Below are 72,089 nucleotides of genomic sequence, written 5' to 3' on the forward strand. Positions count from 1 at the left end.
TATCATTATATCCCATAATTCTGTGTAACATCTGTTACATAATATACATTAATATGCATGATCATCAACATATTTTCACCAGCATATACAACAGCCTCTAACACTACCAAACCATAATATTTATAAACATCCCAAAGTAACACTAGACCGTGGCAGCCTGCCCACCCCTCTGGATGCCCCAGGTTAACATGGGGTTGTCATCAGTGGACATTATGACCTCATTCCTGAACTGGTTCACATTCCTCACCTACCCCCGGCTTCCCTTTGGCTCACAAAAACATGCACCAACCATCTACTTCAGTGCCCTTTGAATGTATCTTCTGTGCTATTAGTCATCCATTAACTTGAAGGTTTAAAAAGATGCAAGGAAAACTGAACAGAGAATTCACCTGAGCACCACGAATGGCTCTCGAGATAGAACCCAGCATAGGAGAGAGACAATCAATTAGCAGATGAGGACTGGGGCACAGACCACGAGGTGTGCCCGCTCAGGATGGGCCTAGAAAGTGACCATGAGGGACGAGCCAGAGGTCTGGAGTGAGATGAGTGATTCTGTACACAGGGCCAAACGTGAGTGAATGGTCACTGAAATAGGAATCGTTACTCCGCAGGCACCGTTTTGTTAGGTGTACTCTGTCTTCACACACCAAGTGCATATTAGTCAGAGTAGGATAATGGCTGTAACAAACAGCTCTCCCAGTTTAACAGAATAAACATTATTGCTTTTGCTCCGACACACAAGTTCCTGCTCTGGCAGTGCTCCTGTACGCCTCTCCTCCTTCCAACTTATGGATATGCCAAATTCTAGGATAAAAAAGAACTTGCCTTCCAGGCACAACAAGGGGAGGAGAGAGTGTGGAACACAGCACACGAGGCTGTTTGGGGCTAGAGGACTGGAGGTGGTGGTGTGTGTCATTTCAGCTTCATTCCACCAGACAGAACTCAGGCATAGGGCTGCCCTATGTACCAGGGAAACTAGGAAATGGGGTCTAGCTGTGCCAAAGCCCACAGGAGGAGAAGGAAACAAGCGCAGTGAGCCTCTGCCCCAGGGCACCAGGTAGGGACCACAGAGATGACTAGAGAATAGTCATGGAAGAAGGAGTTTTTAAGATATGGTTTTACCCAATTAAGGAATGTCTTTAGAACTACCACTGTTCTCTTAACCCTGGGCTTAACTATAAACAACAACAATAATGCGGTTGGTGGGGGGATAAACTAAAAACAGCTAAACCCACACCAGGGAACATACTATGGATTAGAATTCATTCATTCAACTATAGATGTAACGTGAGCCGCCAATCTTACGGATAACAAAGATATAAGAGAAAACTGTACTTCATAGTAGCCTAGGCAAGCATTTCTGTCTTGGTCTCTGACTCAGACCCACTTTACCTTTCAACGTCTCAGTTCTTCCAGCATTGTCATTATTCTAAACCAAGGGTCAGTAAGCCAGGGGATGGCAAACCACAGCCCAAGGGTACATCCAGCCCACCACCTCTTTTTGCATAGTCCTCAAGGTAAGAATTGCTTTTACATTTTCAAATGGTTGAACCAAATCAAAGAATCGTAGCACATCATGACCCATGAAAACTCCGTGAAAGTCAAATTCCAGTGTCCATGCATCAAGCTTTACAGCAACACAACCACGTTCATCTGTTTAGATGTTGTCTGTGGCTGCTTTCCACACCACAGCAACAGAGTTGAAACCTGACAACGGGCTGTGAGGCTCACAAAGCTGAAAATATTTACTATCCAGCCCTTTATAGTAAACGTTTACCAACCCTTGGTCTAAGCCAAACTGGTTCCTCTCTGTTGTCAAATAGGCCACATTTCCCTTCTCAGGGTGCAGTATGTTCAGTGTTCAAGCTTTTCCGTGTTTCTGGCTAAACCAAGTAACACGTTGGCAATTCTTCATCTACTTCCCTTGCTTTTGCAGTTCCTGTTCGTCAGTTCACACGACACCGGAATCTCAGTAAATACAGCAGCTACAGTGACCTGAGATGATGGGAAGGCCCCTGTTTTTCTATGCATGAACTGGGAAGATTTCGCTCAACCTCAAAAGTGTTAAGCAGAAAAAGGAATCCTCAGGCCTCTGTATGATCTGGAAGGTTTCCACCATTTCTTCCAAGTGCTTTCCTCCATGACTATTTTCTACGTCTCATGTATAAACATCACGGCTCCCAGCTGTGGCAGCTGGGATGCAAAACCACTTCCTTTGCTGGTGATTTATCACTTCACTGTTTTATACACCAGCTTCCTAGGGCTGCCATAACAAAGTCAAAGCCAGGATTTACTAAGTCTCTCTGAATTCAAAGCCGAAAATGATTCCCACTAGTCCATCTTTCCGGTACTTTCTCCACCCTAGGATAAAAAGCCATGAATCGGGCTTCCCTGGTGGCGCAGTGGTTGGGAGTCTGCCTGCCAACGCGGGGGACACGGGTTCGGGCCCTGGTCTGGGAGGATCCCACATGCCGCGGAGCAACTAGGCCCGTGAGCCACAACTACTGAGCCTGCACGTCTGGAGCCTGTGCTCCGCAACAAGAGAGGCCGCGATAATGAGAGGCCCACGCACCGCGATGAAGAGTGGCCCCCGCATGCCGCCACTAGAGAAAGCCCTCACACAGAAACGAAGACCCAACACAGCCTAAAATAAATAAATAAATAATAAAAATAAAGGAATTCCTTTAAAAAAAAAAAAAAGCCATGAATCTATTTCCTATCTACCCTCCACCATATATAGATCCACTGGTTTCATCCTACATTTTCTGATCTATGGATCCTTTTTCTCTGCCTGAAACAAAACGTGTACTTTTCAATTTTCACCAAATCCAGACTTTAATTCCTAAACTCAACTTTGTTTCTCATTTACTCTTATCTATACTTAACATAATTAGATAGAGCAATAATGCAACTAATAAAAACAATTAAGACCTTTTTTACACCTGCATAAAGGTTTGTAACTTATCCTGAGACTTTTTTTCTTACTGGTTGTCACCTACAGCCTGCCCAGCAGACCGTTCCAGGTTGGCCAGATTCCAGGGCTTACTCCCACGGGCCCGCTGTAGCCCCCTGCAGGCCAGCTACAGTGTCCCAGGACTCCTTGGCAACTCAGCTTCCCACATCAAACTAATTACATAACTACGTTTTGGGCAACTTTTGTTGTCATCTGTAAGTGACTACTACTGGATAAGGCCACATATTTTTCATTAATTTTAGGTCATTTTTGCTCTTCCAGCCATAATTTACTTGTGGCCTACCAACTAATCTTTCACTTTTGCAAGTTTCCATAATGCCATATATCCGTGGGCAATTACTTGATATAATCAGTAAATAAAATCCTGGAAGCTTCGAGGTATTTTAAAAACAAATATTTTATTATCATTAAGTAGTAGACACACCACCAGCACCACCACCCGCCCTCCACAAAGTTGTAAGCCAATTCCTCTTACGTAAAGTTACAAATTCTATTATGAAGGGATTACTCCTTTTCATGGGAGGGGAGAAAAAGGCAGCATTAGCTGCCCGAATCCAGAAACTGGAAGTAATGCAAATCACCACCAAATGGTCTTCAGCTAAAACAAAGGCCAAACATTTCATAATTTAGCCGAGATCCTAATCCAAATTAACTCATAACAATGAATTAATGGCACAGATGGTTGTCACGGTGACCTCATTTTGGCTTTACATAATCTAGATGTCAGATGACACATGAGAAACATGGTATTAGAATATTGCTAAAATAATGAACAATGTGCATGCCTTAGATTCCCAGCATCTTTGACCTTCATAAATTTACACTACTTTTTAAATCCATCTAAAAATATTCAAGACAGCACTTAGGCCTCTTAATTTATGCTAATGATTTGATCGCCTTTCCCTTCCCTTAGCAAAGCTAACCACACTAGAATATACTGAATGGTTTAGCCACCTCAACAGATTTCTGATCAAAGCAAGCGTGAAATAATTTTCCCCACTTTGCACAGCAAAATCCTTTATACAAGTAAGTCAACAATATGGGGAGGAGACAATGCAATTCAAAAGGCATGAAGACAGGGCTTATAGAAGACATATTTGCCAATATTATCATACGAAATTGTTTCTTTTGTTTTCTTACGTCTCAGCTGGGAGACAGCGGCAACTGAACCAATGTTCTCCCAGCGTAGCCTGGGTCTTCGGTATGCTTTAGGGAATGAAATTACTTCCTAATCATGAAATCCACTAGACTGTGGAACAGCCTAATAAAAGAATGACCCAGCAGCTTTGGGTCATTGTGCAGTTACCTCACAGGGCCCTGGGCTAACCTGCCTGAGGCACTGCTGAAATTAAAGCAAGCGAGAGGCCCTGGAGTGAGAGAGAACCCAGGAGCCCTGCCTCTTGGCCTCCTGGTTTAGCATCTAATTCTCATTACATCAGCCTCCCAGGGGTGAGGAGCTCGCCAAGTCAGGGGAGGTGATGCATACTGGTGAGGGTAGGAAGAATCTGGAGTTTGTAGTAGAATTTAAAAACCAGCTTCTTCACTGTAGAATCTTCTAAGCTGTGACTCTCTCAGAAGAAAGGTGCCGCTCAGGAATAATTATAACCCAACTGCAAGCCTTTACCCTGATGGCAGAGAGCTGAAGCACTGATGACCACATGGGTGGCAACCTAAATACCCTTGTCACATGCCCTCCCCTTTCCCATTCATACTTGCGTTCTCCCTCCTGCTCAACTCCCTTGGTCACAGCTTGGGTTCATATTGTGGGAGGAGAGAAAGTGGCCTCAGAATCTGCAATGGCTGTAGAGCTCACCCTGGAGCCATGGGTCCCAAACTTGAGCACCAATGACAATCAGCAAGCCCCAAAGGAGGGCTCGTTCAGACACCAAGGGTGGCCCCACCTGTTTCAGCAGGTCCCGTGCGGGCCCCAAGAGTGCATATTACTAACCAGCTTCCCCTCACCCACCCTCGCAAAACCACCTAGAGTTTAATTAAATAAGCCGTGGGGAAGATCTGAGATCCAGACTGCAAGCTCATCCTTCACTGCTGCCTCTGGATTGGCGCTCACTCACGTTTTGTTGCTGCACATGTCCTTTAACACCTGTTGGTTGCTGCACATGTTAGATTTGGATGGGAGGCCGATGGCCCGGGTTAGAATCACAGCTTCCTGGTACTGTGCCCTCTGGAGGAAAGCTCATACCTTCCTTCAGTGAACGGAGAGAACCTGAGTAAGGACATCACTGAGGGCTAAGGGTGATGTGTGACAGGGCAAGCAGAGCACTTAGACTGCCTGGCATGCAAAGCACCCAAGAAGCATGGTGGCTTTTATCCTCACCGTGACTGCCTGTAATATGACTCATGGGGCGTGGCCGGCTCCAATAAATCAACATCATGAGACGTCATTCTTTAAAGCTCCCCAGTGCTGCCTCTGCTTGTGTTTCCATGGCTCTATCCCAACCGGATACATAGTTTAGAGCCTCCTCGGCCCAGATGATATTAAGCGGAAGTAGAGGATATATTTTGCTTTTACATTTAAGAAGACGACTTAGTAGGACATTGGGAAAAAATATGGGAATAAATGTAAGAAAAGCTTAAGGAGTAAATGTTACGTCTACAGGAAAAACACGGTTATGTATTGGGATAAATACTGTGCCAGACTTTCCATCTGATTATGAGGGTTGCCTAGGCAGAAAAGTGATTTTATAACCATTTGATTTTTTTTTTTAAAGGAGGGAGGGAGAGTGACAGGTGGAAAGGGGAGAAGAGAGGAGAGTGAAAGGAAAAAGGAGATGAAACGAAAGGAAGAGAAACAATGGAAAAGAAATGTCTCCAAGCATCAGCTGGTCTTCATTTAACTGAATAGGCAGGTTGTGGTGGTCTAGCGCAGTGGTGTTTTTGTCTGATGTACCAACATGATGCTACTCCCACAGTCTACATAGCAGCCTGGGAGCCAAGCACGGCACGGAGCCACGCCAGGCTCAGCAGCCGCCTCAGCCCTGGAAGCTACTGCCCTTCACAGGAGCCCCAGAACATCTTTTGTTACCTGAGCCCTTCACCCTGGTCTCTAGGCAACGGGCACCCTCCCATCTAGAGCAGGGAGGCAGGAACCTGCTCCCAGGGCCGCTGCTCCTGTTCCTTTCTGTGGTCCCTGATTGCTGGGAGTTATGTTCAAATAACCTCGCTCTGCCATAATCAGTCTGCTCCTCCTGACGCATTAATTCCTTGAAGCTGCAGTCTAGTATTCGGGGGCCTCAAAATCATTTCTGATTACATACAAACATTAAAGCAAGCAGCAGTGGTGGGAAAAAAAGACTGAAGTACAGGAGAGGTTACCACAGGTTGTGTACAGTGAGCAAATATAAACATGCAAACAAATGCACACGCACTTGCACAAACATGTGTGCACATACACATCTGCACACATGCATACACGTGCACACACATGAAGGCACACACACCTGTGAACACTCATGCATGCACACACGTGCCCCTGTACACACATGCACTGTTAAACTAATGAAACAAGGAGGCCATTAGACTGAAGGGGCTCTTATGCGGTGGAAGCCTAGTCAGGAAACCAGAATCAATCCCAAACAGCCAACTAGGCGTGAAGTTATAGCCAACCAATCATTTCCTTACTTTGCTTCCGCTTTTTCTCTATCCAAGTCTACCCCAGCTCCTGTCGGTGGAGCATTCCTAACCACTTCCGGTTAGGCACTGCCTGATTCAAATCAATTTTTGCTCAAACTCTTAAAATTGTTAACATGCCTTAGTTTATCTTTTAAGTACACACAACCATACAGAAACACATATATACCCATACACACTCATGATGTGCATATACACCCACACAGGTTAAAGTAGTAAACTATCTTTTCAACAACTAACAAATTACACGAGCGGCAGACGTTAAGGGCCTCTTTCAAGGCAGAGGTCGTTATTTTTCAACTGTGAGCTGAGGCAACAACATTCTCAAGACTGAGACTTTGAACCTGGGCCACCAGTACTCTCTGCCACCAATTCGTGATGGCTGTTATGTGTTCTCTCATCCCAGTGACCAAGACCTGGTCTCATGTTCCTATAAGGCACAGGAAGCTTTCCATACCTGGTGCCCGAGTCTGAGGGAAGCAGTGGCCACTGCATCTCCCGTATTAACCTTCCACTAACATGCTGACTATAATTTAGCATAATAAACCTAAACCTCCTGTATTCCCAGGTTTGCTCCTGGAAAAAAGGTCCCTTGAGCCAAAGCGAGAAAATCGTGAAGCAAGCACAACACAGAAAAACAGTAAAACAAAATTAGATCAGCTTACAGGACTTGCCTGGTGGTGCAGTGGTTAAGAATCCGCTTGCCAGTGCTCGGGACACAGGTTCGAGGCCTGGTCCGGGAAGATCCCACATGCCGCGGAGCAACTAAGCCCAGGCGCCACAACTACTGAGCCTGAGCTCTAGAGCCCGCGAGCCACAACTACTGAAGCCCGCGCGCCTAGAGTCCGTCCTCCGCGACAAGAGAAGCCACTGCAACGAGAAGCCCGCGCACCGCAACGAAGGGGAACCCCAGCTCGCCACAACTAGAGAAAGCCCGCGCGCAGCAACGAAGACCCAATGCAGCCAAAAATAAAAAAAATAAATAAATTTAGATTTTAAAAAATTAGATCAGCTTAGAGAGCAGTACACAGGGACCTCCTCTCCCCCTCTACCTGCCTGCTCTTTGCACCAGGAACTAGGTCCTCCTGGTAGGTAGGCAGGTGCCCAGGTAGGGCCCAGGTGTGGGTGACAGTGGGAAGGGCGAGAAGAGCTATATACCCTATTCCCTGTCTGCAGACCAGACTCAGCCCCACTGGGTGTGAGCAAAGAACAACTCATCATTAAAGGTTTTCAGGATGCCTGACGGGATCAAAGCCCTCACAAGCAAATTGCCTTTCTCTCTCCCTTTAAGCCTTCCCTTCTTATGTAAATGTATTCCAAAAAAACATGCCACTTTGTTTTCAATAAAATGACACCGTGAACCTGCCAGCGGTCTTCCGGCTGACTGGGTGCTTGGCAAACATCTTTAACATCCCTATTAAAATGTGGCCTGGATCTGCAGAGTACAAACAGAAGGCGATTAGCAGGGAGGCAGGGTCCCCCGGGGGGGTGGGGGTGGGGGACAGCTAAGCAGGGGCTTCAGAAGGGCTTCTGCTCCTGATCTCTATCGGATAATTCTAAGTAATCAGGACAAATCAGCTTGTAAATGAAACCTAATGTTCAGAGTCCAAAGTTGAAAATGGAAATTTTCCTTCTGTTTATTGGTATGAATGTCACCCAATGGGACAGCCATGAGGGTTACAGCCATCAAGTCCTGATGTCTAACACCCATCATTCTATCAAGAGTTTCCAGTCAATTTTAACTCTTTGTCCTACATCTTCAAAAGTTAATAAGCTGAACGTCAGAGATGTTCATTAAGGGCTAATATTAAATTGTTACGCTGTCATCAACAGAAAGAAAAAGAAAGCCGATGTATGAAGACACTGCATTTTCAAAATTGTGTGTGTAAGTTCCTTCTGAGTGACACACTGTTTCTTTACTTTTTCATCTCAGGGCTGAGAGGGAAGATTATATTTCACTTTAGCTTTGCCTGCCGCAGGAACAATTCACTATGTTTTTAACAACAATGGATAATCACTATGAAAAAATATTTTGTGCTAATTGTACAAGGTAAAAATTTAGAGTAATACTTGTGTATTAAATGACCCCATTTTTGTTTTAATCATACTAAATGAATGTGCCGGCCACCTCATTGAGATTGGATTAGGTTAAATATCAGCTGTGGTTCATCGAGTTCAGGTTCTATTTGCATTGTAACGTGCGCTATTTGACCTGTCCCTTATAACCATGTTCGCGTTTAATAATGCAGTTACTTAATGCAATTTAATTGTATATCATAATCACAACAGAAACAGAACAGAATGGAAGCGGCTCCAGTGAACTATCTCATCGAACCCTCACAAGAACCTTCTTCCATCTCCCCGCTTACAAAGGAGCACACAGATGCAGAAAATTAATGACTTGTCCAGGATCCCGGAAGCCAGGCTGGATGCTGACTCACTCAACATGCCTCTTCCACATATATTACCCGCAAATCCTTCATTGTTTACACACGAAACATACAGTTTCTCATTTAATGCATGTATGTTTCCATTTTGGCTCCTGGGCAGGGCTCTCATATTGTATCTTTGCAAGAGTAAAGAAAAAAAACTCACCTTCAAAAAGTAAAGAGTAGGATGAAGGAGACGTAATACTCAATTCCAGCAGCCTATTGCAGCCATCCAGGGTCTCAGATAAACTCAGTGGGGAAATGTTTGGCTCCCGGAGCTGACATTCTCGATTTTTTTAAATTCAATTACATTTCTTATCTCAATTACATTTTTAAATATCATTTTACCTTTTTTTCTTTGCATTCTCACACCACTTCTGATTTTTCCAAATTAATAAATACTGAAAAGTACTGAAGTACTAAGTGCTAAGGTACTTTTAAAGTATTGATTAAGTACTTTAAAAGTACTTACTCATTTCCCAAATGGAAAATCCTATATGGGCACTTTTGTGCCACACACTCTATAATAGTCTAGCAAAAAAGCAGGGGACTTTGCAAGAACTTCTGGTGGCCATGGCTGGCCGCTGAACTATTATATATGCTACCTGTTTCTGTGTAACAAATTGCACCGAAACTTGGCAGTCTAAAACAATAAGGACCATTACCTCCTAGTTTCAATGGGTCAGGAATTTGGGAGCAGCCTACCTGGGTGGTGCTGGCTCAGGGTCTCCCGCGAGGTTGCAGTCAAGGTGTCAGCCAGGGCCGCAGTCATCTGAAGGCTTAACTGGGACTGGAGGAGGATCCAGTTCCAAGACGGGGTGTCGACAGAGCTGGCAATTTGGTGCTGGCTAGTGGTCAGGAAGCCTCAGTTCTTCATCCCAAAGACCTCTCCATGGGGGTGCTTGACTGTCTTCATGATACGACAACTGACTTCCCCCAGAGCAGGTGATCCAAGAGAGAGCAAGGCAACAAGTGGCAATGCCTTTTATGACCCATCTGCCAAAGTCACAACCAAAGAGGTCCATAGTATTCTATCCGTTATCATATAGTACTGGTCAGCCCTCACTGATGTGGAGGGAACTGCACAAGGATGTGACTATCAGGAGGGAAGACTCACTGGGTGCCATCTTGGATGCTGGCTAATCTATACTGTTTCCCAGAAAACAATGAGAGAATTTTCAAAACCCACAGACCTGCTGGAACGTTGGTGGGAAAAGAAAGGTCAGGACCAAGCCTACCTAGGGCTGGAGACTGGTTCACCTTGTACCAGGACGGCCACCAGGGCACATTTCAGCATCCAAAGATGCATGGCAATTACAAGGTGCTCCTGAGATAACGAAAATACCAAACATCAGAGGCGATCCAATCCTGTGAATGGCTGAGGCAGTAGAGAATTGACTGGAGTCAAACAGAAGGCAGTACTGTCCTTCCAAATGGTCCACTCAGCTCGGGGCAAGAGTGAAGGCAGCAGCTGGGGAAAGCGAGTCCACCCCAGCCCCTGAGAAAGGAGTCGGCTGCGGATCAGGGTAGGTCTCCAGGCTGTCAAGTGAACGACAGAGCTAACCAGGAACCGAGACCCAGGTCGGAGGCTGACGTTGAGTGCTGAACCCTCCACAAGGGCCCACGACCCTTCCGTGAAACACTGGCTGTCAGCAAGGAACGCCGGCACCCATTCCAGAGCGCAGTCCCGGGTGCACCTAAGCTTCTCATCTGTTGTGGAAAGCTCTGGATCCAGAGTTTAAAAAAAAAAAAAAGAAGGAAGATGGCACCTGCCAGCCTCCATCGCCGGAGAAAACCCCAGCTGGCTCCCAGACGCATGTCAAACCAGGTGCCGGCCCCTCAGGACCACGCTGCATGGCAGGCAAACGAGCCCCGCTCCCACCGCGTCCCGGCGGCCCTCACGCCTCCTGAGGCCTCTTCTGCGCTGGGCCCCGCCGTGCGAGTCTGAGAGGCGAGCCCTGTAAGAGCCGAGGCTGTGGGCCTCATGGAGGCGCGACCCCTCGGTTTTCAGCGCTACCTGTTTGGGGGCTCCTCTCTCAGGTGACACCTTCATAGGTGGCGTTCCAACCCTTCCCTCCTGGGGTGGGGGTTGGGCAGCTCCGGATTTCAAGTTCCCTCCCGGCTGGGTGGGCGGCCGGGCCGGGCCGAGGGGTCCTCTGAGGGGAGAGGGTGTGTCCCAGCGCTTCCCACCTGCCCTCCCCGCCGCGGTGCGTCTTCCGTAGTAGGAGTCGCTCCGCGGGCTTCAGGGTTTGCTGGGAGCAAGGATTTCCTGTCTGGCCGCCGCCGCCATCTTGAGCCGGAACGACAACCGGAAGCTGCGGTCGGGTGCGCGGAGCCGGCGGCGGCGAAGGACGCCGGGGGCCTGAGGCTGCGGGAGTGAGGCGTCGCGGGCGGACAGGTGAGTGACACGCTGCCACGACGAGGCGGCTTTCCTCGTACGGTAAGAGAGCCTTATTGTTTGCTCGCGTAACAAGAATCTGGAGGCAGGCAGCGGCTGGCGTCGAGTGACTGGCGGGTGTTTCTGTAACTCTGGGGGACTTGCGCTCATTTTCACCACCTGGCCGCTGTCACTGCAGGCTGTGTCCGAGGCAGAGGGAGCGGGACGGGGTCGCTGTGTGCATGTCCGCCCCTTCCGTGGGGAAAGCAGAAACTTGCATTGGAGGAGCGAGTTGCACGTATGCCTCGTGGCCCGAAGATAGGTCGTGGGACCAGCTGAGGCTCCGAGAGAGGCTGTAGGAACGTAGGAGCTGACACAGGACGCCCGGGGCAGGAGAGACGTTAGGATTCACGTTAGGAGAGACGGGGTCTTCCTCAGACCCTCTGTGCGTCTCCCTTTTAGGACGCGTGGCTGTCCCAGAATGACGCGTGGCTGCAGCTTCGCCCAAAGCATACTTAACCGGACAGCAGTTCTGCAAGTTCCTCCATGAAAAAATGAGAATTTTATGCGGGGGGGGGGGGGTAGAGATTAATGGTCCCCCATTTGACACGCAGAAAGCAAAATTTTTAGTAAATGGCTCTAAGAAAGCTTTGACTCCGTGTGGCAGATCCGGAGCAGCCCAGATTCCGTTTCCGCCGTCATTCTCAGGTAGACGAGGGTGACTGAGTTCACCACCGTAGTGTGCTTTGTTAAACTATGCACCTTCCCAGCTTCCCTTGAAGCTGCAGCGAGCCGTGGGATCTCGTTCTAGCCGATGAGCCTGAGTAGGACCCTCCTGGAGATTTGGGGGAACGTTTTAGCTTTCAGCTGGAAGCATCTTTCTTCCCTTCCTCCCTCCTTCCGTCCCTCCCTCCCTCTTTTCTTATTCGAGTCTAGAACACACATACGTGGGGAAACCATCTTGCAGATACGAGGCAGTGAGCATGAAGACTAAGAGTACAAGCTGAAGACGAGAGGGGAGGGAAACAGCCCGGGATGCTGGGGAGAATATGGAGTCACTTCAGCTTGGTCACAGGCAGCCAAACCCCAGCATAATTAATATGATTAGCCCAGTGTTGCCCAAACTTACATGGACACAGAAACTCTTTTTTGTCTTCTAGAATCTATTAACCACATCCCATAAAAGTGTTGGTCTGCCGAGCACATTTTAGGAAAGACTGACCAGTAGCATTAGAAAGGATTTAAATAAGGGGCGGGGGGGGGGGGGAATGGTGTTCCAGCTCCTCTACTGTGTTGGTGTGAGAGGCCATGTGCTGCTCCTTGGGACGGGACGGGGTGGAGGAGCCTGGGAGTCAGGGGTGAGTTTTTGTTTTTTTTTTTTTAATAACATTTTTTTAAATGAGTTTTTTTTTCTTTTTTAACTATTTAATTATTTATTAATTTTTGGCTGTGTTGGGTCTTCGTTTCTGTGCGAGAGCTTTCTCCAGTTGCGGCGAACGGGGGCCACTCTTAATCGCGGTGCGCGGGCCTCTCGCTATCGCGGCCTCTCTTGTTGCGGAGCACAGGCTCCAGGTGCGCAGGCTCAGTAGTTGTGGCTCACGGGCCTAGTTGCTCCGCGGCATGTGGGATCTTCCCAGACCAGGGCTCGAACCCGTGTCCCCTGCATTGGCAGGCGGATTCTCAACCACTGCGCCACCAGGGAAGCCCCAGGGGTGAGTTTTAATGGAATGTTACCATAATTGAAAATAACTCAAAAGAACGAAACTCAGCAATACTGGAAGCGTTACGTCACACGTGTATTAGTCACCTTTATCTTCAGAACACAAATATTTTAAATGTTAGGTCCCACTCTGAAATTTATAATCTAGTTTTTATTACTGATTTGCATTTCTTGGACAGGAGTTAAAATTTAAAACATCTTCCGTGAACGAAATATACCTCCCAGCTGCTTGCTACCCCTCGTATCTTCCACGCACGGTAATTCAAAATAAGCACCAGCTGTTTACGATTAATATTTTACAAGTTCTGGTGGTGTGTAAGCCTGGGAGCCAGGGGTGCAGTTGCGGAGAAGAAAATTAGACTGGGGCTGAAGGGCTGCCCTGGAGCTGTGCTGTCCAAGAGGGCAGCCCCGGGCTACATGCAGCTACTGAACCCTTGAAATGTGGCTAGCCTGAATTGAGATGCGCTGTAAGAATATTTCAAAGACTTGGTGTGAGAAGAAGAGTGTAAAATATCCATTAATAATTTATATATTAATTACAAGCTGAAATGATAACATTTTTGATGTATTGGATCGGTTACATGTATTATTAAAATTAATTTCATCTGTTTCTTATTACTTTTTCTAATGGCACTGTGAGAAGATTTTCAGTTACAAATATGGCTGGCGTCTGAGGCTAGCATTATATTTCTATTAGATGTTGTGTTCTAGACACTCTTTTTCCATTACTATATTGTGACCCTTTGGGGGAATGTTGGGGCCTCAGTTTCCCCACCTATAGAATGAGGTGACTGGCACGTGTCGCTCCCAGTTTTAGATCTACGAATTATAAAAGCTGTGTGTTCCTCTTTCCCTTTTTTGTCTCTTAAGTAAGAGAGTCATTTGGACGTTTTCCTGGGAAGAACACTGAGCTTAGCGTCAGAAAGCTTGCTTTGAGTTCTGTTTCTTCCACTCCCTGGCCAAGTGGCTGGCCACTGATTTTTTAGTATCAGTTTCACGTGGGAGGAACCCATATTTGAAATGGTTTAAAGAAAGTCTTACCCAAATGTCAAGCTGACTCTCAGTAGATACGTGGTTGTCTTGAAAGTGAGGGTGTTTATTGACAGAGAAAACAACATATAGGAAAAAGTATTTTAAATAATGGAAGAACACCTTCCCAGCAGCTTGCAGGCCGCAGCCTAAAGTACAGAAGTACATAAAATGCCTTCCACAGGGGCCCCATGTTAGTTAGTTTCAGTCATTCTGCTGAAGGCCAAGCAATTAGCACTTAGGTTCCCAGCAGGAAGGGAATCTCAGTAAGAAAACAAATATATGCCAGGTGCTGTTCACAAACTGGAAATACAGTTGCAAATGAAAAAAATCAGATCTGGCTTCTTCCCCTCATGGTGCTTATTTTTCTGCAACCCCAGAAGGTCCAGCACAGATCTATGCAATAGCAGTTAGGAACAAAAGCAGCTCGCACAGTAGACATGCAGGTGTTGACGTTTCCATATGTGACAGAAAGTTCCTCTCTGTTAAAGTTGTAACCTTTGAGAGATTACGTGTAAAATGTCTAAGAATTTCTGCAATGAGTTTGTCTCCTGTGATACAAGTAAGTGACCAGTCAGGGTTGGTCAAGTATAGGATGAATAAGAAGACAAAACAGGTCAGAAGACAACAGATACCTAGGGTGATGCTAGAAGCCAAATGAGAGGAAAGTCTGCGTATCTGAAGCTGAGGAGCACATGTGGGACAGGGGACTGTTTCCCAAACTTCCACTTTAGAGTAGTGGGTTTTCAGACCTTGGGCTGCGGTGTGCCCAGGGTCCAAACTTAAAGGTTCAGCTCAGGCCAACAGGTCACACCAGAAGCCATTCTGTAGGTTTAACTGGATATCCTTCCTAAAATTCTTTATACACTTCTACTTTAACTGTTATTAAACTATATGCAATTCATACAGTGTCACAATCCATGTCACTCAAGGAATCACTATCCTGTGTTTATAAAGAATCAAGATAAAATACTATTGTCAGATATTTTACAGAATTCTAGCTCGTGGAGTAGATGTCATCAGACATGTGCAGTGACCTGGTCACTAGGGAGTAGAATGGTGCCCAGGCAGGCTCTTTCCCTGTTTCATTATGCATTTATTCACTATGTATGTAATGTGTGCTTACGTTATGGGTTGAATTGTGTCTCCCTAAAGGTCATATGTTGAAATCCGAACCCCCAGGACCTCAGAATGTGACCTTATTTGGAAATAGTCTATTTCAGAAGTAATTAGTTAAGTTAGGATGAGGCCATACTGTAGTGTGGGGCAGGGGAGGGGACTAATTCAGTATGACTGATGTCCTTTTAAAAAGGGAAGTTTGGAGACACACGTAGAGAGAACTCCTTGCGAAGATTGGAGTTCTGCTGCCACAAGGCAGAGAACTACCAGGTGCTAGGAGAGAGGCCTGGAACGGACCCTTCCCAAGTACCTGCAGAAGGAGCTTGGCCCTGCCAGCACCTTGATCTCAGACTTCCAGTCTCCAGAACTGCAACACCATACACTTCTGTTGTTTAAGCCCCCCGGTCAGTGATATTCTGTGCAGTGGCCCTAGCAAACTAAAACAGCCTGCTAACTGCCAGCTCCTACTCTAATTGCTCAACAAGACCCATTAGGTCTTGCCCTCACAGAGTTTAGGTACTGGAGGGCTGAGATAGAAGTGAATAAGATGATTTCAGAAAGTGATCAGGGACAGCCCTTGTACACAGTGCATTGTGGATTCTTCTTTATATTTCTGATCACAAAACAGTGAACATGTAAAGACTTAAATCAAACTTGAATAAGTACGGTGCTACTATGCATTCCATTCTGGAAATGAGTGGCCAGTTGGCATTCAGAATCTCCCATTCTAGAACCTCATACTTACAATTCAATCTTACTTCCATTTTTCTTCCTCAGTGCACATTGTCACTATTCAGTATGATGCCTTTTAATCAGCATTTTTTCTCCTGTATTTCTTCTGTGTAATATAAATTTATATCTTTACAGTACAAGTCTGTAAAACCTCACCTAACATATGGTCAGGTTACCTAGGCAGGTTTAGAAAAATAATTATTTTCATTGTATATCACTGGGCATTTTTTTAAACATTAATAGAGGATTAGAAAATCATATGAATGAGAGAGAAAAGTAGAAAGTTGTGATGATTTAAGGGCCACTGTGCTGGCAACTTCCATGGGAATGTACTCAAGAGTGTGGTGTATGGGTTTATGAATGGATAAAGGAATATTGTCGTGAAGGTAGAGAAGCAAGCTGCCTGGGTGGAGGTGCTCATGAAGCTTTTCATGGGTTAATCTGAATACATAAATTTAAATGTGTAATAAAATGTCCTACTGAATAAAAATCAATAAGGCCATTGACAGTACACATTTTACCATTGCCTCAATAATTCTTGACCAGAAAAAAAAAGTTTTATGTGTGTATATTGATAAATAGATAGCAGATGAATGGACGGATGGATAGATAGATAGATAGCTGTCTGTAGATAATTGTATCCCGGAAATAAGATGGAGAAGCTTTCTGGATTACCTAGTTTCTCATGCTGTCCTCCTCAAGTCCTGAAGTGCCCCGCCTCTCTAGTGGGACCTTTGCCATTGTATCAGGACAAGTCTTCGTTGTGCAGAGCTATGCCAGCACTGCAGGTGTTTGGCGTCCGTAGACTCCATCCAGTGAACCTACCAAACCTCAGTCACAGGGATGAGGAAACCCCTCCCTGCACACTTCTTTTTTTTTTTTTTTTTTTTAATTTATATTTATTTTTGGCTGTGTTGGGTCTTCGTTTCTGTGCAAGGGCTTTCTCCAGTTGCGGGGAACGGGGGCCACTCTTCATCGTGGTGCGCGGGCCTCTCACCGTCGTGGCCTCTCCCGTTGCGGAGGACAGGCTCCAGATGCGCAGGCTCAGTAGTTGTGGCTCACGGGCCTAGTCGCTCCGCGGCATGTGGGATCTTCCCAGACCAGGGCTCGAACCCGTGTCCCCTGCATTGGCAGGCAGATTCTTAACCACTGCGCCACCAGGGAAGCCCCTCTCTGCACACTTCCGAGTGCCAGTCTTGATCAGAGGTTGCCACCAGGCCAAACTAAATCCCACCAACAGGTTTTCCAACCTGCCCAGTGCTTCCCCACTCTTGTGTTTCAGGGAAATCTGGATTAGGTGGCAACATGTAAAACTTCATTGTTTTCCCATCAATCATCCGAGTGCCTGGCCCTCTTGACAAACTGAGTATCTGGTAGCAGCGGGGCCCATATTTACATGTGGCCACTGTGTGCGGGCTGCCAGCTCTCCTCCACTGCGGCTGGCTTGCCTCCCTCTTTAAGGCATCTGTATGGCCCCAAAGGCACCTAGTCTACAACCTGATTCCCAGATTCTGCCTTCATCTGCTCCCCCGCCTTCCCGGAAAGCATCATTTTATTTTTACCAAAGTATAGTTGATTTACAATATTGTGTTAGTCTCAGGTGTACAGCATAGTGATTCAGTATTTTGCAGATTATACTCCATTATAGATTATTACAAGATAATGGGTATAATTCCCTGTGCTATACAGTATATTCTTGTTGCTTATCTGTTTAATATGTAGTAGTTTGTATCTGTTAATCCCATACACCTAATTTGTTCCTCTCCCCTTCCCTCTCCCCACTGGTAACCACAAATTTGTTTTCTGTATTTGTGAGTCTGTTTCTGTTTTGCATATACATTCATTTGTGTTATTTTTTAGATTCCACATACATGTGATATCATACGGTATTTGTCGTTCTCTGTCTGACTTATTTCACTAAGCACAATATTCTCTAGGTCCATCCACGTTGTTGCAAATGGCAGCATTTCATTCTTTTTATGGCTGAGTAATATTCCATTGTATGCATATGCCACATCTTCTTAATCCAGTCATCTGTTGATGAGCACTTGGGTTGTTCCATGTCTTGGCTGTTGTAAATAATGCTGCAGTGAACATTGGGGTGCATGCATCTTTCCAACTTAGAGTTTTCATCTTTTCCAGATATACAGCCAGAAGTGGGATTGCTGGATCATATGATAACTCTATTTTTAGCTTTTTGAGCAACCTCCATACTGTTTTCCATAATGGCTGCACCAATTGACATTCCTACCAACAGTGTACAAGGGTTCCCCTTTCTCCACACTCTCTCCAGCATTTATTATTTGTAGACTTTTAGACGATAACCACTTGACAGGTGTGAGGTGATACCTCACTGTGGTTTTGCTTTGCATTTCTGTAATAATTAGCGATGCTGAGCACCAGATTCTGCCTTTATAGCTGCAGTTGACCTGGGCCCCCAGAGAGTCCATGGACTGCTCTGGGGTGAAGCCTGAGCAGTGGGGCTTGTAAAGCTCCCTGGGGGACTGGAAAGTGCAGCCGAGGCTGAGAGCCCTGCCCTGAAGCCTTGGTACTCAGAGTCTGCTCTGTGGATCTGGTTACTCCGAGCGAGCGTCAGCATCACCCAGGGGCCTGTTTGGAAATGCAGAGCCACAGGTCCCACCCCATATCAGAACTTACTTCGTAAATCTGTAAGCACGTTTAAACGTCACTGACTAAGCCCTTTCTCCTCTCTTTGGTATAGTGGTTATTCCAGGGCCTTCAAATACCACCTCTACACAGATGACTCCCAGATTAATCTTCCCTGATACTTTATAACACTGTGTCTGTACTAGGATGATGTAAAACTACTGGGGCTTCATGCTGGTTCTGACTTGGAGAGCTGTGCTTGTAATTTGGAGTCTGCAAGTTTTCTCTGACTCCCGGATCCACTGGAAATGTGACTTGCAGGTTGCTGCTGTTTTTCTTGTAGCTTTGCATGTTTTCTAGGAGGAGACAGTTCAGAACTAAGCTGCCACCGTGTGCCTATCAGAGGCAGAAATCACTTTCTTGGACTTAATTTAAAAATTATGTATGATTTATTCCTTCTGTTTTTTTGTTTTTATTTCTCTTTATGGAACTCCTGTTATTTAGCTATTGGACCCCTGGAGTGGTCCTCTGATTTTTTATCCTTTCTCTCCTTGTCTTTTTGCTCTACTTTCTGGTAGATTTCCTTAATCTCACTCTTAGCCGTTAGCTCTTTCTGCGCTTACCCATTTCCCCTTGGCACATGCGTTTTCATGTCTGCCAGGCTGTCTTCCAATTGCTGACACCTACAACTCTTGGCTTGGGGACTTTCTGTGGCAACAAACTCCACTGTGCTCTTGTGAGCAGCAAACCAAAAATGCCGAGGAATTACTCTGCCTCGGGAGCAGCCTTCAGCGAATGGCTGATTGGCTTTTTTCACTCAGCATATTTCCCTGGAGATACGTCCAAGTTGTTGCGTGGGTCCATAGCCTATTACTTTTCATTGCCTAGTAGTAGTTCATAGTATGGTTGTACCACAGTTGCTTTAACCATTCACCTGTTGAGGACACTGGGAGCTGTTTCCAGTTTGGGGCAATTACAGATAAAGCAGCTATGAACATTCGTATATGGATCTTTGTGTGAACATAAATTTCATTTCTCTGGGACCAAAGCCCAAGAGGGCAATTGCTGGATTATACGGTATTTGCGTGTGTCACGGTGCCAGCTTTTTGACATACCATCAGTGCTGACCTAGAGGGGTTTGGACTTTACTTAACAACAATGAAAAGTGTTCACAAACTTTTGGGCAGATAGGATGCTATCACAGTATTGCTATATGAAAAGTAATAATCTCATGCAGTGTGGAGGCTAAACTGGTTGTGAAGAATCTGAGCCACCACTATAAATATAAATAAAAGGATGAAGGGCATGAACCAGAAGAGAGTCAACAGGAGTGGACAAGAGAAACAGATCCAAGGGGCAAAGTTCTTTGGAATCTTACAGAGTTAATTCCACAGCTGGAAAAGGATACCCTTGTAAAATATGACCCATGGACTTTAACTCCCAGAGGATATTTGAGGAGAAATAAAAGCAAAGCAAAGCAGAAAGGAAACTAGTTGTGCTTAAATTTATTTTCAATTAGTGTGTCCATATAACATTAAAAACATTTCCTATAAAAAAAACACTCTGGTTTAAATAATAGCTGAGGGGAAAATCTCCACCTCATTTTTTTCCTGTCTGCAGCCTCTGTGTACTGCTTTTAATAAAATAAAACATGATGTGCTTCTGTGGGTAAATTATGATTTTCCCCTAATATATTCTAATTCAGACTATTTTCAGAGAGCTTGATCTGAAAATTGCTCCCATATCTATAAAAAGCACATGTATTTTGAGAAATAAAAGATGAGAAACAAGAAGGAAAAAGATACTTTAAAAAAAAAAAAAAATGCTTCAGCCTGTCTAGTTACAACTTGAGCCAAGAATTTGATGTCCTGAGAAAATAATTCTCTCCAACAGTTTTAGAAAAGGAAGAACCCAGATAAAAATAAGCCTCTGGCAAGTGGAGCCTGGAGAAGAATCCATCCCCCCAAAAAATCTAATTAAAAATACGTATTATCTCACTTGCACATGTTATTTTTGGTACCTTAAAGACAAATTACTATTAAACCTTCTCAAAGAACTGTCCCTTGTTTCTCATAGCTCCCTATCTCTTTGTGGTTTCTTATTACAGAGGTAAAATTGAGGGTGAGGGTTGGCAGTTTGCTTTGTCTTGTTTCTGGTAAAGTTGTTTTTCATGACAGATTCTTAGAGGTAGAGAGCAAACCCACCATTCCATTTTTCAAATTTAGTTGTGAGGCCAGTTTCAATAAAGAAGAAAAACCAAGCCAAACAGGCAATGAAACAGAAAACCTGCAAAGGTGCATTTGCACTCAGTGCTGATGAGCTGGAGGGTTATAGCACAACTGTTGAAATTTGGTCACATACAACAACCACGAGCAGCCCCAGTCAAAGAGACTATGGACTCCCGAAGCTGGGTATCACTTTCTCCATATTAATCTCTTTCTGCAGTTGCCTCTTTCTCCAGCCTGTGCCTGTGTTCTACTACACAGGGAACATAGGGTTCCTGTTCCAAGGCTGTCTTTAATGAGGCGTTAGGCCGTGCTTCATGTCGTGGAGCCACCCCCAGAACTCTGAAGCTGCTTCTCATGAGGATGTATCAGGTGCATCTCAGAGGCTCTGGAGCAGGCAGTTGGGCTTTTTCTACCATGTTTACAGACATCAACGTGCTCCTTCCAAGGCTTCCAGTGGTGGAGAGGTTTTATGGAATGAGGCATACATCCGGAGTTTTTTAGATTGCAGATCCCAAATTTCCCAGATTCTCTTCCATGTGAATAAGTTCATTATTGAACCATAGCACATACACGTTTTCTGTATCTAATGACCTGTTTCCTTGAATTACCATTATAGGTGCTAAACTCCTCAGGCATGTATAACTTCTAGCCAAGCAAAGGAGAAAAGGCATAATTCCAAGCTTAAGAATGATTGCAGGACTTCCCTAGTGCTGCAGTGGTTAAGAATCTGCCTGCAAATGCAGGGGACACGGGTTCGAGCCCTGGTCTGGGAAGATCCCACATGCCTCAGAGCAACTAAGCCCATATGCCACAACTACTGAGCCTGTGCTCTAGAGCCGGAGCTCCACAACGAGAGAAGCCACAGCAATGAGAAGCCCGTGGGCACCGCAACGAAGAGTAGCCCCTGCTTGCCTGAAGACCCAGGGCAGCCAAAAATAAATAAACAAAATAAATAAATGTATTTTAAAAATGCATCTTTAAAAAAAAAAATGACTGCATACACAACAGCTTTTAAATCTTTTATCCCTTTAAGAAGGAAGTGCCTTTAAAACCACTCTTTTGTTCAAAAGCACATCACATTCACGGTTCCCGAACTTGCTGTGTTTGAGTTCTTTTTTTTAAACCTTAAATTATTTTACTCTCTTTAAGTAGATCATGTCCAGTAGTTTATGGGAAAATTGGTACTTTACCAAGCATGTTCTCAAATGTTGATAAAAACATGTGATGGAAGCATATGCTCCATGGTAGCCAGCCTCCAAGATGGCCCCCAGGGATGCTCACCAACTGAATTCATGCCCTTCCCACATTGGACCAGGACTGGCCCTGCATGACCCACAGACCAGAGCAGAAATGATGGTGTGTGATTTCCAAGGCTAAGCCACAAAAGGCGTCGAAGCTCTCACCTTGGTCTTCTGGATCACCCACTCTGCACAGTGCCATCTGCCGTGCTGTGAGGGTACTCAAGTAGCATGTAGAGAGGCCACATAGACAGGGACTGACTTGCCAATCAAGGGAGGGAGCTACCTTGGAAGCAGATCCCCAGCCCCAGTCAGGCTTTCAAGATCATTGCAGCCCTGATCAAAAACTGACTGCAGCCTCATGAGAGAACCAGAGCCAGGATCACCCAGCTCAGTCAGTCTCAAATTCCTGATGCTCAGAAACCTGGAGAGAGAAGGAATTATTACCGTTGTTTTAAGCCACTGCATTCTGAGGTTGATCTGTTACACAGCGTAGTAGCTGGAACACACACATATATACATACCAAACACAGATTACCCAGAAAAGGATTCAACTCCAACAGGAAAAGTTTCTTCCAAAGTGTCGGCCCTTCCAGCAGAGTATTCAGTGAAGCAGATAAAATAATTTTTTTTACTGATGGTCTTTAAAGTATCAAAAATTGCATATCAATTAAATTTTTTCTTCTTAGAACCACCGTACCTCCTCCTACAGAGTTCCTTTTTCTGACTATATTCTGGTAAAGAGAGCAGAAATGGTCTGTACGCCTCTCCAGAGTTTTCCATAACTGGCTAGATATGGTTGCCAGCAAGCCATGTGAGTTTTGAAATGTGATATGTAATTGAACTGACAAAAAATATTAATCAAATTGATACTGTGTAGAGCGTGATTTAGATTTTTTCCACGAAAGAAAGTTGAGTAACTTAATTGAGTTGGAGGGAAAATATTGAGATAAAATTTTAAATGCTCTGTCAAATATTTGCATTGAAGAAGGGTTAAAGTCATGTTTTTCCTTTACTCTGTGCATGTAAAGGACTGAATATTTTAAAAGCTACATTACAAATAAAACTATCCCGGATATGCCAAGCCCTCTGGATTTTTAAGAAACAAATTAATTTTCTGTACACAAAGACAGTCCTGTGAGCCAGACTTGCTGTATTTTGCTACATATTTCCAATCTTGCTACATCTATGCCAAGATGAAATTCTTATCACGTTACTAATGTTTCTTTTAGCCAAATGTATCAAATTGTATTCATGGAACCAAGTGTATGAGAGCTCACAGACAAGTGGAATAACTCAGTTCATGAACTATATATGAGCAAATCCAGTATTCAGAAGGCCGCTAAAGAGAACACAGCCTGTCACACGCAATAAAATTTAGAACAAAAATTAAGAAGGTTCTCTCACTGCAGCAGGGAGTTTCCCAACCACAGAAAACTGCCTTCTGTATTCTGGGTAATTACCCCACATATAAAATATTTAATAGTCCTTTCTTCAGCCAGCCATTTTTCTACCCGCAGATGCCACCTTCTCATCCCAAAGTCCACTCTCGAATTTCACAAGGGAATAGGCTATTAAAAATAAGGAAGAACATTTAGTCAGTGACTATCCTGCTTTCTTGTGGTTTGGGATTTTATTTTTATCCTTTATATCAGGGAAAAGAAATAGCGCAGATGGGCTTTTTTGTTTGTTTGATGTTTATTCAGTGAGCGCTTTCCCTGAGCAGAGAGCTGATCTAAGCCTTCAACAACTGTTAGTCATTTAATCCCCAATAACCATTGCGGGTTATCCTCTTTCACAATGAGGGCACCGAGGCTCCGAGAGAATAAGGAATTCTGCCCAGCTCATGTGACTAGTCCAAGGAAGGACAAGAATTTGAACCTGTGAAGTCTAACATAACACCATAGTCTACACTTGCAACCTGTACTATATCCCTGGTCACTTTAATCACTAAATTCAGTCCCCAGAGCCATCTGTTCTCAGTGGCTTTAAAACAAGCCATTTAATCATCTATCCCATGGGTCATAGCATAGTAGAATTCCCAGGAAACCGGGGAGTGTCCTGTACAGGAGTTTTCTACCTTATACACAGTCCCTCAGACATTGCAGAAACCTAACAGACGTGGCGGTGGCACTGCTACACGTGATTAATGTACAAAAAAATACAGCAAAAGGGGTTTTTCCTGATTTATGAGACTGTAATTGAAAACCCAAGTACTTGTCTAATTCATTTACAGAAGAGATTCTAAAAGCAGAGTGCCTCTTAAGGAAATGCTTGTAGCCAAGGATTAGGATTTGGGGATTGGAGTCAAATCAAGCAGCATCAAGACAGAGTTAATTGTTCGAGTCCTGGGTAGTCCAGCATTATGTATAACATTGTACATGTTCCTGATCAGTTTTAAGGTGAGAAATACACAGTGGGCAACTCAAAATCAGAATCAATTTCTAAAACAAGTTAAACTATGGAAATTGTTAGCAAGTATGTAACTAGGGAAAACTTAGCAAATTGTACATTGGAAAGTGAGTTTACCTTGCTAATGGCAAGCTGTCTGCTGGAAACGCACGTAGGTGTGGAAGGGTAGACAATAAGTTCAATTCCTTTGTGCTAGGGGCTCAGCAATCCATTACTAGGAAGATTTATAAAAACTCACCCTACAGAGAAAAGAATTAGAATGAATGTGAGGAGTTAAGGTAAGGGATTGCTGAGGAGCTGTCAGATTATCAGAACGTCGCGTAGGTGAAGGTGCCTGAGTGTGATCAAAACACCTAAGCATAAAACAGGTGAATTCTGTAACTGCTTGCCAGAGTAAAGCACCTTAGGAGAGTGACAGTAATAACGGTGATAATATTAATAAAAAATATCATCTTCAGTTTATGTACATTCCTTGAAAAAAATTACTTCCTGAGAAATCATCACTGGATAACATTTAACTATCATATAGCGCTGCAGTTGTTTATTGACCTCTCTGGGTTGGGGTTTTTGTTTTGTTGTTTTTTTTTTTCCCTAAGATATCCATCCAGTATCTGAAAATTTAATTTAGAATCTTAAAAAAAAAACATTGATGCAGTTATCTCATTTTTAAAATGATGAATCTCAAAGTTAGACAAGTTGACTAAATTACCTGAGGTCCTACTTTTATTTTTTTCCTGTCTTTGTTTATTTGGCAAATGCAGTGTAAGCCAGCAATCATGCTATGCAGTGGTCATGCTGACCCTGGACACCCTGCATCGATGGCAAAGCTAGTAATATTAGATCCAGATCTTCTGACTTCTACTCAAAGATACACAGAAGAAACATCAAAGTACCTGTGTCCACTAGGGTAAACAGTCTGTCAGTGGAGACTGTCTTAATACTTGATAGCAGTGTCTACAGCCTAAGCTCCATCCCCACAGCTGTCATTACAGAAACCTAAAGGAATCTGATAGGCATGGGGAAGTCCAATAATTTCAGAAATGCTTAACAGTGAGTTCTGGAAAAATAAAAGATGTGCCTCATTTTCTTCAAACTGATAGCACTTGGCATAGAAGAGTCAATTATTAAGACTAGGGCACGTGCTCCATAAAGAATGCTTGAATGAGCCAAGAAAGTTGCGTTAGAAGGTTTCTGTTGCAGTGGTATGTCATTCCTCAGGCACTTTTCTCATTCCTTTTGACACTGATCTTTGGGAAGAAAGGGCGAAAATGAGGCTAATAGAAGAAAGGTTAAAATAGCCAATATTTGGAGAGATCCAGAGCTGTCCAAAAACAGGCAAGTAAGCACTCTTGCTAAAATACAGCCACATTGGCGGAATTACGGATATCAACAGATCAGAAGTCCAAGGCTAGCAGAAGAGGAAGCCCACGCCAAAGCCCTGATCAGAGATGTTGCTGATCTCTGCACGTTAGGGGCTTACACACCAGAAAAGCTAGACCGACACAGACATGCAGAAAGCAGATGCTCAAGAAAACAACTGGTGTGCTCATCCTGCTCATTCCAGCTGGGATTCAGAGCGTCACTCCTTGTTATCAGTATCCGTACTGAAGACAAAGAAGAAGACACCATAAGAAATGAGGCCCTCCTACATAGCCCTCGCAACAGTTCAGTAACGCATTGAATCTGTGTAATGCTGTTGCGTTAATATTTGCTCTTCATTGACAGGACTCATTCCTTTATCGGTAGACAGTTGTTTCTTTAGCATCCTTTTTCTGCGTGTCTGCGCTTTTAGTTTGTAAGCCCCTAATGTGCAGAGATCAGCAACATCTAGGAATGGAAGCAAATGTTGGGAGTAAAGAAAAATAGTAGGTAGATGGGAAAAATAAATTAGACAGCATGGGGATGGGGGGAAAAAAGACAGAAGCTACTCTAAGCAAAGAAAGGAAATTATAATTAGAAAACTGCATCAAGGAATCCACTCAGAACAGGGATGCAAAGAGCAAAGGAATATTGAGGGGGTCCAACCCATATCAAACTGGAGTTCTAATAGAAGAGAATGGAAATGAAACGGTGAAGAAAACATTCCATAGCCCAGATCATTCCTGAATCATCCTGGATACCCTTCATTGCTCAACAGGCGCCCTGAACTAAATAAATGGGAACTTTGTAAGTGTGAGGCTCCATGTTTCTCTGCTCTTTCCTGAATGACCAACCTCTACATAACTCCTCAGAATTTGCAAAGCTTTCTTCACGTACGGTATCTCACTTAATCCTCTGAGCAGCCTTGTGGTGTGGGTACCATTAAACTTATTTCTGTGTGAGAAAACTAAAACTCACAATCCCACAGCTAGAGAAGAGCAGAGCCTGGGTAGGTGCCATGGTTTTAAAACATGTCGACAAATTCTTTGATACTTCTCCCTTCAAAAGGTGGAGCCCAGTTCCCCTTCCCTTGAGTGTGTGACTTAACCAATAGATTAAGGGTGAAGTGAAGGTTTGTGAATTTCAAGACTCAGTCATAGGAGACACTGTGGCTTCCATCTCGCTCTCTCTCGGATCCCTCACCCTGGGGAGGTCAACTGCCATGTTGTGAAGACATTCAAGCAGTCCATGGGACAGGGCCACTTGGTGAGGATGAAGCTTTCAACCAAAAGCCAGAGAACAGAGGCCTCCTACCAAAAGCTGTGTGAGTGAGCCGTCTTGAAAGCAGATCCTCAAGCCTCAATTAAGGCTTTGGATGCCTCCTGCCAGGGTTGACATCGTAAGTGCAATCTCATGAGCGACCCTGTGTCAGAACCACCCAGCTAAGTTGCTCCTAAATTTCTACCCCCAGAAAAAACGAGATAATAAACATTTGTTGTTTTAAGCTGCTAGGGAGTCATTTGTTATGCAGCAGCAGATAACTGATATACCAGGAAATAAATCCAGATGTCTTGACCCCCAAAGCCTGTGCCCTTTTATTTCACACCACTGCTTTTTCTGTGACTTTTTGTGCAAAATCAAAATATTTTGTCCCATTTGACTTCCATTTCCCTAACCATCATTTCAGTCTTTGCCAACTGTGTCACATTTTTCAGTGATCATTTAGTTCTTACGTTCTTAAAACACTGGCTTCCCCTTCTATATTTATAAGGGCCATGAGAACAGGGGATAGATCTGTTTGAGTGACCACTGCATCCCCAAATTTAAATAAATCCACCAAATTTAGTGTTTGGTCTGTAATGAGTACTCGATAAAAATTTGTGGATGAATGAATGGCCAAAACACATATGATACAACTAGTCTGTCACTGGGACTTTGTTTTCATTTTATGCTGAACCAAAAGGGAATAAATTCTGTACCTAAGAAGGAGGGGGGGGGGCTTCCCTGGTGGCGCAGTGGTTGAGAATCTGCCTGCTAATGCAGGGGACACGGGTTCGAGCCCTGGTCTGGGAATATCCCACATGCCGTGGAGCAACTAGGCCCGTGAGCCACAACTACTGAGCCTGCGCATCTGGAGCTTGTGCTCTGCAACAGGAGAGGCCGCCACAGTGAGAGGCCCGTGCACCGCGATGAAGAGTGGCCCCCACTCCCGCAACTAGAGAAAGCCTTTGCACAGAAACGAAGACCCAACACAGCCAAAAATAAAAACATAAATAAATAGATAAATAAATTTTATAAAAAAGAAGAAGGAGCAGGGGATTCTTTTGGAGTTACAATTTTATTGACTCAAGCTCCGCAGAAGAAATTTGTTTTAGTCTGATAAAGAAAATACCTGGAAAAGCAGAATATATTACTGTTTTTCAACAACATGCAAAAATCCCCAGGACATGCAAAAATAATGTTTTCCTAATCAAAAGGGTCTTGTTTGATCCTTTTGCTTCCCGTCCCAGACCGACTGGAGGTTTTGGGCAGCAGGCCCTCAGACAGGAGTGGCCCAGCCTGCCGCTGACCTCAGCTGCAGAGGAGGCCTAGATTACAGACAGCATTTTTCTGGGCAAGTTATTTGTTCACACATGAACTGTAAATCAACATGTAGTACTAACTCACGATGGCTTTTGACTTTGTGGGAAATGCCTAACCACCCAGATTTTATTTCACAGCCAGGGAAAAAATAAATAATGTGTGAGAGAAACAAAATGCAGGAAACGTCTATGAGACACGACTGAAAGTTTTAAAAACCCAGGAACAAATAATGTTGCTACAGCAATGCAGCTTTGATCAAAGACCAGACATTTTTATAGCAACCACCAAAATGGGATGTGATAGCACGTGTACAGGTTCAATCCAGTCCTCACTCCGTGCTTCAGCATTTTATCATCTCATCCAGCGCCCACCAGGACTCTCAGCTGTGATGGAGGCGTTCTGTGCTAACACAGTGACCACGCGCCGGTGTGGATACCGAGCACTGGAAATGGGGCACGTGTGACAGAGAATTGAGTTTTCCATTTAATTTCATTTTAATTATTGATTTGTTGGTAGTGACTATATTAAATTTAGTAATTTGAAATGTAAATGTCCACAAGTGGCTGGAAGCTCTGGTGCTGGCAGCATTGCTCCAGAGCCATTTCCCATAGGGTCTTGAGCTGGGGGCACTCTCAAGGTACTGGAGTAATTTAGGTTAAGTCAGGCTGAAAATTATTACATTTTGCCAAAGACAGATAGCAAGAAACTCAAAAACCTCAAGCTGTCTTTAAGACCTGCTAGGGGACTCTGTTGTTGTACTGTTTTCTGGAGTCTCTCATGATCAGCTCCTAATGTGAGACGTGAGACAAGGAGGAGCAGAGAAGAAAGCCCACCCCAGGTCTTCACCCGAGTTCCTGTCCGTCAGAGAAGGAGGGCTCTGCTCCACAGCAGGGACGCTGCGTTTGGGGTGAAATGGGCGGCAGAGTGAAGTAAAGCTCTGCAGCATGGAAATCAGGTCTAATTCAACAGGGAGTTCTGACTGGAACACAGCAAGCCCTCGGAGGCCCTGAGTGGGATGCCCAGTAACCAGATTGGCTGTGTACCACTGTCTCCTTCTGCTTTGGGAGCAAGTCCAAACTGTGCAGGCTGTCAGGGAAGCCTGCCCACCTGTCCTCCCATCACCTAGCCACCTAGCTTCTCACTGCTCCCCAGCAGATGTGACCATCAGTTCCTGTGCCTAAGCCCCTGTCTAATCCGACTTTCCTGGCTCTCTGTAGGCCTCCCCGACTGCACACCCATCAGACTGCCCAGGTCAAAGCTGGGGAGAAGCTGGAGCCTCGCCCTCTGCTGGTGGGAGTGTGAACTGACATGACCCCTTGGGAAACTGGTCTCTAGGTATCTGCGAAAACCGACCACTCCTACTCCTGGGTAAATACATACAGAAACAGGGACATATTTTCACCAAAAGACGTGCGCTTTAATATCTAAAGCAGCTTTGTTGAAAGGTCCCTAAAACTGGAAGCACCACAAATCCCAACAACGACCGAATGGATCAGTGGGGTGTATTTATACGACAGAACGCTACACAGGATGAAAACAAACTGTCTGAAAGCACATGCAGCAACAGCAGCACATCTGACATCACGAGGCCTCCACACACAAAATAGCATCCCTCTTTCCTGTCTGATAGATGCTTCCTGCCTTTTGCTGATATCATTCAATGTATAGAAAGTACAGAAATGAGCACAATTAATCCATACTGTTCAAAGAAGTGGGGGTGTGTAGTGACAGAAGGGGACAGGGACGGGGGGAGTTGCAGGGTGCCCGTAATGTTCTGTTCTTGATCTGTGCGCTGATTAGATGGGTGTACTCCGTTTTAAAAAGTCAGCAAGCTGTACCCTGAAGATACACACGTACAAACAATTTTCTATAGGTATTCTCCAGTAGTTTTTTAAAAAGCTCTATTCATCCTCAAAAGTGCAGCTCAAAACTTACTACTTCCATAAAGCGTGAAAGTCTTCTACAGTGATCTTTCATTTTCTCATCATTTAAAAAAAAAAAAGCAAAAAAACTGTATTGTTTCAGACACACACGTCTCATTGTATCCATCAGAATTTAAACACTCCAGTTTTTAAAACCCCCTCAGTTTTCGCACAGTAGTGGCCACAAAATACATATTTCATAAACTCTTTTAAATGAAGCACATCTTTTCTGCCATTACTTAAAATTGCTTAAATGGCAAAGACAGGTATTATCTCATACTTTCTGTGAATTTTCAAACAGCTGAGTTCAGTTAAGCACACATTTCCTTGCACGTATAAAAATGGAAAACATTGCAACAAAAAAGACTCTGGAATTTTCCATCCATGCAGCTGTTGCTACACAGCGTCTGTGGTGTAACATTCTCTTAATGGCACTCACTCCACAGTCCCACACAAGAGAAATGATTTCATTCCCATGCAGTCCCATCACTGTACTGGGCAAAGGCGTCAGAAATAATCGAGAGAAAGGAAAAGACTCCCCTAAACTGTGATAAGCATGAAAACCGTTACAATGTACTAGATCCAGAATTTGAAGATTCATGCTAAAGCCTGTGTTTGCGAGTTTCCAGATGATGGTTGACTAATTAGTTTGCTTATTCTTTCACTCATGAATTCTGAGAACAGAGGACGAGGAAAGTGTGAATCCATGGGCGAGTCCTAAACTATAGCACTCATTTATGGGCGTCCTCACTGTGACCTAAGGACAGACTAGGGAGGATTTTCATTGACAAACACTGTCAATTAAGATGCATCAGTGAGGAACGCCTTCAAGGCGTGTTCCTCACTTCTCCTTTCCTTCCAGCCAAGTGATTGCCACAAACAGGATTGGCCTCTCAGGGTGTTCTTCTGTTTGCTTGGTTTCATCAGCCCTGCAGAAAGAAGGGAAAGGAATCCCTGGTTTGCAGAAATGAGAAGAAGACAGGAGACTGAGGATTTCCCTAGCACTGTCACCTGTGCTCTAAATGAACAGTTGCAGATATAACCTCCCCATTCCTACAGCTCCGTGGGGAAGTTTGGTGCCATTTGACGTGGCGTAGTCTGCCATATTTACACGTGTCCAGAGGGAGAGCAGAGCAGAACATCAAGCGTGTGTGTTCCTCGAAAAGACTCTTCTCAAACACCCACAGAGCCATGAGGGCGCCATAGGAAAGTCAAGTCCACGAAATCCGAGAACCAGCCCAGCTAACGCTCTTTGGGGTGCTCTACGTCAGGCTGACCTGAGACTTTTCACTTGGTAGCAGCTATAAAATTCTTTACTCCTGGATTAAAGAACTTCCCAGAAATAATCATATTTATCATCTCTGTTCTAAGGAGTAACTAAAAGCAAAAAATTAGTCACACAGACACTCCCTTCCTCCGTCTCTCTCCCTCTGCACCAGATATTTCCTTTTAAACAAACGCCCAATCTCACTCAGTTTCAAACCTCCTTTCAGCCCAGCAATTCCACTTCTTGTATTTACCCAAGAAAACTGAAAGCATATGTGCACACAAAAACTCACACACGAATGAATGTTCATAGCAGCCCGAATGTCCATCAGCTGATACCTGGATAAACAAAATGTGGCATATCCGTCCAATGGAACATTATTCAGCCTTAAAAAGTAATGAGGTACTGATTCATGTCACTGCATGGATGAACCTTCAGAACATTATGCTCAGGGAAATACACCAGACACGAGAGCCACATATTGTAGGATTCCATTTATATGAAATAGTCAGACTAGGTGCATCTCGATACAGAAAGTATCTTAGGGTTGCCAGGGGCCGGGGGCAGAGGGAAACGGGAAGTGACTGCTGGTGGAGACGGGGTTTCTTTTGGAGGGTGATGAAAATGTTCTAAGGGGGATAGTGCTGATGGTTGTACAACGTTGTGAGTACAGCTGACCCTTGAACAACACAGGGGTTGGGCTGCCAGACCTCCACACAGTCTGAAACCCTGTGGGACTTTACGGTCATCCCTCTGTATATGTGGTTCATCGTCCGAGGAGTCAACCAACTGTGGACCTTGTAGTACTGGAGCGCTTATTTATTGAAAAGATTCCGTGTAGAAGTGGACCTGTGCAGTTCAAACCCCTGCCGTTCAAGGACCAACTTTGTACTAAAAACTACTGAAGTGTGCATTTGGGGAGGCCTTTTCTGGTAGGGTTATTATTATATCTCACTGTTTTAAACCTCCATTTCAGACAGCTCCTCTGCTGCCAGTTTCCCCAACACACCCCCATCCTACCCGAGCCCACCCCACTCTCCCAAATGCAGGACTGGGGAGTGAGGGGCCCTCTTCACATCTCTTCGAGCCACCTCTTTTAAACAGGGACACAGCAGTTCTTGGCTTGTTTTATCTGCCTCTCCCAACTAGACGCCAACCCCTTTACGGTGGAGGTGGCATCATCTTCTTGGGTCCTCAGCCAGAGGAAGCACTCACAAAGCACAGGTACAGCGGGATGCTTGGACCAGGAGTCTTTGTTCATTACATTTCAAGCAAAGAATATAGCAAGGATGTTATGACCTTGGTGCAAACGCTTAGAGCCTGGAAAATGTGAAGTCTCCCCGTTGGACTTAAATCACAGGCATTCCCTTGGAGCTCCTGTTCATCAGGCTTAGAGCAGCCCTGCAAGTTTCCCCCACAAAGCTGGAGACCTGACTGTCAGCGCGTTTTGCTGTGTTTTCAGTGAAACAGGCCCTGGGACTCTGCAGGTCTGTCGGGTAGCATTTCCATAAGATATCAAAGCAAACAACTGGCAATTCGAATGCAGACCAGAGAGGAGGCTGCTGAGGTGTCAGGTGGTTCAGGGGAGGGCGGGGGACTCTGCAAAACTGCCGGGCTCCCTCCCGTCATCAGCTGCGTGGCCACGGGGAACAGGAGGAGGTGCACTAGACACACACACCCCCGCCTCCCCGCCTCAACCTGCACAGGCCAAGCATCCTTACACCTGGGAAGCCCACACCAGCTTGCCCCAACCTTTAAGTCTATGCCACCCAACTTGAGAGGTCTCCAAAGCTCGCCCTTCCCCAAAAGAGATCCCCTTCTTGCCACAGTGCCTAAGGTTAATCCACAAGGCATCGATTGCACTTCGGTTAAGACAGTTTTTTCCCTCAATACTCATTTCCCAAATGCTTGTTTTGCTGCCAGTGGTTCCATGTTGAGCCATTAGCCCTGAGCGCCAAGAGTGTCTCTCTACCCTTGTTTTCAGCTGTTCTCCCACGGCACCCACCCACCCGTCTGCACCTGCCTATTTGTCAGCCAAGGCAGCACACTCCTATCCAGGGCTTTGCACTTGCTGTTCTCTCTGCCTGGAACAGGCTCCCTCCCTTTATTCAGTGCTCTGCTCCAATGTTGCCTTCTCAGGGAGACCTTCTCTGCCATCTCTATAAAATCCAACCATCCCCTCTTCCATCTTTCTCCGTAGCGCTCAGGGCTACCTGACTAGTGCACCTTTGGGGTTTGGGGCTGTAAACCCACTGGAATGTGCACTTTCTCAAAGTAAAGACTGTCCATTTTGGCCACTATGAGGTCTCCTGCCTCATTGCAGTTCCCCAATAAATAGTAGGTAAAGGAAAGAATGAGAATTTGATTAAAAGATTAGAGATTACAAGGCAAGTCCTGTTCCCAGAAAGCTAAGTAGTAGTATAAAATCCTCAACTTATGGCATAGATGTGTGTATCAGGTGTTTTCCATAATTCCCTGAGTGTTACACAGTGGGCATCAATAAGAGCTCATTCAGTTACAAATAACAGATCCCTTTTCCAACCAACTTCCACACTCAAGGGAGCTTACTGGAGCAGTCCAGCAGTAAAGCTAGTGAGAGACAAGACTTGAATCTGGGCTCAAAAAATCAACAGGACCACAATCTGGTTTTTCTCTCCAGTTCTCAGCTCTGCCCAGACAGCCATAGTTTCACTTCCACACTAAACCTTCGTTGTGGGCCCTGGTGGGTGCCAGGCATTCAGGATGCTTCCTCATTCAAGTCCAACAGCAAAGAATCTTTTCAGGCAGCACCCAAGGGCAGGTAAGGCTTTCCTTTCCCCGAAGCCCTTGCATCCTATTGACTCTGTCATATGCCAACCCCTGGATGCATCACTGGGACCAGCAAGCATAGAAGGGGCTTCAGCTGGGATCCAGCCCACACACATGTCAGACATGAAAACAGTGGAGGGCTAAATTCCTCAACAGGAAATCAGGGTTCCATCAGGTGGAGAAGTGGGAAGTCACTGCCGGAAAGACAGACCACAAATGTCCAGTATATTGTGTGTATGTAGGGATTTAAAATGTTAAAAACCTCAAGTCCGTGTTAAATGTAGAATAAAATTTTACTTCTCTAAAATCATTTCTTACCTCAAATTGAAGCTTCCTCAATTTTTAAGGGCAGTGGAAATTTTTAAAATCTTAATTGTGGTGGTAGTTACGTGACTGTTAAACTGGTCAAAATTCGTAGAACTGTAGCCAAGATTGTAGACTTTATGTATAGGTCTGGAGAGCAAATATATTTGCCTTTGCAGACCAAGACTGCCGCAACTACTCAGGTGTGCCATTGTGGCGTGAAAGCAGCCATAGACAATATGTAAATGAGTAGGAGTGGCCATGTTCCAATAAAACTTTATTTACAAAAACAAGCAGTGGGCTAGATTGGACCCACAAGTTGTATATAGTTTGAAGATTCCTGAACTACGCACTTGAAAAAGAATGAATTTTACTACATGTAAATTGTACCTCGATAAGCAAATAAGAAAAGGGTAAAGCAGAAAAAGAAAGTACTCCAGGAAAAAAAAAAAAGCTGTAGTCCCTTCAACTTACTTGAAGTAAGATTTTATCAGGAGAATAGAGGTATTTTTATTGTTTGGAAGAGGGATCTGCTGATGGTGTTTGTGCAACAGATGAGCCAGAAGGTTTATAGAAAGTTAAACAGGGAATTTTAAACTTGACTTTTTTTTTTTTTTTTTTTTAATTTATTTTTGGCTGCTTTGGGTCTTCGTTGCTGCATGCGGGCTTTCTATAGTTTTGGCAGGCTGGGGCTACTCTTCGTTGGGGTGCACGGGCTTCTCATTGCAGTGGCTTCTCTTGTTGCGAAGCACGGGCTCTAGGCACGTGGGCTTCAGTAGTTGTGGCACGCAGGCTAAGCAGTTGTGGCTCATGAGCTCTAGAGCACAGGCTCAGTAGTTGTGACACACGGGCTTAGTTGCTCGACGGCATGTGGGATCTTCCCAGACCAGGGCTCAAACCCGTGTCCCCTGCATTGGCAGGCGGGTTCTTAAGCACTGCGCCACCAGGGAAGCCCTAAACTTGACTTTTGAAAATTATTTTACTCACTCACTTGAAAATTCACCAGGAAGTCGACTCCTTGCCTCTGTCCTTGACAGAGATACCTGCAGCTGGCTGAGCCCTGAGTCAAGAGTCCAGAACTGAGCTGTTTTGTTTTGGTTTTATTTAGTGTGATGATTTTAAGACCCAATGTCTTGTACTTCTAGTTTTTTATTGTTTGCTTCTTTTATGGCAAAGCAATCTTTATCGGACAGAGATTGTAAATAAGATCCGGTCATTTCTTCCCCTTCTCTAAATAATGGCACAAACAAAAACATCTCTGAGGCTGTTAGCCCACCAGAATTGAAAGACAAATCAAACTATTGGGAACCAGAAAGTGAACGCTCTCAAGACCAAAAAAAAACGTTTTTAAAGTAGGAGAGTTCAAAATCAGCTCTAATCGGCTGGCATTCAAACACCCAAATTTGATGTAGGCAAAGTAATGTGGAGGTGCTCCAGCACTGCGGAAACGCAGGTTGTATAAAAGATACACAGTCAGACTCTAGCATCTGGATTTTTGTAAGATGTAGACTAGATAACAAATCAAAGTGTTCATCTCATCTCTAAGTGGGAGAAACACGCTTTTAAATCAAAGGTAGCTAATGTGCAGATCAGCTGGAATTTTCCACGAAGATGATCCTTCTTCCACACAAACATCAAGCTTTCAGAAGATGTATGTTAAGGGCAGATGTCATGCCAGGTATGGCTCCAGAAAGACAAATAAGACATGAGCTGCCCTCTGGCAGCTGAGAGCCCAATTACGAAGACAGATGAAAACACAAATATTTAAGAAAACGTGTTGTGTTATAACAGAGTCTCTAAGTACTTTAACAAGTCCAGGCCAATTTAATTTACGCGAGGTGACGTTAAACATGCAAGCAATATGATTTCCCTTTGAAGCAATACTACTAAGAAAATATGATCAAAAGAGTCATGCAAGAGAAAAACATTGTCACGCATAATTCATTTGCCCCCTCCTCAGTCTGGTTCTATCATGGATAGTGGTGCAGAATTTTCTTTCTTTAAAAAAATGCCAATTAAAAAATGTTATTAAAAAAAATGTTTATTTTTGCTTGATTGTTTTGTGTTTGTTTCGTTGTGTTTTTTCTAAAATAACTTGAAGTTAATATTACCAAGAGAGATTAGGAGTAAAATAAAGAAAACTTGGACCATCAGAGTTAATTTTAGTAACAGTCCTGGTCTTAGTAACCATCAGAACATTTTAGAGACAGAATTTTGATATGGTTGTAATAACCAAGCCAGGAAGATGGAGTTAAGTTGAAAACATAAAGTCAGTTTTTCCACTGAGTCATTTCCTAGAATGAGACATAAATATCCCCAACATTCTTTGCCCTGGACATTAAAATGGATAATTCGAGTGGATATCTCCTGCAGTTGATTAGAGTCACGGCAAGTTAATTGTGGGACATGAAACCTCACGTGCGGGGCTCTCAGGTGGTAAGGGTACCTCAGAAGGATCACAGAGGGTTCTTGTCTCAGTGCTGATTCCCAGAAACCACTCCCCAGAGAGTTTGATTCAGGAGACTAACGTGGGACCGGGAACTTGCTAATTCCTCTGACAAGCTGCATGGTACCCCTCCTGTAGCCAGGGAGGAACCAGGATCTGCAGACGCACTGATCTGTGTGTTACCAGTACTCCAGGTGACCCGTAACCTAGAGGCTCCCAAACCTCAGCACCTTTGGCTCTTCAGGGCTCCCTGACAAGCCAAGAAGAATTTGGGAAGGGCCAGGGTCTGACATAGGTACTGGCAGGAGATGTGCTGCATGCTGTCTCGTCCATTTGTAACCATTCAGTGAACAAAGCAAAAGTTTTAAAAGAAGAGCGTCCATTTGTGGTGAAATGTCATCAACTCCATAAGTGCCTTTACATTAATTGTGTCACTAAGATGTTTATTTCCTAAAACAACAGCTAATCCTCTTTATCTGAAGCTACCGGTTTTCCCAAGTCAGCAGAATAACCATATCAATGTTTCTTTTTCTTTGCAAAATAGAATCTCAGACAGACAGCCTGAGAGGCATGTATCAGGCCCCTTGCACTGCAGTCATCCGTTTGTCTTTTGACAAATGAAGGAATCTCAGACCCAAATGACTAGAAGGAAACACGGCTTACGTACAGTCGCATACCATGTTATTTGTTGAGTCCGTGTGTGCAAAAAACTATTTTGAAGCGAGTCATTAATTGATTGTGGTCCGTTTGATTTTGTAACAACTCTACTGTGTGTTCACTGTTTCTAAATAAAGGACGCTGGTGTGCCTAAATAATCTGGCTGAATAGGAGATTTGCCTATGTCTAGTCCAAGGGTTGGCAAATTACAGCCTGCTGCCTGTTTTTGTAAAATAATAATAATAATAATGTTCGATTGGAACACTGACACGCCCATTCATTTAGGTGTTGCCTGTGGTTGCTTTCCGGCTACAACAGCAGAGTTAAGTCGTTGCCACAGAGCCATATGGCTCTCAAAACTTAGAATATTTACAATCAGGCCCTTTTCAGAAAAAGTCTGCCAAAACTCTGATCTTGTCCCTTGAGACCACCAGAGTTAGGACTCAGCCAGACAGATGAAAATGCTAGATGTTGACAACGAAGCCATATAAGTCTGTGCAAAGAACTGCGATGCATAAAAGCAACAGGAGAAATCACACGGAAAAGGTCTATAGATTTTACTATATTTAAAATATCTTTAAGAGGACAATAAGGGAAAACATTGCAAAAAAAATAACAAAGAGGTTAATGTGCTTGATACCTAAAGAACTGTCACAAATCTGTGGGAAAGCCACCAACAGTTCAGTAGAACAAACTGAAAAGGAACGGCTACAAATTGCTGCTTTACAGAGCAGGAAATAGACAAAGCTGAAAAAAGAGTGAAAAGATATTCAACCTAACTAGTAAATAGTGAAATTAAAAACATAACGAAATACCATTTCAGTTTGGGAAAAAACTGAGTGAAACAGTGAGTCATATCCAGTCTTAGTGAAGATAGGTGGACAAGGTACCCTTGAGCCCTGATCATTTTGGGGGTGGCTGGGGGGATTCTGAAGGGCAATTGACAACATCTATTAAGATTAAGTACACAGGCCCTTTGACCCCACAATTAAAATTCTTGATGTTCACCTTAGCGAAATACTTGCAGTTGTTCACAAGACTGTACGTCAAAAGGCCACACTATAGAAACTGTGCAGCAATTATGTAGGATGAAGCAGAAGTGAATGTATTGATTGTTGACAGCACTCCAAGATTATTTTCACCCAAAAGAAACAACTTGCAAAGCAATATGTACATGAAGTTACCGCTGAGTTTTTTTGAAATCATATTTTTAACTTGTCATGGACTGAATTTTGTCCCCCCAAAAAGACAAGTCCTAACCCCCCAGTACCTCAGAATGTGACGTTATTTTAAAATAGGGTCTTTATCAAGGTAGCCAAGTTAAATGGAAGTGATTAGGCTGGGTCCTAATCCAATATGACTGGTGTCCTTATAGAAGGGGAAAATATGGACACGGAGACAGATGCACACAGAGGGAGATGATGTGAAGGCACATTGGGAGAAGGTGGCCATGTGACCGGAGTGATCTCCAGGCCAAGGAAAGCCAAAGATGGACGGCAAACCACAGAAACTGGAAGAGGCAAGGAAGGATCCTCCCCTAGAAGCTTCAGAGGGAGCATGGCCTGGCCAGAACCTTGATTTTGGACTTCTGGCTTCCAGAACTTCAAGACAATACATTTCTGTTGTTTTAGGCCACCCAGATTGTGGTACTTCGTTACAGCAGGCCTAGGAAACTTACCCATCATCCACTCACATCTCCCCCAAAACACCTAGTCAGATCTGGAGGGCTTCTACACATAGATACCTGTATAAGTGCACAGAAAATGATTGACAAGGGCATACACCAACCAGTAATGCGTACCTCTGGGAGGCATCTGCAAGTGACACGTGAGATGGACCTTACCTTGCCATACATTATTTGATAATCCAGCAGCTAATACGTGTTAATGTAGCATTTGTTTAAGTGAAAAATTCTTTCTTATAAGGTGAAGTGGTGAAGAGCATGCCCAGTGCCCCTCCTTTCTCGTGGAACAAGCACCCCTTTTCTGGTACCCACCTCTCCCATCCCAACCATCTGGTTCCAACAAGCCATCCACCATTGATTGATCCCACAGCTGCCCTTTGGGACCAAGCCAGGTCCACTGGGTCTGACGGAATCCCTCCCTGTTGGGATAGCCAACGACCTAAGCCTGGGACACCCTGGCCTCCATGTCCACTGCTAGGCAGGGGAAGCAGCTCAAGTGGGACAGAACAAAGCCAGCCTAACAAAGGAAACAGAGGTGATGGATGAGGCATGTCCGTGAGAACCGGTGGCCTGAAATCCTTGTTTCCAGCTGCTCCAGAAACCACCTGCACCTCTGTCCTCACTTACTTGAGCCAATACTCTTTGTCACCAGTGCCACTTAGAATTGGGTTTCTGTCACACTCAAAATAGCCCTGCACAGAAAAGAACAGGAAAACGTAAGAGAATAAACATTATACATACAGTTCTAAACATCCGGTGGGAAAATGTTCAGAACCTTTTTAATAATCAAAGGAATACAAATTCCTTTAAAATGGGCTGTCTTTTTTGTTTGTTCTAATTCAGTGGCTTCTGTGCTCTGTGTGTGTGTCCCCTAAACTGAAAGTCTCTGATAGCATATTTTATTATTTTTTAATCTTTTTCTGCATTTCCTAAATTCTTAACAATGAAAATCTATTCCTTCTATATTTAGAAGGTAATTCCCCCTCCTTTAAAAAACAAACAAACAAAAATAAACAACCTCTTACAAAAAATCACGAGTGAAACATTTAGGACCTAGATACTAAGATATATTCAAAGAAGTCCAAGTATTTGATCACTCACGGGGAAAAAATGAGCAAAGACGATGGGGGTGACATCATGGTTTAGAGCATATTATGTCTGGCTTCTCAGCACACCTTAAATGTAGGGTATTTGTTACTAACCTGGATGGAACAGGCTTGCCGTTGGCATGATTATGTCATATATTTCAAGCCCTTCAGTGTATTAGATCCTGATAACTAATGTGGTATCTGCAGTAGTGCTCACCCGTATTTCAAGGTGAGCAGTACTCCCTGAGGAAGGATGAAACATCCCCACCTCGTTGAACTCAGGTCTGGCCCTGTGACTTGTTTCCCCCATGAAAGTGAGAAACATGACATTTCAGGGGGATGCTTTACAGTGGGGTTGTCATTTCCCCCCCCCCCACCTCCCTGTCTCCATCAACTTCAGTCTCCACGTGACCATTGTAGCAGAGGCCTCTGGCCAACTTGCAGTGACATGTAGCAAGAGCAAGAAAAAAGCTGAGTCGTCAGTCCCTGGGGTTGTCAGTTACTGCACCATCACATGGCCTCCCCTCCCTGATGCAGTGGAAACCCAGGGAAAGAGACCACAAGGGATCTTTGGAAAGAAAAGGAAGGTTGCACATACTCGATTGCAAAACGTATTTTAACTCTCTGACCTACTGTTCTATTCTCTTGCTATTTTTACATGCTGTAGTTTTTCCTCTTGATATTTCACTAACTTAGCAAAAGGTTCTAGTGCTTTTTGAGCCTGATGAACAAGGAAGCAAAGGGAAAATCTTGGCTGTATCAGAAGCTTTAACATTTCTAACACAGCTCATACTCTGCACTAAATTACACTGCTATCAACATAATCAAGCACAAACAAGGCCACATTTCTGTAATACATTACCGAACTCATGATTCCCTCCACCTCCCAGTCTCAGAAGAGACTGCAACGGGAACCACACAAGCAGCTCTGAGTAATTTTTCCCAGATTCACTTTACTCCAGTTCTAAGATGAGTTTAGACCGAAGATTTTTGCCTCATGGAAGCTAACCTCAATCATTTCATTAGATTCAGGCTCAGCTTGTGAAGTGTGCATATCAGGCGGCAGAAGTGCCCCTGTGTTGCATCAGGGATATGCAAATACAAAGAAACAGCCCCTCAATAACAGTAAGGGAAGAACATTTTTTCATAAAATTTGAGAGAAATCATATTCAGTGACCTTGTGCACGAAAGAAATGCAGGAAAGAGTGAAATTACTTTTACAAAGTGAATTGAGATCATCATCATCCAGAGCCGAGGAGCTTCTCATGAGCTGAAGTACCTTACAGTGAAGCACACACATGTGCCCGCACACACACACTGACATGCTATCTCAGATGGAGCATTGTACACATGCACGGCCACATACACAGACACAGAGGGACATACGTGGAGAAGTGGACACACACAAACATGCACACTGTCTTCATTGGAGCAGTGTCTCTCACACACACACACGGACACGCACCACCTACAGTGGAGTAATGCACACACACTGGAAATACCACAAGAAGTATTTGTATCCAATTGAAATTTGTAGATTGCTGTGACTTTTTTAAAAAATGCCTTTCTTCTCAAACCACTAAGAGCTGGGGCTTTGTCTCATATGTTGATGTAAACATTTTGGGGTTGGTCAGTGAATTTCTGCTGTCGTAAAATTTTCAGCAAACTTGAGTCTTGACTTAAATAGGTAAACCACAGTGTTTTATCAACACAAAATTTCCCTGTGGTCCAGGTCAACTTTGCCCAAGATGTTAATCTTTGACAAATTAAATGCTGTAAATTCTGGCTAAGGCATGAAAACACAGTAATATCAAAAACATCAATTCCATATATAGTTCTTTTAACCACGTCACATGTAGGAGGCTTGGGGTGGGCAGGAATCTGCCTTTTAATATTGATGGTGGCCAAAAGGACTCCCACTGGCCAATTTGGGGACAGTTTGAGCATCCAAAAGAATAATAATGCTAATTGATTACTACACATGTAACCAAAACAACAACAACAACAACAACAATTACCAAAAAAAGAAAAAAAACCATGAGGCTCTAATGATGCACAAAAGTTGGGGTACAGAAGTCAAGCTCTTCTTCTTAGAGAATTTTAGCTAAGAACTTGCAGAAGACCTCACACAGTGTTAATGTGTCAATTATATCTTAATAAAGCTGAAGGGGAAATGAAAAAAGAATAATTTATAAAAGAAATGATCAAATTAGTAATTCACCATTCTGTAACCAGCAGTGTAGTACTTCAAACAGGAACAGTTAGGGGATGGGTGTGAACAGATCTTCACAGTCCCAAAATATCACCCCCCTGCCCCCCATTGACTCATTCCTTACACAGGAAAGAAGGTGCTTGCATGACAAGGATATTGAGTGGGCGCAGCCCTAACCAACTAACCAAGCTCAGCAAAAGCAGTAAAAAGTCAACTTGAGCATTAGATCCCCCGGTATAACTCAATGAAAGGGACACAGTAACACCTCTTCAGTGTTCTTGCCAAAATTGTCCAACCTGCATGGAATCATGAGGAGACAGGCAGACAAATACAGACCATGGGACATTATAGAAGACAACAAGCCAGGACTCTTCAAAAACGTCAGTGGCATAAAAGAAAAACTGAAGGCAGACAGACTGTTCTAGATTAAAGGAGATTACAAAGTCATAGCCAAATGCAGGGCATGATTCTTAACTGAATCTCAGACTTCTGTAAAGGCTCTGGAAGCACATTCTGTACTGACGTCGGAAGCTCCTAGAATCCACTGAGTGGGCACAGGTGTCAGTGGCCAGGCAGGTGTGGCGGCCTCCTGCTGCTGTGGAGACTCACTACATTGGAGGGGTACGGGACAGGTCTGGGGGCAGGCTGCTTTTGTGGTGGCATTTGGGCAAGGCTGAGACAGCCGTCCAGGTGAGACCCCTGGCACTGACCTGCAGGCAACACACCCACACCCACTGCAGCTGAAACACACCCCCCGGCCCTAGGACCCATTAGGGTCTATCATTTTAAGGGGAAGTCCCTTGGCCTAGTCCCTTTGGGCTCCTCTAACAAAGTACCATAGACTGGGCAGCTTGTAAACAACAGACATTTATTTCTCACTGTTCTGGAGGCTGGGAAGTCCAAGATCAAGGTGCTAGCAGATTTGGTATCCGGTGAGGGCCTGTTTCCTGGTTCATAGAAGGCACCTTCTCCCTGTGTCCTCACATGACAAGAGAGGAGAGGGAAGTCTCTAGGGTCTCTTTTATAAGGGCACTAATCCCATTCATGAGGGCTCCAGCCTCATGACCTAATTACCTGTCAAAAGCCCCACCTCCAAATACCACTACCTTGGGAGTTAGATCTCAACATACGAATTTAGGAGGAGGACATCAACATTCAGTACATTGCATTCCTGGAGTAGCTTAACGCAGTTGCCCCTATCAAATCCTGGCATTATTTTGTTAGTGGCAGCTGTGTTAAAACAAAGATTCCCACCAACAATTTCTAAAAGGCAACAGATGATTTAGAACTTATTAGACTGATGATTTGTGCCTCAATTTATATCACTTGGAAAGCAGTTTTAATGATATACGGTTTAGGGAGAGAATAAAATGGACTATTTTTAAAGGTATTGTATTACTTTATATTACCAAGTATTTTGTATGTTTTATATTACTATAGATTTTGTATCTTATTAGTAGTCAAAGGGTAATTTTGATAGTGAAATATATGTAAAGTCCTACATTAAGTGCCCATTACACAGTAGTATCCACTAAATTTTACTTTCTTTTCTTCCAGGAGAATATCGAGATTTTTGACAAAGTAATGAAAAGCAAGAGATGGAACAGGTTCCCCCAAATAGGCACTCGTGTACAAGCCATTCACTGGAATCCCCAAAGGCTGAAAGCTCTTAGGTCTGAAAAGTACACCCCATCGCCAGCCCTAACCTAATCCCACAGGAGTTCCCAGCTACTTAAGCAAGTACTTCAGTTGCAGCGAAATTACATTTACACACCGTGCCAAAAGGAAAAATAACAATGGAAATGGAAATTCAACTTAAACATTGTCACTGAGGCACATTTCACGGACTGCAAAACTGAAGGGACATAAACTGTTTCCAGTTTCCCTCAGCCCTGAAAAGAAGAGCATGAATCAGGTAATAAATCAAACTTTAATTTATGAACTTCTTGGGATTACACTTTCATGGATGATGATTTTATTCCCGAACTACTTCTGAGCCTCCCTCGTCAGTAAAAGAAACATATAAGCACCTCATTTATTTACCAATCACGACTGATGCCTCTTGTTCCCCAGCCCACCTCCCAAAATGTATCTGTGCCTGTCACTGTTTTTTTTTTTTTTTTTTTAATGTGATCCTGAAAGGTTTTACATTTCAGGGCATTTCCCAATCACATGGAAGTAAGTTCTTATAAAATTACATCATGCCATGCTCTCAGTAAATAAAACATTTTAATTGGGTGAGAAAAGGGATTTACTACTTCTATAGCCCTTTGTAAAAATTCCTTTCGCTTTACCAGCATGAAAGCCCCCATGTCTGTTGTTTCCTGTCTTTAACATCTGTTAGCGGGAGTTGCAGTTTCTCACATGGACTGTGGGTGAAGCATGCCCTCACACTTCTGCAGCACTTGGGACAAAAAGTGTGTATCCCGGGCCCTCACTGCCTCTGCAGAATGGATGACAGCCGACCTACGCTTCCCTGTGTGGGTGGGTATCCAGGAGGCTTTGACACAAGGAAGAGCCCCCATATGAGTGGCTATACCCGTGCTTTTTCTTCTCCCTTATTAAAAAAAAGCAATAAACCGTCAACAATTTCCGATTTAGTAGTCAGACCACCCTGAGAAAGATAAATTGTCCGCTTACAAGTATTTTCTCCCTCTGTCCAAACCATGAGACTAAGAGTCATGTAGATACTTCATTTAAAAATTATAAATAAAAACCCCAAGTCTCTCAAGCAGGGATCAGCAAACTACACCCTTGGGCCAAATAAGCCACGCCTATTTTTATAAATAAAGTTTTATTGGCACTCAGCCACACCCATTTGTTTTACGTATCATCAAAGGCTACGAGGTCGAGGTCGGATGAAGTTGCGAATTTTCAACAGAGATCCTGTCTGTCTACCACAGAGCTCACAAGAGTCACTATCCGGCCCTTGACAAAACACGTTGGCCAATCCCTGCTTTAAAGCCATGTCATCTAACAGAAATATAATGCAGACCACGTATATAATCCTAAATGGTTTAGTAGCCATATTAAAAATTAAAAACAAGTTAATTTTAATAATATATTTTAGCCCAGTAGATGCAAAATGGTATGACTTCAACATATGACCTAATATTGATAACTAAAGTTATTAATGAGAAACTTTGTCTTTTCATATTAAAGTCTTAGGAAGCTGGCATCTTTTTTTTTTTCTTCATATGAAGCCTTAGAAGTCTACCTCACATAACAATTCAGACTAGTAACAGTTCAACAGCTTGATAGTCACTTGGTCCCTGTAGGTCTAAAGGGCATGATAAGTGAGAAGAGAAAAAGAAATAAAGAATGAGTTTTTCAATGAAGGCTCCAGCTTCACTCAAGTGAAATGTGAGATAATAGACTTTCGGCTCATTCTAAGTATATCCCAAGCAATATTTGGGATGTACTTGATATTAAAACATCATTCGCTGTGTGTCCAAAATTCACATGTAACTAGGTGTCCTGTAATTTATCTGGCCACCCATTCCTCGGCCCCTGAATTTTCCTGTTCAGTAAAAATTCAAGTGGGAGGCAGCGAAAGGAGGGGATGCTCTCCGATGCCCTCCAGTCAGCTTGGTTGCCTCACTTCATTATTTCATTGGTTCTGAAAATTGCTGGTGTGTGCACACTCACTGGCCTGGGAAATCAATTAATGCTAAATTTATCCAGCCCAAGGGCTGCCAGGGGTCATGCAGAATCCCAGGCTGCACCCCTCAGCACGAGTCAGCAATGCCATCACCAACCAATGAGTCCGCAAGTTGAAACGCAGAAGCAATCTTTCTTTTAAGAAGGTTTTGCTTTGAAAAAGAAAAAAAAAAGTGTGTTGTTCCACCAAGGCACTAGAAACACCTTACACAGAAAAGAAAGAGTCCACACAAGAGTCATGATAAAAATGGACTACAAATAATTTTTCTTATTCCTGTGCGGGGGGGAAAGATAGTGACTGTGCCCTTTCTGCCTTCAGGGGAAAGGAGGGCAGCCCTTCTGGAAGCACTGAAATGCAGAATTAGGGAACACATAGTGAGATGACCAAAGAGTAATTTTAGAACATGAGAGCTGTCTGGGAATCCACATAAAAATCCAAGTTGTGAAAACCAAGCTTCATGTGTTCTGTTTCCTATAGTCAAAAAATTCCGAAAGTATTCTCTCTTCTTAAGGCAGTGGTAACAGAGTTCAAAGCACAGGATGAAAATCGGATTGTTTGGAACAAAGTATCGTCTGGTGAGAGAACAGTTCGGTTTGGCAGTAGGGGACTCAGCAGATGAGTGAATTGCTTGGCAACGGCAGCATGATCAAAGCTGTCTACACAATTCGAACAAGTAAGAATAGACCCCAAAAATGAAGGAGAAAATGATCTAGTGACAGCTGCAATTATGCATTTTTTTTTTCTTTTGCTCATCTTGAAAAATCATTTGGGCGAAACTTCCTCACAGAAAGAACAGAGAACCTTTATGTCATTCTTTTTCAAATTAATTCACTTGCTGAGCTGAAGATTCGAAGCACTTCATCGATCTGTTATTTAATGATTGCTCGAAAGATGTTTTGTGCAGAATGAGGGTTATCTATCTGTTGGAACAAAAAATTTTTTTTAATTGTGTGCACGTTAATATGTCCAAATGAACATCAAAATCCAGAAGACTGAAATAACTCCACCCCATCTGGAGACATCAGAATTTTCAAAGTTCTCTTGTTATTTCAGCTTCTAGCCTAAGTTACAAGTGAAGGCATTAGGAGGACTTGAAAGGTTTCCAGAATCCCGCGGATACTCATCAAGTTCTCACAGGCTCTCTCCATTTGGATCGGTACCATGATTTAGTCTTATTTTCCTGACGTCTTGCCCACTTTGAGATTCTTTTATCCTACAAACCAGAAAGCTCACTCCAAAATAGAAAGCACAAAATGCACTGAAAAAACAATAGCCTGCATCATGTCCATAGGCTTATAAACTAGTTTTTTTCTTCTCTCTGTAGTGAGAGGCCATCAAGAAAATAGTTTATCAAATTCTCAAATGTATTATTGGACATAAAGATTTCTTTCTCTCATAGGTTTAAAAAAGAACAGACTGCCAAGTGTCTGCACTTTCAAGCCAGTTTTAAGTTATGCTGTATGCATTCTAGCATTCCTCAGGAAGGTGAAATAAAATCATTGTGAAAGTACTTAATGCCTCTGAACTGTACAAAGATGGTGAAAATGGTAAATTTGGGGTTGTGTATATTTTACCACAATAAAAAAAATTTTTAATAGAAATATAAAAAAATGGAATAAAACCAGATAGCCATAAAACGTCATCCATAACACAGTGTTGATGGCAAGTCTTGTTCCTACATTGCTGGCACCTGCCAGATGCCAAATCTGCTTTTCCTTCATGACCTGAAGTTCCAGAAATTGCCACCCGTACTAACCACATTTTTTTGGTCCAACTGGCCATTCAGTCCTGTAAGTAAACAGGGCTGTAATTTAAATATGCTGTTAAAACACAGGATTATCTAGACTGTTCACCTCACAGTCCGGTTATTTTGCCCTAAGGTGCAAACAGAATTCCACTTAAATATTATCATAATAACCAGTTACATCTTCGAATTCCGTGGCCACACTCATATTTCCCCTTCTTTGTCGATAGTTATCAGTAATTTCTGTGTAATGGGAAATTGCAGTTGTCATTTTCATAAGCAATCAAATTCTTTAATGAAGATTTTTGGGGTTTTTTTTCCCTACCAACAGGTAACTTAAGAGTAGGTATATTTTGACTCTTTTTTTTAAGATTAAACATTCCATATAAAACTTCACACGTTTCTAGTCTACTGCACTGGTTGGCTTTGGGGACGGTTTTCACCTCTGTGCTCTATTAGTTGTGCGTCTACACATGGCACTTTGTGGACTTGGAGAAAGATGGGGGAGTCCAGAGGGAGGGAGGGCATTGCTGAGCAGAGACTTAGTAAGACATGAGAGAGGAAGGGACTAAGAAAGGGGGAGGAATGTGGGTACTCAGCAGAGCAGGTAAGACTGCACAGGCTGGGGAAAGTATTCCAGGCTGAGGGGTTTAGTTCACACCCAGAAGAGAAGTGGGGTTCCATTGGATGATTTTAAGCAAGGAGGCATGTAGTGAGGTAGACAGCAGCCCCCAAAATATATGTCCAAGTCCTAACTCCTGGCACCTCAGAATGCAACCTTATTTGAAATAGGGTTTTTGCAGATGTAATTAAGGTAAGGATCTTGAGATGAGATCATCCAGGTTCACAGTGGGCCCTAAATCAAATGACTCGTGTCCCTGAAAGAGAAAGGAGATGAAGGTTCGAAACTCAGAGACCAAGACTCCATGTGAAGATGGAGGCAAAGACTGGAGTGGTGGGCCCACAAGCCAAGGTGGCTGATGGCCACCAGAGCTGAGAGAGGGACATGGGATGGATTCTCCCCCAGAGCTTCCAGAGCAGCCAATCCTGCTGACACCTTGATCTCAGACTTGTGGCCTCCAGAACTGTAAGAGAATACAGCCACCTGTTACAGGTCATTTGTTATGGCAGCCCTAGGAAATGAACACAGATTCATATAATCAGATTTGCATTTCAGAAACATTATTCTGACTTTGGTAGAGGAAAAGAGCTTGAACTAAAACGCAGACCAGTTAGGAAGACTGTAATAATCCAGATGAGACCTGAAAAGACCCAGGAGTGTGGCAGGGATGCTGAAGATGAGGTTATTAAGGCAAAGGCCTTTCACAGACATTGTCAAACTCGGGGTTGGGGGTGGGAAGTGGGAGCCAAGGACAGAGCTACCAAGTGGAGAGAGGGCACAGGGGGAGGCGTTACCAGGAAAGAAGGGCAGCTGGACCCCAGAGATGGCAGGGAAGGTGGGTGTGGATGCAAGTAAGAGTCATCATTGCCAAGTTAAGAAATGAATGACTTTCTACCTAATGACCACCGTCAGGCAAGGTCATCCGCTGAGAGCATGCCGAGACAGGGCAGGGAGAAAGCTGTGTCGTTTTGACGCAGTTGGGACCGGAGGATGGAATAGAAAGCTGAAGAGGGGCTCGCAGAATCACTCGCTCTCAGGAGGGCCCAGCTGGGGTTGAAGATCGTGATCTGTAGTAACATGAATTCACTCAGTTGTGCAATTTTTCTTTAGCAGCCATCAGCAGCTTGGATGTGGACCAAGGACGGCAGATGGCTGGGCTGATTCAAGATCAGGTTTCCGCAAAGAGCAGTACATAACATTTCAGTTTGTTTCCAATATGAGCTCTGTTGGACTGATCGACTTCAGTGAATTCTCTACTGTAAACATCGGGTGCAAAAAATACTCCCTAATGGATACATTGTGGCACTGTCATCTGCTGAATGCTCTGATAGCCTTGAGAATGAATGAGCTCTAGCTACGCAGAGAGAGGAACATCAGGCCTGTAACGGTGAGTGACAGATGTAAGACCCCCAAGATACACGCCGTACGACCCATTAATACAAAATTCATTCTGTTTAAGGGTGCAGACGTGGAGTAAAGCTACAGAGAAAAGCAAGGAGATGATTATCCCCAAAGTCAAAAGAGTGGTAACTTCTAGTAGGGAAAGATGGGTGGTGATGACGGAAGCACTGGCCGTGTTCTCTTTCGTGACTTGAGTGATCGCTGATTGTTCCTTTTCTATTATTCAGTAAAACATATGGATCTTGAATGCATTTTTATGCCCATAGATCATACATCATAGTGAAAGAAGAAAGGAGGGAATCTCTGTGACTCTCTAAGTAGCATTCAATATCATTTTAATTCTCTACAAAACAGAGGTTAGTTAGTATTCTAATAAGCCAGGATGTGTTTTTCCAATGGCAAGCATGAGCAACTCAAATTGTGTTTAAAAAAAAAAAAAAAAAAAAGGAAGTGAATATTATTCAGGCTTGGCTAGGTCCAGGTGCTAAAATGCTACCTACTATGGTCTTTCTCTCTCCACTCCTTGGCTCCGTGTTTCTCAGTGCCTCAGTGCTGTCTTCAGTCTCAAGGACTGATAAAGATGGATTTATAAACAAACAAATCTCTTTGTTAGAAATTCTAGCAAAAGCCCACATCTGGCTGTCTCTAGAGTCTCTAGATCATGGGGCACAGACTTCTGCCTAACCAGTCACTGTAGCCAAGGGATTTGAAATGCTGTTTGGCCAGGCCTGGTCTCCAGGTCTACCCCTGGAGCTTTATATCACAGGGCCTGAGAGTTCCCTAAAGAACACGTAGCCATGTGTTCCCTAAAGGAAACCTGACTTGTTTTAACCTTAAGACAGGGGGTGGACAGGGGAGCAGACAAAACCCACCAGTGTCCACTACAGATATTTCCACCTTTCTTTGGTGCTGTCACCAAGCAGTAATTTCCTTTCATTTCCTACTCCTATATTTCAAACACTTCACTTCCTTTCCAGCCCTCTCCCAAATAAAGTGCAAAGGCAAACAAGATAAGCAACATACACGGAAAAAGACCCAAGAATTTAGAAGGGAGCAAAAGGACTGAAAGAATGAGTGATGCCATTTTCCCCAACCTTTGGCCTGTCATTAATTACCGAACGGAACTTTGGGTCAAAGCTTTCCATCAGCCCAGATATATAATTGCTAGTGACTTACTGACAGTAGATTCCTGCTCGCGCGGTGCAGCAGATTAGAATTGTTCGGCTTGGCAGGACCATGAAGGGTGCCGGATTGACCCAGCTCCCTCAGCTTCGCCCAGTGACCAGCAACTTCTGCCCCAGAGCCTCAGGGGACGACAGAACGCACTGCGCTCCTTAAAGTGTATACTGGGGGAGGTCACCAATGCCCTGGGAGCGTCCAGGACAGGACGGATTTCCCCCAGAGGCAAAGGACAAGCCGCCTACCAGTGACCAAGCCAGCCCGTGCTCCAGGACCATTTCAAGATAATCACAAGTAAAAACGTCTCCAGAATTATGTCTGCGGTTCACTGTATCCTCTCTGCTTCTGCCGACACTGCCACGGCTGAACTGCAAGGCTGATCTGCGCACATTTAAAAGCATCCTGAGATCACCAACCCCTTCCAGTCACCCCTGCACTGGAATCGAGTGTTAATGAAGTCCACTGAAACAGAAGCTCCAACAGACTTTTTAGCCTTAGGACATCTCCTTCCTGAGAATGGCTTGAGGAAACCAGCAACATCAGAACATTCACAGCAGGGATATTTCTTCCCAATTAAAACAAAGAAGAAAGACAAAACTGTCTCTTTTCAGTAATTACCAGTAATCATTTCACAACAGAAGGCTTTGTGGTTCCTGGTACATAGGATCAATGAAGATTAAATTAACATCCGGAAAACCCACATGATCATTGCACAGATACACCTTAGGCTCCCTCCTAGGTGCCCAGCTCTCTAGCAAGCTCTGGGGACCCAAGCATGAACAAGATACAACTCCTGTCAAAAAGATATTACTTGGGAATAATTCACCCCTAGCAGCATATTCAGATGACACACAGGCTGCGGTGAAGGTGGAATACTGAAGTAATCTCTTTTTAAAAACCTCTCATCTCCCAGAAAAGAGAATTAAAACTGCAGCTGTCGTTAAGGGCGCAGGGCCCAGGTCTGGCAGTTAGCCACTGCCCTTGCACCACCCACGGGCAGGTCCCCCACCTCCTCCACCCACTCCTCCCTCCGGACTGCACAGCCCAGGTGCCGAGAGACCACGGGGCACCCCGAGGCCAGGGTGCAGAAGGGGTGGGAGTGCCTTAGCCACCCTCTCTCCCTCCTCCTGTGTGAAGCCCTCAGTCCTATTAGGACCATAGTTGTGTCCTCCCCAAAATTCGTAAACTGCAATCCTCACTCCCAGTAGGCCGGAACATGACTATATTTGGAAAGGGGGCCTTTAAAGAGATGATTAAGTTAAAATGAAGTCATCAGGGTAGGCCCTAACCCAACAGGACGGGTGTCCCTATAAGAAGAGGAGATTAGGACACAGACGCTCGCAGAGGAGAGATCATGTGAGGACACAGGGAGAAGACGGTGGCGTCTACAAGCCAAGGAGAGAGGCCTCAGGAGAAACCAATGCTGCCGACACCTTGATCTTGGACTCTGGCCTCCGGACTATGAGGAAATAAATTCCTGTTGTTTAAGCAGCCTTGTCTGTGCTACTCCGATATGGCAGTCCCGGCAAAGCCAGTCCACTGCTCTGCTGCTGGATGCAGAGACCCTACAGAAACTCTCAGGTTCATAGGATGCCTTTTGTTTTTTTTTTCCTTCCCAATTTGCAAAGCCCAGATAGTTAAAATGCCAGAGACTTCTTGCTCTTTAGACTGAAATGGTATAGCTTACTAAACCCAAACATGTGCTACACCCACGACGACCCATCCCCCCCAGAAAAAACTTACACGTGGCAACCAAATCCTGTCTTCCTCTCCCTCATGGCTCCCCCTTCTTCCTCTCTCAGACAAGTCCCCAGACGATTTTAAGGATCTTAAGACGTTGCATAACCTGGCTTGGAAGAAGGAGCCAGTGGAGCTTTTACTGAATCTGGCTTCACGTGACGGTAACAGATTGTGAACTATACGTTTGCCAATTTTCCCCCGTGTCAGACCATTTTTAAGTTTTGTGTGCACAGAATGGCATTTAAAGGCCTTAAATATCTCTCAAGGGAAAGAAAAGAGCAGAAAATAGACCACGAAGTTCACAAAACGTGAGCAAGAACAGCTGATGCAAAGTTTGGGGTGGGTTTTGGTTTTTGTTTGGGGGAGGGAGGCGGCGGCTTTTCTGGTTGGTTGGTTTTGTTGTTTTGCTTTGGGGCTGAAGACGACGGGAGCAGGGAACAGAAGGGAACCCAGTTACAGGCAGCTATTTAGCAAAGTCCTCTCTAGACGAGAGGGGGAAGGGCTCAGGACTGCTGCGGCTGGCGGGTGAGCAAGCTTGGGGGGGTCCCTCTATGATGACCTGGCAGGCAGCTCCGCTGCTGGGTCTCAGCGCACCCAGCCTCCACCTCAAACCCACCCCCTCTCAGTCTGTGAACAAGTGGTTGTTTAAAAAAAAAAAATGTTTTTTTAAGCAGACTTCCTGTTATGTTCAAGGAAGGCTTGGGCCGTTTTATTATTAAGCAATTTTCTTTTTAAGTTTTTTAAAAAAAAAAAGGCCACATTTCCCCTCAGACTAAAATCTGCCTTACTCAAGTATCCATGTTTTACATCTCATATTTTCTTAAGCCCTTAATTAAGCCTTCCAAAAGCTCGGCTATGTTTAATTTGCATTCCGAAACAGAAAATCTAATGTGTTTTAACATTGTCTGCTTCAGCTGAAAAGGAAACTGTAAATTTATACAGTCTGGTTTTTTTTTAAAAAAAAAGAAATTGGCAATTACATCCTAATGAGTCTCCGGAATGGGGTTCCAACGCCCCTGTCCTTAGCCTTCCGTCCCTCCTCCGTCCTCTGCTCCCTTCTCCCTCCTCCTCTACCTTCCCTCCCCCTCCCCCTCTACCTTCCCTCCCCCTCCTCCTCCCATCCCCCTCCTCCTCCCATCCCCCTCCCTCCTCTGCTCCCTTCCCCCTCCTCCTCTACTTGCCATCCCCTCCCCCTCCGCCTCCCTAACCCCTCCCCTCCCTTCCCCCTCCCCCTCCCTTCCCCCTCCCCCTCCCTCCTCCTCCCACTCCTCTGTTTCACCTCCCATTCCTCACCGCCCCCTTCTCCCTTCGCCCTCCACTCCCTCCTGCTCGCTGCTACCACCTTCCCGCTGCAACTGCAGGCTCCCTCCTCCTCCCATCTCTCCTCCCCCCATACTCCCTCCCCTCCCCCATACTTCTTCCCTCCTCCAGCCACTCGCGGCGGGGGAGGGGCGACCCTGCAAAGGTCATGTGGCCTCCTCGGCCTCCGGGACAGGGGAGGGGCGGCGGCCGAACCTGTTCTTTGTTAAGAGGTCAACGCCAGCGCCCAGCCCCGCCAGGAAGGAGTTACCGACGACCTTCGAAGAGCGGCGCACTCGCAGCGCCCCCCACTCCGGCCCCTCCCCCCAGGCCTGCCGGCCCTGCTCTCCCTGCTCTCTCTACTCTCTCTAAATCCTCTGCTCCCAAAACACTGCTAGGGCTCACAGTTTGCTCCCGGGGATCCTAGGGCCTTTCGGGGCGGGGAGTGGGGGCTGCGGAGAAACGGGAAAGGGACAGCAGAGGGGCTGGGCCACGGGGGACTGGCGGGTGGGTCTGGGGATAGGTGGACGCGGGGGCCAAAGGTAAAGGGGAAAGTCCTGGAGGCCGGGGGTGCTTTGTGGTAGCACTGGGGGACGGAGGTGGAGGATTCAGGGAAGGGAAAAGCCAGATCCACACGTTTAGGGCTCTCCGTCCTGTCGGTGGACGCAGGAGGGTGTCTCTGAATTTCTGCTGAATGTCAAAACGGTGAAGTACCCACTGCACAGTTTGAGAACCGCTCCCCACCACCCAGCCCTATAATTAAACCCCCAGTAGGACCGCGCGGGAGGCTGGGCCCTGGAACTGCTGTGTGCTGCCTGCCTAGTATCAGACGCCCCATAAGTGTAACCTCAGAAGCCTCTGGTACGGTGTAGTGGCGAGAGGGTTCGCAAAGTTATCGGAGACGGTCGGGTTCATTCCTGAGCCTCCTGATGAAATATTTGCCACTTTCCTGAGACTTCACCGCTTAGATGTTAAATGATGTTTACTCTTCCTAATACAAAGCGAAGCATAGCCAGTTTTCTGTCCAGGAAAATAAAGATTCCCAGAGAAAACCGGTGTTAATGTTTGCGTGCATGACATGCCTGTCGTTTTTCTCTGCAGAAAAAAATGTTCCATCCAAACATGGGAGTTGAGGGTAGCAGGGAGGTGAATAATAAAATGGGGCTCGCACTGTCTAAATAGCTTAGCATTCTGATTTGGTTACCTAGCCTTAAAACTATTTTTTTAGGTCGCTAAATATTTTTCAAAGGCATACTTTTAATGACGGCTTAAAATTCCAGTGTATACAGTTTTAATTTCCTTAGTGCAGAGCATTCTTCTTGTTCAACCCTAAAGAAATTTATCCTAAATTACCTCCTTGTGTAGTTATACAAGTAACTTTCTTTACCCGCAACCCGCAGGGCAAAAAAAAAAATGGTTACAGTTTCCTCCTGCCATGGATAAGTGTGTTGACTGCTTGCTTTGGGATTATTTGGTATTCCTATTTGAAGCTTTCCAGTGTTAAAGGTAGAAAAAACATTGGCAAATTTTCCAAGCCAAGAGCTGCTTCCTGTCCTTTGAGACCTCAGATCAGAGAAGAGGTGGGCCTGAAGGGGGAAAAAGCATGCTTCAGGTGACTGGAGAGAACCAAAAATACCTGAATACCCTGGTCTCGGAGGGATCTGGGATGGGAAGCTCTCTGTCCCAAAGCACTGCCTGTCACGTTCCCTGGGATATCCAGCAAAGCCAAAACGTTCATGGTGAGGAGTGGAAATTTTCCCTCTGTTGTATTCTGTTAAGTGCACAGTTTTTGTTTATATACACATGCACATTTTAGGGGCATGATGGATATCACTAATTACATAAAAATTGAATGACTTTGAACGCACAAAATTACGTGGTAGGGCAAGGAGGCATCACCGAGAGAAGACATCAGTCCCTGCCTGTTAATGACAAACTTCACAGGCCTGGGAGACATCCGGGTGATGGGTTTGAATGATTCCCTCTTTTGGTACCCATCACACGGACTTTGTAAGCAGATTGTTTCCCCAGGTTATTTTTTCCCATGCTTCAACACGGACTGTGAAAAGAAGAGATGTGAGAAAAATGCACAGCCTTTCATTTCACGAAGCAAGACCCCTCAACTTGGGTTCTATAGTCGAGAACTAATTCCAGAGGCGTTCTTGTATCTCTGCAGAACACTCACGTAGTGAATTTTTTGTTCTTTGAATCGACAACTTCAGTGTTATAGTGTGACCAGTCGTAAATAGCCACCCAAGGGGAAAGAAGACACACGTCCACACAGGCTCCTAGAGCAGTGTTCACAGCAGCATTATTCAAAGAAAAACTGGAATCACCCCAGACGTCCATCAGCAGCTGAGTGGATAAACAGAATGTGGTCTCTCCACACAATGGAATATGAGTCAGCCATAAAAAGAAATGAAATACTGATTCGTGCTATAGCGTGGTTACAACTCAGAAACGTTATGCTGGGGCACAAAAGGCTGCCTATTATTTGATGCCATGTCTTTGAAACGTCCAGGAAGGATTAACCTACGGAGACAGGAGGTAGCTAAGTGGTTATTGCCAGCTATAGGAGGGGAGAGATGGGGAGTGACAGGTGATGAGTGCCACGTTTCTTTTGGGGGTGATGAATATGTTTTAAAAGTAGATTTGTAGTCATGGTTGCACAACTCAGAATATACAAAGAAATAACAACACTGAATTATACACTTACGGTGGGTGGATTTTATGGGATGTAAATTGTATCTCAATAAAAGAATTTTTTAAGGCAGTAATATAATGCAATTTTTGCAGACACTGTCTCTAAGTGAAAAGGGGCCTCTAACACAGACCTATTGAAGACAGAGTATCTTCAAAATTAGCCACCCTGACACTAGCACATGGTAGAGCAACTCTGTGCCAGACACTGGCTTTTTCTTTGAGGTGTTTCTCTGTGACCCTGATCCTACCGGGTCTGAGCCCTAATCACTCCATCTATACACTTGGGCTCAGTCCTTGTAGTCTTTTCTGTCTTCCTGCATTCTGCCCGAGGAGCCTTGTGATGGTATGCTTGGCCGCCTCTCCCAAATACCCTACAAAAGACTCCATGTATTGATCTCACGGGAGATTTATACAGTTAACCCCTGATTCCTGAGGCTACAGTGCAGGGTTTCCTCCAGCTAACCTCACCACACTTAGCTGAGCTCTTTTATCTTTCTTTCTCTCCAGATAGGAAATGTGCTCCTGACCATCCACAGCCAGAAGCACATTTCCCGTCGAACCCAAATGCTCATGAAATCACCCTTACCCTTGCCATGTGTGACAACCTGTAACTTTCTTGTTTATCCACTTTCATTTCATTTTTTCAACACTGGTCACCACCTACTCCATTGAACTCACAACTGTCTAATCACATGAGTGACCCTCCCTACCCAGTTCAGAAAATACTGATCCACGGGGGTATTAGGCAATATATGCAGACCTTTTGGTTGTCACAAGTGGGCAGGGGGTTGCTCCTGGCGTCTGGTGGGTGGAGGCCGAGGATGCTACTCAACGTCCGACAGTGCCCAGCACAGCGCCCACAGCGGAGGACGATCTGGCCCCAAACAGCCATCGTGCCAAGGCTGAGAAGCTCTTCTCTCAGCTCGAGCAAAGTAACCAGCAGAGGAGGAGCCTCTGAACAGGTCTTGTAGTTAACTCTGAGACGAGGTTGAAGGAGAACGCTCTGCAGCTGACGACGGTGACCTCGTTCCTGCCTCTCCTTTCTACTTCTTGGTGTCTTCACCTTCTGTAGTGCTAATCCAGTGCAGACAGTGTAGGTCCCCAGAGGACTTAGCTCCGGAGGGAGAGGCTCGACCTGTTATCAGTACTTAGCTGAGGGCTGGTTTGCGCTCGGTGGATTTGCACAGGCCTCGATCAACCTAACTCGTGTAGGAGAGTATTGTATCCCTGTGAGCCCCATTCAGGCCCCCTAATTTTTTCTTTTTTAATAGTTTTTGGTTTTGTTATTTTTATTTATTTATGGCTGTGTTGGGTCTTCGTTTCTGTGCGAGGGCTTTCTCTAGTTGCGGCAAGTGGGGGCCGCTCTTCATCGCAGTGCGTGGGCCTCTCATTATCTCACAGGCCCCCTAATTTGAACCAGCTTCTTCCGCCAGTGGTTGGTCCCCAGGGGAGTGTGGGTCTTTGTTATTTGGGCCTAAGTTTGCTTTGCGTTGCAGCGTTCTGAAATGAAGGCCCACTCTGCCCATACCACGGCCTCAGAATGACACGGGCCTGGCTCCCCCCTGCACGCACCTGGGCTGCAGTAAGCATCCAGCGTTGGTCCCTCCTCCTGCCGTGTGGCTTCTCCGCTCACATGTGCCTCTAGCCTCCCCCATGCGGTCCCCCCCACCCCCGCCCTGCCTTCTGCTCCTTTGGAAAGTTCCTCCTCGCCAGCCCTGCCCGAACTCTCGTTCTTTCTCACTTGAGAACCCAGGAACCATCCACAAGGCAGCTCACGGACCTCCACTCACCTCCACACTTAAATCACACGTTCCCTAAACTTTAAAAACGCCTACTGCTGGAAACCTACCCCCAGAGATTTGGGTTTCTTTGGTCTGAGATGTGGACCACCCATCGGAATTTTTTAAAGCTACCTGGAAACCCAAAGGGGAAAAAAAAAATTTTTTTTTTAAAGGAGAGTTCCCAGATGACCTAGTGGTTAGGATTCTGGGCTTTCAGGGCCAGGGCCCAGGGTTCAGTCCCTGGTTGGGGACCTGAAATCCGGCAAGCCACGTGACACGGCCAAAAAACACAACTACTTGGAGAGGGTCATGTGTAGCCACGGTTGGGGCTCTCCTTCCCCTCTTCTCCCACTTTGCTGATCCCCAGTGCGCCGCTGCGTTTCTTCACTTTGTTCCCCTGAGAAGCACTTGGAGAACTCTGGGTTTCTCTTTTGGGGGGCATTTTCCTGTGAGTTAATATTCTGAATTTGGACTCATGGAGGCTTCTCCTAGGAAAGAAATAATGCTAGATTATTGCTGGGGAAATGGAACTCAGGAACATGTTTTGAAAAATATTTTTTTCAGTTGTATGAACTCTAACACTGTTGGCATTTGGGACTGGATCATGCCCTGTGCATGGTAGGGTGCTGAGCCGCATCCCTGGTCTCCACCCACCAGATGCCAGTTCCACCCCCTGCTCCTAGCTGTGACAACCCCAGTGTCTTCAGACACTGTACACGTTCCCTGCGGGGAGCAAAATCGCCCCAGTTGAGAACTACTGATGTAAGAATATACAGAAATATGTTTCTGCTTTGCTGATTTTTAACTACGTTAAAAAATATACTTTTTCAAAATATTTTTCAATCTTATTGAATGCCAGCAGCACTTTGTTTTGTCGAGGTGGGAGAGAGAGTGTCATGCCCATCCTCCCGGGTACTTGAAGAGGAAAGCAGGAACAGACCTGCTGGAAGAAGAACGACCTGGAACGAGGCACAAATCAGTGGGAGGCAATGCGTTCAGTGAAATTAGCAGAGGCACGGCCTGGCCTGTTCTGTCTCCCGACCGCCGCCCTGGTTCAGGCGCTTGCCTTGCAGGCGTCCACAGAGCTCCCACTGCTGACGGGCCCAGGGCACCTCCTGACTTCCATTCTGCCTTCCATCCAGGCCAGTGCAGCTTCCTCTCTCTGGGGATCACGGGACCCCTTCCCTCTGCGAAGCTGTGCCTTCACGCACCCTCAGACGCCAGAAGAGCTGCCTGCAGTCAGGGACGAGATGTGGCCGGGTCGAGAACCATTTGTCACTTCTGCATGATGGAGCACCATCAGGCACAACGCCACCCAAGCTTGTCTGCACACAGCTGTTCCAGGGGCAACAGATAATGATGAGGCGTCTTTCCAAACAAACAGAGCATCAGGGGAGTTTTTAAAATTTTGCAACATTTCTAGAACTATGTTAGGAATTTCGGAGGAGACACTGGCCCTTGGATTCTCTCCTCCTGAATTGTTTGTGGGGAAATGAGTCATGCTATTTCCCTTTCTCGGACCTGCGTGCAGCACACTGCCGTGTAAAGAAAGACATGTCCACGTGTGACTACACAGAGAGCCGCTGCACAGGGCGTGGGGCATGGCGTGGAAGGGAAATGCAGGGGGCTGTGTTCAGAGTCAGGACAAAGGAAGTTTCCTGGCTTCTGCGGTCTCTCTTGACCTGTCTTGGTGTTTTTACCTTCAATGTCACGCTGCTTTGGGCACTGCCACTCACAGGTGGTCCCCCACAGGTGCTGGGGTACCATGACTTAGCAAGTGGGGCACATCTGATGACCCCAGCCACCGCCCCGCACGCAGGGCAGAGGGCGGCAGCAGTCCTGGGTGGGGACGGGGAAGTGGGCTACAGAGAGCCCCCTCCCCGGGGAGCTTCCCGGCCCCAGCTGCACGCTCCGTTATGCTCGGACTTCACTTTCAAGTCACACACTCAAAGATAAAATTATTACCGCTGTCAGTATGGCAGTTTCAGAGGATTAACCCCCAAACCAGGACCCCATGTGAGCATGGGGCCTTGTGCCACTGAAGTGTCACACAGCCATGAAGCTGGCCCTGCCTACCCCTAAAGCGTCAGCCAGTCTTTGACATAACTAAGTAAAGGATAAAGAAGACATTTTCCAAATCACAAGATGATGCAATAACCAGTTGCCCAAATAATTCCTTCTATTAGAAACAGAATTAGCATTTCAAGCACTTTTGCTCTTCTCGGTTGCCAAATTCCTTTTTCACATCGTTAGTCTCTATACAGTGAAAACATACAGTGTACATTTTTTAAAAATCAGCCTCCTTTTTTTGTAGTTCCTGGCATATATTTCTTGATTGATTTGTAAAACAGCCAAAAAAGAACTGAGGATTTGTTGTGCCCAAAATACATACATTTCACAAAATGAGGTTGTCCCTTGCTCAAAATATAATGAAATCACTTGCCCGGAGTTTGAAAGGGCCTAAGAAGTGTGGAATAAGTAGGAAAGCGTGATGGTAAAGGATTATCACCAGAATCTGTCACTTCTCGGCCAGGGTTTCTTGGCATGCAGACCTTGAACCTCCTGCACTGGGATCTGCCCAGCCCCGAGGACCAGAGCTCCAGGGCTGACATCCTGGGCGTCCGCCTTTGTAACAAACACCGCAGGTGGCCTGACGCGCCCACGCCTGGAGAAGCACTGCCCAGTGAAACGTGGCTCCGACTGGCCCCAGGCCATCGTGGACAGCACGCGCTCCTCCTAGGAGTGGCGTGAGCCCCCTCGTGTTCTAGCTGCTGCGCTCGTTCTTAGACAGCCTTGGCGGGAATACCAGGCCACAGACACACGGCGTCTAAAGGCGTCCCCAGCTGCCACAGAGGCGCGGAGTCGTGCAGCAAAACTCTGAGGGCATGGGTGCCCGGCTCCTGGCCCTAAACTCGCCTCTCCAGCCGTTCTGGGTTCAAGGAGCACATGCAGAAGCTCCTTACACTGCTTCATCCTAGCTTCTCCACCTCCTGAACCAGCTGTTGAAAACTACCAACGCCCTTTGTGTCCTCCCTGTCTACAATCCCGACATGCGATAGGAGAGAAACCTCAAAGCGCAGATACCTTATGCTCGGGAAACACATTCCTGTCTTCTTAGGAGGTGACTTTCTTAACTTTAAGAAATCCTCCACCCGTGAAATGTTTTTGTTTTATTCTTGAGACAGAAATCTGCCAATTTGGTAAATTCTTTCTTAAACAAGATTCGTCATCTGTAGTTCTAAACATCTTTCTTTTGGGGGGAGGGGTAATTAATTTGCACTGGACAGGATGGACATTTGCTCCCATTTTTGAGTGTCCAGAACACTGCCTTCCGGTCACATCTGCCATTCGCCCAGCCATGCATCTGTTACCTCCAGGACACTCGGGAGAGGGAGCTGGTCCTTGTTCTATCAGCACATTTGTTTTTGAACGGATCCCATCTGGCAAAACTTTGTCTTCTTTCCCCGAAATTTTTTGCCACAAGAGATGTGTTGATTTCATTTAAACTACGAATATACTGTAAAATACAAGAGCCCCAGGAGCCCTAAATGCAAAAGAAAAAAACTTTAGGGTAAAATAGGAAGAAAATAAAGAGATTATATCGATAACTTCTGAGAAGCTTTCATAAATTCTGCAAGATGGTGATAACTGTCGACAACCTGGCAAGTGTTTCGGGGAAACGTACAGGAAGCGAAACCCACTATGTGCATCACGGAGCCAGCATTTCAGCGTGTAAAGCCCCTCAAGCCTTCTGGGTCCTCAGAGCCATTTTGTAACCTACACACTCCATGGAGATGATACCCTCACTGCCTACATCCCATCCTCCAGCACAAGACTTCCTGGAGGATCTAATGGGACAAAGCTTTGAAACGAACAAACAAACGAACCAAGGGTGGGAGGGGCAGGAACAAACTTGGCTCTTCCCCAGAGTCTCTCAGGGTCATTGGTCTTTCTTTTCCTCTCTTATCCAGCCCCCACCCCCACCCACCGCCCACCTCACCCCCACCCCCGCTTCTTGTTCTCCATCATTATTTTGAGTCAGCAAAGAGGAAGTGTCAGGGGACTCCGCAGGAACACTCCTGATAGGGTACCTAAGGAAAAATGGCAACATCTCTCCTGTTCTTTTTACTCAGAAATCTGTGTTTGATTGGAGGATGCACTGTTCAAAGCAAAGAACTCCTTGGAGATTCTCCGGATAAGAAAGAGACTCATAGTAAACCAGTTCAAGGTCAGGCGGATGGGGTTTTTTTGGCTTGGTTTGGCAGCGCAGCTCCCAGGCTCTCCGGTACACCAGGGCATGCCTTAGCTGGATGTCTGCACAGAGAGTCACTTTTCATAAGGATCTGAAGGTGCAGGGGAGCGTCAGCCAAGGACAGCTGCCAAAAATAGCCGACTTCCAGGGCTGCAGAGAAACTGCAAGACCAGCGTAAAAGGACCCAAGTCACGCCAACTAACCCATCGATGCCAAGCCAGGGGGCTAGGTTATAAAACACCCAACAGTAAGATTTTTAGAAGGAGTGTTAATCTACTGGAATACGCATGGGGCTGCAGTTCAGCCAGCTGAAAGGAAGGTGCATTTTAGAAACTCAGCAAGGTGCATCCCCAGTAGAGAACCACTAGGGTAAGATGACTAGGAGAGCAAACCGGCCCATTTAGCGTCAGGAGACAGTCCAGTTAGTCACTGGAGTGGGGGAGGGGAGGTTGTGCTTCACGCAGTCTTGTAGGGACCCAGATCTCTTCCATCTTGGGCTCTGCCGTCCGCCAGCATCTGCAGTCAAGCAGGGAAGCAGAGAGAGAGCATGGGGCAGTGAGATGGGGGTTCCCGGAGCAGGAACGCAGCAGCCGTAGAGCACTGCCCTTCCCCCGCATTCAAGGGCCAAGACTGGCAACAGGCCTCATAAACCTGCAAGGGGGGGTGGAATGCCGGCTAGCTTCATGCCCCGAAGAAAACAGAAACGGTAATGGGGTTTGAAGAGCACGTGTATTCTCCATCAGACATAAATGCTTGTCATGGTCCGCTGTCCCTCTAAAGAAATCTCTGGACGGATACACACCGACCCAGGCGTGGAAACAGTGGGGGAGGGGATCTGGGTGTCTGAGAGTCGTGAGAGGGCAGGAGAGTTGCTTCCCACTATTGAGACGTTTTGAATTTTATGTGCATGTCTACTAAAGAAGAATGAATTTTCATTTCAAGTCCTCATTAGGAAAATAAAGAGAGCTCAATGCACACAAGCCTCTAAAATGGATATAAACGCTTCCACAGGTGAATATAAAACTGCCTGTGTTCTTGAAGACCAGAGTTCTGTCTTCTGAGGGGATTAAAGACAGAACACTTCAGATTCAGTGAATGTGAACAGGCTTTCACCAAAATCGATTATATCTGCCTCTTTCAGGCAGTCTCCTGTCCCTTCCATATGAAACAGTTCTTGATTACTTTCAGAGTAATTGGGACCAAAATGTGTCTCTGTGAAAACATATTATTAAAACAGCTCAGGATGATTTTAATCTAATTCATGATTTTAAAAAAAAACCAATTTCATATGAATTTCCTCTATTCCAGTTTGAAAGGTTTTGCTCTAATAGCCATTCCTGTTAGGATTGCTAAACATATTTTACTTAATGTTCATAAACAGCTAAGCAATGTAGAAAGGTTCTTACTGGAGATTCACTTTTTTTTTTTTTTTTTAAATTTTATTTATTTATTTATTTATGGCTCTGTTGGGTCTTCGTTTCTGTGTGAGGGCTTTCTCTAGTTGCGGCAAGTGGGGGCCACTCTTCATCGCGGTGCGCAGGCCTCTCACTATCGTGGTCTCTCCCGTTGCGGAGCACAGGCTCCAGACGCGCAGGCTCAGCAATTGTGGCTCACGGGCTTAGTCGCTCTGCGGCATGTGGGATCTTCCCAGACCAGGGCTCGAACCCGTGTCCCCTGCATTGGCAGGCAGATTCTCAACCACTGCGCCACCAGGGAAGCCCGAGATTCACTTTTTATTGAAAGAAAATACTCCACTAGAACTTCTGCACACTCTCTTTCTTCCCTGTTGGCTTACAGAATGTAGATCCTAGGAGATAGTAACATTGTTTGGGGGTGTGATGTTTTGTTGTGAGTTATTGGGGGTGTGATGTTTTGTTGTTCTTTGTCGTATTTCCTGATGATTAAGTCCTTGCCAGAGGCCCTTTTAATTTTTAAAATTCCTCTAAACACTGCTGTTTTGGAGTAGTTAGAAAATAATTTTCAGGTGACTACTCTTGTATGCTCACTAGATTAAAATTTTAGATCCTTTAGAATATTTGTATCACTCAGCTTTTTCTGCATAACAAAATCCCCAACGCTTAATGACTGAAAACAACCACCATTTACTTAGCTCATGATTCTTTGAGCTGGATTCAGGTGAGGGGCTGGACTCAGTCTTGGCTGAGCTCAGTTATGAATCTGTAGTTGGCTTGCAGGTGAACTTGAGACCGGCTGCTCAGCAGGTGGTTTGTCTCTGCTCCACATGGTCTGCCTCCCTCCAATAGGCAAGGCAGACCTCAGAGAGAGAAGCGGGGTGTAAGGCTCTTGACACCTAGGCCTGGAACTCACACATTGTCCCTGCTGTCACATTCTGTTGGCCCTAGCAAGTTGTAAAGCCAGGCCAGATTCAAAGGAAGGGAAAATAGGTTTGACCTATTGATGGGGGTCATTGCAAAGGGGCATGCATGCAGGTAGCAGTGAAGGATCATGGCCGTTCTTACAATCTGCAATAGTATTTATTTCTATTTTCCTAATCACATTCTCCTATACGGAGGTTTTAAAAATCCAAGCCTGTAAAGAATGGGGTAAAAGAGTTGAAAACCAGAAATCTCCATTGGATTCTGATTGGACACAAGCCCTGAATGGAATGTCCTGAATGGGCATTGTTTTTAAATTTTTAAACGTCTGGCTACATATCTGTCCTCAAAATATAACCTTGAACATCAGATTCTTGAGTTGCTCCCAAAGCTACCTGTTTTCTTGCTGGGTAAAATAATTACCCGTCTCCTGCAGCAGTGGAAAATCACATATGATCATTGTAGAGATAGTGGTGTTACAGCAATAGGAAAAGATGTTGATTTGATACAAGGTTTACATAGCTAAAACTCATGGATGTTGAACAAAACAGCCTCATTATTTTTGTATTCCATTCAAAATGCAAAGGGTGGTGGGGAAGGAGAGGCAAGCCAACTTTATTAAATGGAAAAGGACAAAAACGCAGTAAAAGAAAATCATTAATGTCTTGTTCACGAGGAGGAGGCATTAACCAAGAATAATGAAAAAAGAAAATTGACAGCATGGTCCCTGGTGAAAACCAGGCTGCCGCCACAACTGAAACCGACCTGGGGCTCAGAGCCCGTTCTCCCTCCTCCCGTCCCACCCTGCCACCGCCTCCCAACCCTTCACAGGATCGTGGGTCCACTCGCCACACATGCTATGATTTCCTGAAACATCACAAGGAGCTGGGGAGAGCACCCCGAAACTATTTCCTGACATTTGTTTATATTGGCAGCACATTTCCAAGGGGTAAAAATACCCATTCCCCCTCACCCCCAATACCTTTGGTGTTAAAATGAGAAGAAATGGTTTTCTGAGGTGGTGGGACAATTACACACGACTGTCTTGAAGGCATAGACCATCGAGTAGACTAAAAATATCTGAAGGAAAAGCCAGATACAGTGAAGAAATTACATCATGAACCTCTGAACCAGTATGTACTTCCTCCTTTTTCTTTAGTTAATTTAATAAACAATTTATTGAGCACTTAAAATGAGAAAGGCATTGGGCTAGTTGTGGGGGAAGCATAGAGATTAATAAAACATAGCTGTTTCTCTAGAGATTATAACTTATCAGGAAAGAGAAGCTTTTACTCAATAACAGTAACATGAGGTTGAAGTAAACATAGTCCATCCTCGTTATTCATGGATTCTCGATAGAATTATTTATTGAAATCAATACTCATGGTGCTTTCACAGTCATTCAAGGCCACGTACACAATGGTGAAAATGTTTTGGTTGCTTGACAAGCATGTTCCCAGCTGAGATTTTTCACAGCCTATTTAGTACCAATGTTTTTTGCCCTTTGTGCTTTTTATTGATGATTTCACCATTTAAAATGACCCATTAATGCTGAAGTGCTGTCTAGTGTCCTAAGCATGAGAAGGCTTGTGGAGAAAATATGTGTGTTACATGAGCTTCCTCCAGACTTGAGTTATAGTGTTGGCCGTGAGTTCAGTGTGCATGAATCAATAACATTTATGAAATAAGGTGTCTATAAACAGGAACACACATAAAAGAAGCTTATGTACTGATGAATGAAATGTTGCGAGCAGAGGCTCACAGGAACCTAACCCTGTCTTTCCCCTAGGAGCAGTGGTTCCGTCTTCACTCATAGTGGTCATGGCGACCTTGTACAACGTCACTACTGTGAATAATGAGAATCAACTGTTTGTTAAATGAATGAGTAAAAGGATGTGTGTCACAGAGGGACAGCTAAAACGCTCTGGATATTCAGAGACAACTTCCAGTTGAAGGAAACCAGAAGAACTCATTGGAGGAGGAAACATACCAGCTGAGTCTTGCAGACTGAGTCAGTTGTGGATTTAAAAAGTTGGTTATGCACGCCCTGCAGGATGGAACAGCGTGGGCAAAATCATAGATGTGGAAAACCCTGGTACACGTCCTGCTTACAAGCACAAGTCCCAAGGTCAGACTCTCTGAGTCTAAATGCAGTTCTGTGACCTCGGGTAAGTTACTCAGTTTCCAGTGAAGGGGGTTAATAATAGCATCTCTCTCATAAGGTTGCTATGAGGGTGAAAATCTGTTAAACCTTCATCAAGAGCCCTGTGCGTGTTAAATATCTACAACAAGTCAGCTATCACTGCTGTTATTATTTATGTCATAAGGTCAGTGGATTTTCATTTGGCTCAGTCATAAGTTATATGAGGCAAAACTGGGAAGTAGAGCTGGAAATACAGGTTGAAGTCAGGTCCCCAAGAACCTTGGATTTTTTTTTTTTTTTTTAATTTTTGGCCATACCGCAGGCATGTGGGAATCTTAGTTCCCCCACCAGGGATTGAACCCACGCCCCCTGCATTGGAAGGCAGAGTCTTTTTTTTTTTTTTTAATATATTTATTTATTTTTGCTGTGTTGGGTCTTCGTTGCTGCATGCAGGCTTTCTCTAGTTGCGGCGAGCAGGGGCTACTCTTCGTTGCGGTGCGCGGGCTTCTCATTGCGGTGGCTTTTCTTGTTGCAGAGCACAGGCTCTAGGCGTGCGGGCTCCAGTAGTTGTGGCACGGGCTCAGTAGTTGTGGCTTGTGGGCTCTAGAGCAAAGGCTCCGTAGTTGTGGTGCACAGGCTCAGTTGCTCCGCGGCATGTGGGATATTCCCGGACCAGGGCTTGAACCCTTGTCCCCTGCATTGGCAGGCGGATTCTCAACCACTGCACCACCAGGGAAGTCCCCGGAAGGCAGAGACTTAACCACTGGACCGCCGGGGAAGTCCCAAGAACCTTGTATTCTTGATGAGGAAACAGACTTTTCACCCCTTAGCACTGGGGAGCAGGAGTGGGTTTTTGAACCGGGAACAGATAACATTCCAGGTTGTGCTATAGCCTGAGGCTAATGATGGGAAGGAGAAAGGATGGGAAGGGGCACAGATGGGGACTGAAACACCAATGAAAAGATGGGCCAGAAGTGGGGAGGGTTCCAGGAGGAAACGGAAAGAGAGAGTTTATTAGATCTGGAATAAGTCAACTCAAAAGAGTCAAACATTATGCATAGGGCGCCGGTGGTGTTTTGCTTCTTCATCTGGTGCTGGTTCCATGAGAGCATTTAGACTGAAAATTCAGGGAGCCTTGACTTACCGTGTGTGCACTTTTCTGTATGAATATTGACGGTGATGTAGCTGAAAAGTGAGTTAAAGATGTCAGGCAGGAAGACTAGTTGGAAGATGGATCCATTTCAGTAAACAAGATGGAAAAGGAGCAGAGCTGGGCGGGGAAAATACCGTTCAGTCTGGCATCTGGGAGTTTGGGAAACTACATAAATAGGGGTGATTTTGATGGAAAACGAATAGCCCCTTGGTTCCAACAGGCACCATCTGAAACCTTCCATTTCAGAATCAAGAATCTTGAAGTAGGGCTACAGTTCTCTTGATTTTTAAATGAAGCACGTAAAAAGGAAGGGAGGGAGGGAGGGAAGAAGGAAGGAAGGAAAGAAGAGAGGGAGGGAGGGAAGACTGGCCTTAGGTAGTGAAATTTAGGGTGTTCATTGACAATTAGGCTGACATTCTTGTCTTCTCACAAAGGAATAGCAGGCGCTTGGATACAGGTCTGGCTTCCAGTTTTTCCTACAAAACAGGAACGTACCACAGCCTGACTAAAATTCTAATAGAACTCTAAAAAGCTTTGCCGGCATCTTAGTTTTACTTGAAACACCAATTATCCAATGGGGAGTAAAGAGGTGCCAACAAAGAAGGTTTTTTTTTTTTTTTTTTTTTTTAATTGATTTCATCTGTTTTCTTTTTCCTTTTTATTTATTTATTTATTTATTTATTTATTTATTTATGGCTGTGTTGGGTCTTCGTTTCTGTGCGAGGGCTTTCTCTAGTTGTGGCAAGTGGGGGCCACTCTTCATCGCTGTGCGTGGGCCTCTCACCGTCACGGCCTCTCTTGTTGTGGAGCACAGGCTCCAGACACGCAGGCTCAGCAGTTGTGGCTCACGGGCCTAGTTGCTCCGCGGCATGTGGGATCTTCCCAGACCAGGGCTCGAACCCGTGTCCCCTGCATTGGCAGGCGGATTCTCAACCACTGCGCCACCAGGGAAGCCCCTACAAAGAAGGTTTTAAATGTCTTCATTCCTGCTCCGTTAATCCAACTCGTTTTACTCTGGGAAATAGGCTGGGGTGAGGTGCGGGTTAAAATCAAAAAGGTGAAGTCCTATTTCTCATAAAAACAAGCCTCGTTTCTACCTTCAAGTGCAAAAGCGAGTAATCAAAGATGGCAGCTGTGACTGGCGTCCTGTCCTAGTGAACCTGTGTGTGCTCATTAAATAGCAGGGGGTACCCAGGGCGTTTATTTCAATAAAAGCAATTAAGCATATACATTTTGTCTGCTCAGCGTTAATGATTCCCTGTTGACAGGGCTGCGTGCAGGGCACTTCTTGAGTTTCTAAGCAAAATTATTAAACAGAAATGACTGGCAAGTCTTATAATTTGGGTAACTGCCAAACAGACCAAGGATAAAAGCACAAAAAAAGAAGAAAAAAGAGACTGATGACCTGCAGCACTTTTTTTTTTTTTACTGTTGGAAAGATTACCTTTGAGGCCCCAATATTTATCTGCTTGCGCAACGCAGCTTCCAAACTGGACCACCCGCCATCATACCCAAGCAGGACCATACCGTCTCTCTAAGCCTGGGAAACCACTTCTAAGCACCTCTAGGGCATCAAGGCCACAATGAAGGATTAATCACAGGAAATGTATGAAGTAGAAGAAAAACCGTCAAGGGCTCTATTTCCGACACTGCTTTGTCTAGAGTTCAAGGGATTCACGCCGTTTGGGCATCTGTCTTTGATTTTCATAATCTCACCCAAAAAAGATAGCATTTGCCCTAAACTTGAAACACATTTAAAACACTGTGTGTTCTCAAAGAGTCAGAACATACCCCAATCAAAACTATGCTTTCCAAAACCTGATTTCATAAAAGAAGTGGATGATGAGGAAGGGGAAAGTCTCTAGGACTTCATTGAAAATGCTGCTTCCAGAGTGTATACTGGGGCCATTAGATAGAAATCAGCCCTTCCTTAAAGTACAGGGCTTGTTAGGATGCAAGGGAAGATGACGTTGGACCCGCAGGCTGCACTCCCTTCAGGAGGAACGAGGAATGAAATATTTTGTGTGCGTTGCAACCAGGCAGAATCTAGGATCTTTTGATGAAGCTTGAGGAAACCAGAAAATTCACAACCTACTTCCTAAGGGTTAATTGTGCTTTGAAACCTAAAACTGTGCTTTCTTCACACAAAAAGGTAGATCTGAATCAAAAACTAAATAAGAAAAACTATAAATTCAGTATTCCAAATTATACGTAACAGGAATTATCACTTGATGAACAGGAAACCAAAAGTCTCCTGTCATGTGTTTACACTCTTGTGAATGGGACACGCTCATGACAGCAGACCAGGGTCCAGTTTGTGTCTGTGGCCATGAGACTGGTTGAATGTGGAGCCCTGAATGGGTGTCAGTTGCCAACACAGTTCACTGAGTGTCATGTCCTTTGGATCACTCATCATTTGGCCATTGATCCCAACACGTGGATCCGGTTAGCACAGGATTGCTCAGCCTCAGCACTCTTGACGTTTGGGACCAGATCTTTCTTTATTGCCGGGGGCCGTCCTGTGCACTGCACAATGTTTACCAGCATCCTGGCCTCCACCCACTAGATGCTGGAACTTACCCCCACCCCTGTGACGACAACCAAAAATGTCTACAGACGTGGCCACATGTTTCAGAGGGGATGTGAGGACACAGTCACCTCCCGGTGAGAAGCATCAGGCTGAGATGTAGAGACGCAGTCCTGCCTGCAGTCCTGTCCTGATCTCATGTTCACGACTGGCCAGCCCACCCGAACACCCGCTACAACTGCCCAAGAAAAGCAAGTCTTCACGGCTGCTCACAATTACAATCCAGCTGCCATTCTTCTCCACAACCTGACTCTTGGATTTCTGCCTCCAATCCAGGCAGTGAGACCTACGTCTGACCCCCCCCCCTTACAAGAATTGTTGGACCTCCCACTCAGCCCTTTCTTCTAGGTCCCCAGTCTCCTGCTCTCGGGTCTCCAAGAGGAAGAAATTCTCATCAGGCAGCCCAGGAACCTCGGAACCTCACCAGCTGGGCCCATATCTCTACCACCCTGTTTTCACCTCCACACGCAGTCAAGGCAAGGGGATCCAGTAACTACCATCTGGCCTTTCTTCCATTGACCCTAAGGACAACACAGTGAAGGAATCTGCAAGTTGGTGAACGGGTCTGCCATACTTGGTTCCACATTCTGTCTCATCAGTTGCCTTGAGTAAACTCTCTTTATTTCCCTTAAGGAAGAACTGATTA

The 72,089-nt window shown here is 45.0% G+C and overlaps 1 long non-coding RNA gene across 1 annotated transcript; it reads left to right on the top strand.

Annotated features, from left to right (window-relative positions):
• Positions 1 to 10,842: 10,842 nt before the first annotated feature.
• On the top strand, positions 10,843 to 50,008 carry LOC309652487. The gene is made up of 3 exons (XR_014258752.1): positions 10,843 to 11,491; positions 44,400 to 44,757; positions 49,983 to 50,008. It is a non-coding gene; the product is annotated as an uncharacterized lncRNA (long non-coding RNA).
• Positions 50,009 to 72,089: the final 22,081 nt, after the last annotated feature.

The sequence above is a fragment of the Balaenoptera physalus genome, assembly GCF_965194825.1.
Source record: "Balaenoptera physalus genome assembly, chromosome: X".
Taxonomy (NCBI): Eukaryota; Metazoa; Chordata; class Mammalia; order Artiodactyla; family Balaenopteridae; genus Balaenoptera; species Balaenoptera physalus.